Source organism: Catharus ustulatus, chromosome 1, assembly GCF_009819885.2.
Source record: "Catharus ustulatus isolate bCatUst1 chromosome 1, bCatUst1.pri.v2, whole genome shotgun sequence".
Classification (NCBI taxonomy): domain Eukaryota; kingdom Metazoa; phylum Chordata; class Aves; order Passeriformes; family Turdidae; genus Catharus; species Catharus ustulatus.
Window position 1 is genome coordinate 102,519,417 of NC_046221.1, and position 65,983 is coordinate 102,585,399.

The following is a 65,983-nucleotide window of genomic DNA, read 5'->3' on the forward strand; positions in this document are numbered from 1 at the left end:
ATCTCAACTATCAATCCCCCAGTTCATCCTCCTGACCACAATTCTTTTAAAAGTCTTTTCCACCATACCTTTCAGTCCCCAGCAAAGAGAGAAAAAATATTTCTGTGTTCATGTCAACCTGGCAATGAACTCCATGCTCTCTCTCTCTCTGGTTTAAGCATTAAAAATTTCAAATGGTCTCTAGGCAAGCAAGGAGGCATATTGTGCTGCTCTTTTTATTACATGAAAAATATGGACAAATCATTCCATTGTTAAAAGAACCCGCAGCCTCCAGATTCTGAAATAGCACTTCATTCCTCAGACACTAAAACTGTTCCTCTCTGAAGAGCCTTTTGTGACACAAACACACAGAAAACCTTCTGGCTGTTTTATTATCTTACAGCGCCGTGTGTTCTTTTGCAGGGGCCCCACGCCTGCTGCAGCACCAGCACCATAAATAAACAACACACTGCCACGCTGGAAAGGATGAGCCCTTTCAACAAGCCTCCATGGAGAAAGGCATCTCAGGGCTGCCTGCTGCTTGCAAAAGTGAAGTGTGATGAGCAGAGGGAGTGGGGCAGGCACGGACAGCCCCTCAGGAGAATGCTGGCTGGGAAAGGTTTTTAATTTATCTTCTTCCCTTAGCAATCATCCTGAGGATATTACTGCAAACTGATGGCCTTCCCCTTGGGTGCTTTCCCTCTCTCCCCTCAGACGTACATGCACAACGCTGACAATAAATATACTGCTAGGAAGGGTTTAAAATCAGGTAAAGACAAACCTGGATAACTGGCAGTCTCTGGGAAATCATAAGCAACACCTACCATTAGAGGTGGTGAGGTGCCCTTTTAGAAGTCTCACAAAAGAACAAAGTACACTGTCTGTGTAAGTATTTTTGCTATCTTTTAATGGCTAAACACTGAGCACTTTCTGCTTGCTTGAACAAGTGATGGATTTTTGTCTGGTCAGATGGCACGGCTCGTACGAGTTTAGATCAGAAAAGCTCTGATGTGCTGCTCTGTTCATGCATAGCATCCGTATCTCCGTGCTGTCAACAAGAGGAGGACTTACAAAGCCAGAACCTACAGAGGTGGTATTTGCATTCTTCTGCATGTCTCAGTAACAGCTGATAGAGGTCATCTGGTTCCTCCACTGCTTAGTCAATAGCAAATGGGATTTGGAGACGCTGTCACTTTATTCAAGGCGTGCCAAGACAAGCCCTGAAAGATACCATGTCATCTGTAACAGGGAATCCTGAGCTTCTGTAATGCTGAATAAATTCCAGACACCTTCAACAATTATAAAATTATAGAATAGTTTGGGTTGGAAAGGACTTTAAAGATCATCTAGTTCCAACCTCACTACCAGGGACAGCTTTCATTAGACCCGGCTGCTCAGAGCCCCCCAATCTGACCTTCAACATGTCCAGGGAGGGGACATTGTTGCAGTGTGTTTCTTGTTAATGGTATGTTCTGTTATTGCCCAAGCTAATAATTTTGTCCAAAATTATATCCTCCCACCCACCTTGTCAATCTATCCTGAATTCCCTGACAGCACTGTAACGTTTTTGGTTGCCCTCTTCTGGACTTGATCCAACTGGTCCATGTCTTTTCTGAGCTGGGGGTCCACAGCTGGATGCAGCACTCCCAGGTGGGGCCTCACCAGAGCAAGGGGGAAGACTCCCCTCCCTTGCACTGCTTTGGATCCAGCCCAGGATAGGATTGCCTTTCTGTGAGTGCATGTTGCCAGGGTGTGTCCAATCTGTAAAAGTTTATCACTAGCCCCACGAATAAAACCATTTTTGAGCACATTATAGCATCCCTGAGTAGCCTGGTGATATGAGCTCCACCTATGTAGGGCACAGATGGTGTCCCTGGAGCTATACATAGCAGTTCCTGCAGCCTCTGCCTGACATGAAGGTGCCTCTCTGGTCTGATCTGACCCCAAAATCACATCAAATTCCTTTTACTATAATTTAGGAATTTTATGTACACAAATATTTGGTTCATAATCTGTATAAACATCTAAGAACCTTCCCTTGCTAGAGAATTAATATTCTTTGCAGACCTCAAGGACTGAAGAAACCAATATTTGACACAATCTTTCTGAGAAGTCTGGCTGACCCACCTCCAGGGTACCAGTCCTACCTATGTTCAACCCCATTTCGCTATTCCAATGCTTCTGTGTACAGTAGCAGCTGTACAAGAGATTAATTTTTAAAATCAAAATGGATCCATCCCAGCAAGTAAGCTACACTTAGAAGAGGTGGGTCTCCCAGGCAAGTAATCAATGTGTGGAATTTGTGGTATCCCCAGCCACCTTTTCAGAACTCACTAGCAATTATTATTCACACAGAAACTACCATAGAATGATAGCGCATGATATTTGTCTTCATGCATGATTTTTTTTTCTCTATCCCAGATTTTTCATCCTTATCCAGTGGTCACTTTTTAAAATCCTCTAGCAAACCAGATCTCCATTTCAAGTCTGTTGTATGTCTTTCTACCTGGTGGCTCTTCTTTTAGCTGTCAGCTTGTAAAAATTGATGTCAGATCATTCATAGTGCCCTGCCTCTGCTTCTGTCATTCTAGTAGCGTCATTCAGGCCTGATAATTCCTGATGAGAACTTTGTAGGAATAAATTCAACAAGTGTTTGAATTTTGTTTGTAAACAGATCTTAATTGATGCCCACACATGAAGTAAAAACTGCCATTTCCCATGGTATAAATTTACTTCCTTAAGCTCCATTGATAATGAGGGGAAAAAAATGATGGTGCCCGCTTTTTTCTTTCAAGACAGTAAAAACATTCATGAATTCAACATTTCTAATTCACTCGAAGCAAGCATGTGTTCATATATTACTAAACACAAAGAGAGTAGAAACAGTATCCTGTCTGAGAAGTAATAGAGCAATTACAGAGACTGAAGGGAAATTTGAAAACCAAACAGCCAAAACATTATTTCATTGAGCAACTGAAAATTGGAAGAGAAATGAAGGGACCATTAAGACACGAGCATACTTTACACATAAGCTAAATAGTATCTTGCCAGCAATTTCAATTTAATCACCCAAGTAGATAGCTGAGTAGTAAGGATATATCAAAAAGGTGGCGCTGAATAGTAAACTAAAGGTAGTAAATAGGCTGCTTGACAATTTTAAAATATATTTATGCTTGCTAGGTCTGCTTGTAACTAATGAGGGAAAGTACACAGAGGGAAATGATAAAAAGATAATAAAAATCAAAATAAAATACAATAAAGGAGAAAAAGCATAACTTTCTTCCTTCTGAAAAGTTTGGTTAAATTCTAGAACTCACAGATCTGTACAGAAGAGACATGAAGCTAGCTAGATGAGTCTTCCAATAGAACAGACTCTTAAATACTAGATCACTTTGAAAGTCTCTGTTTGATGGCATCTTCAAAATTGGTCTTTTGTCCCTTGTTGTCCCCTCAGAGATGCAAAATATGACAAGTTCCTGTTAAAATCTTATTCTTTTTATTATAGTTCAGATATGTGGAAAGTTCTAGTGAATTTCCTTGCCTGTTAAACATCTTTCCGTTACACAGTGATTTGTTCTTAAAGATCTGACTAAAGAAAAATGTTTCTTTGACCTCCTCCAGGTTTTGCTGAGAACAAAATTGAGCTGGGTTTCTAAGGTCCTCTTTGAACTTGATTTCACTGCTGAAGAAAGGCTACAGTTAAATTAGGATCTTCAAGTTTCTAAAACTTATATAAAACAGTCCTATGGACTTCATCCTCTGTTGAGTTTTAGTTTTCAAATGACATAGTATGTGCTATTTAAATCTTTTCTTCCTGTCTCTTGCAAAGTGTGTTATAGTGTAATAGAGCTATGGAAGCAAATTTGTGAGTTTTTCATTCCCATTATTCCAGAAAAATATCCAAGTAATACAGTGGTTTTGTGGCCTTGATAGCAATTGTGAATTGTGTGAATTATTGTGAATGCTTCATTTATCATTCCATATAAAATGGGTGCTATTAGTTAAGAACAGCACAAAAAAAAAAATGATGCTTTGTTCATTTGAAATCAGAATTTATGGAACATCTAACTTCTCCAGGGAAGAAGTGCTTTTTTTCCCATGTGCCTGAGAATAATCAATAGTTAATGATATCTGTGATATTAATGGCCCTACGAACATCCCAATCTCTCTATTTTCAGGAATACCACCAAGTAAAAGAACACAAAGAAAGAAGAGAAGGTATGATTTTTAAATAGGTGGGATCTCTCTTCTGCTCTGGAAACGTGAGTGATATCTGTTTGTCTGAGCTTCAGTCCATCCTCTGACAATCTGTGTAGCAGAAGTTATTTTGATTTATTTTCTCATAACTTTTGCCAGCTCTCAAATTGTTTCTCTCAAAGGAATAATTTCCAAAACACATTTCAGCAGTGGTTCATATGCAAGTACTTCATCAGGAAGCAGTCTGCAAGAGAAAAATCTAACACATCTCTTGTCTGTATTCTCTGCAACAAGATCCAAAAGACTCCAATATTCTGAAAAGTCAATTCCTAGAGAAGAAAACTGTTCTACATTTGACATATGATACTTGGGACTTGAACCAAAGCTTCCAGCAACTCCACCAGCTACTGCTGTGTGCTCTGTAACTTACACCCAGGTAAAGATTTAAATACTGAGATTTTTCGTTTTTAATTTTCAGAAGCTACTGAAATTTCTGAAAAACTTCTGAAAAAGCTCTAAAATTATTTTCCAATCTTTTCCTCACTTTCAATTCTGGACAAGACAGTGATAAGTATATTGGCCTAGAGTTGTGTTTTTCACAATTTTATTCTGCTTCAGATTAAGCAGTCAATGATATCATCCTGGTGAATAAAGTGTCTAGCCAAGTCACTACACAGGTTGGTAAAGGATGCCTTGGAGTAGATTACAGGTGAGCTGTAATATATAGCTGTGTCTGGTGTAATTTTTTGGTGGATTTTATTTAACCCGTTTGTGCTTTTGCTTCTGGATGATAAGCAAGAGGAAAGCAGCAGAATTCCAGGAGGAAGGAATAAAAACTGAGATTGGAGAACAAAACAGGGAACAATACCTGGGGGAAGGATTTGTGGAAAAGGTGTGGCAGAATCAAATTTTATTCCAGAAAGATTCTGAAACACTGGCCCAGAAGGACGTCGTGGGGCCTAAGATATTAAGCGTTTAGACAAAGACCAAAGTGTCTGTTGAGAAGTTTGTACATGAAACTATTACAAAATAAATACTGATAAAGTAACGCATTCTTTGCAGAAGAAAATAGAATCATAGGTTTATGATCTGAAAACTGAGTTTTCATGATTTCTACATGAATTTTTATATTACTCCTCTTCCACAACTGTAAGTGTCTATGGCAAAATCCAGTTGCAGTGTTAAGAGATTTGTTTACCTTCAGCATCTGTTCTACACATTCAGCTGGGAATCCTGAAGTGAAAAATTAATTAATATTTTCTCCTTTTCTATTTGCTCTGTCCTCTATGAATAAATAATGCTGGTCATTTGTTAAATACTTTTTGTCTTACATTTCTTGTATCTCACATAATTAAAAAATGAATAACTGCACTACTAATCTCCTGTGAAACCTTAGCATCAGTCTTCACCTTTGCTTCCCTGTTACATTGCCTAGTCTCAACAGCCCTCTTCTTATCTGATGGTTAAAACTTTTTAAGCTTCACTTTGACCACAGATTATTTATGGTTTTTTCCCTTGGTTCATTAATATTTACTTTTTAATTCTTCTCTCTTTCTTTTTGAGAAGCATTTTCAATCTCTCAAGCATGTGCTTACTTAGCAATATAATTACTCTTCTATGTATGCTGTTCCTCCTCTTACCACTGTTTCTGGTTCTTCTTGTATAGGGTAAAAGTTCTTCTTTTGATATTTTCTATCCTTGTTTTACCTTCTACATGACTATATGACATTAATGTCATATTTAAGCAGACTTTGCTCTCTCATACTTGTGTCCCAGGATTATTTTCTACCTCAGTATTACTGAGGCAGATTTTTGTGTTAATCAATGTAAAACTAAGAACTGTTCATTTCTATCATCTGCAATGTCTCTGGTAAAATATATTTCTATTTTATTATATTTCTGACATCTACAGGATAATTTTGAATCACTCTTTATATGTAAGAGATCACAGTTTATACCTAACAGGTATATTTCATTACAACAGTCTTGCTACTATAGAAAACTACAGCTTTGTAGGAAATTTTATGGCATCACAATCTCAAGTTAACTTCTCCATGTGTCACGAGCTCATCTGTCTTCAAATCCAAGCCACAAACTAACAAGGCAGTAAAGAGTAGGGGCGACTGTTTTTTTTCTGCAGCCACTTCAAGAATCAACCTGTTTCTTTCAGCTGCACTGTGTCATACCCCAAGGCTGAAGTAACAGCCATAGTGGGAACCTCCTCACCTGGAAAACTCCTTTCCCTCTGGTGCAGGATGACTCTCACAAGTCCCACAGTGTTACCCTCCAGTTCCATTAGTAGTCCTGAGAGTGCTTGAGAATAAAGTACGGTTTGATTACTCCTAAAATTCCTCACATAATGGCTACCTACAACACCCAAAAGCAAATCTGTCATTTTACACAACCTGTGTTGGTACCATCCTTCATGAATAAACATCTAACCATCCTATCTCATTCTATATGAGTTGAAATTCCAGGTTACATTATAGCTACATTTTTATAAGACATCCTCTGTGTAATCTTTTTGATTGGGAAGTTGTTGCAGTGATGAGAAATTTGACGGACCGTCAACAAATCTGCATGTACTAATTGATCTGATATCTATGTTAGACAAAACTGTCTGAGCCCTTTGCCAAGTCAAGGCAGAGGGAAATCTGGTGAGGCTTTGTAGGAAGGTTTTTCTATATTTATTCCCTGAGGTGGCTTTAGGAAGAGGAGGGAGGGCAGTTTTGCTCCACAGGAAAAAAATATCTTTATTACAAAAAGAAAGAATGAGGTGTTCAGGGAATATATATGGTTCCAAATATATTTTTTTTTAATGGATGTGACTTTCTGGGTTTCATGTTTATTTTATGAATGGGCAACAAACTGATTCTATAGATTCTATTCTCCCTTGCACTTTTCTGTTCCAGAGGTTACCTGCGTTTATGTTTACAATTTACACTTTAAAATTATAATGCTTCTTTTACGTTCCAATTAACTCTTCCACAGTTTCATGCCACTATTTACAATTTCTTGTTTAACATATTTGAGGTTTAAGCCATAGTGGTCTCCAGGCAAGGGCAGTGCTAAGCAGGCAGCTTAACAATGAGTTTTAACTGCTCTTGAATAAAAATAAATCCTCACAATTAGGGGGATGGTCTATGTTGCAAAGCATCATGCAGTTCAGTAGCAGGGGTCTGTCATGTACTGTGGCTCTTTCTGCTGCAAAATTCCTAATTAGTTTGTTTTCTCCTGTAGCATATTTGTTTGAGTTGTATCCATTCTTACCAAAAGACAAAATTTTCCCTTTCCACACAATTCTCAAGGGAGATTTTAGGTCATCTTACTATATATCTTCTGAGTTACCTTGGAAAGGTAAGATTCAAGCTTTTTGGGTTGTTTAGAAAATCCTTCATGGTATTCTGGCCATTGCTTGCTGAAATGTTATTTGTAAATCTCAGCTACAAGCCCAACTGAAGCATTCAAAGTTATGCTAATTTCAGCCCATGGTTCTGCTGGTATCACAAGTGAGGTTGTAAAATTCAAGTATTGGCTAAAGTCTAAAATGTGAATATTTATGTCAAATTTTTCAATTGCCAAGTAGTTACAAGTCTTCTAAAGTTTCCTAACTGCTCTTACAAGGGGAACTAGAAGAGGCTTCCCAGAAAGGATGCGAAATTCCCAACCTTGCAAATGTTCAAGGTCAGGTTGGATGGGGATCTGAGAAACCTGCTTTTGTGGAAGAGGTTCATGTGCAAGGCAGGGGGGATTTGAATTCAATGATCTCTAAGGCCCTTCCAAGCCCATTTCTTGATTTCATGAAAGACAGTCATGTTATCAAAAAAAAAACTCTCAGAAATCATAACCTCTACTTAAATATTCAAACTTTTAATTAACATATGTCAGAATTGAGTGATCTGAGTAACACCTTTATGAATTGTCAAGATAAAGGGCCACAAATCCTCATGACTATGATGTTGGTTTCAGTAAGTATTGTTGCTGCTGTTGCTAGGATTAATGTAAATCCTAAACATCCAAAAAGCAAGGAGAAGAAGAAAGTATATTCTCCTGGGGATAACAAAAGACGGATTTTTAAACTTTTTAAAACATTTTGATATACATAAACACACACAGATATACAAGCTATGAAGACATCTAGGGGATGCTGTTTCTCCCCAGCTGGCTTTGTCCCTACTCAATTAAGAACCTATTTGAAATGCCACCCCACAGAAGGGCCTCTACTGTCCAGCAAATACTGAGCCAAGCCCAGAGTTACCTTCATAAATATTATTATCTTAAACAGCTCACAAAATGGCAGCAGTGATATCCGAAACCCCAGGCTCCTCTAACTCATTTGCTCAGTCAATATCTTCTCTTTGACTTTATCCGTTGAACATTTAACAGATATTTCTTTGGGATCTGTGTGCTAAATGTGAAACATTGATATCCTGGAGGCTCAAAAACTCAGTCCTGGGATTTTTATTATTTCTCTCTTTTTATTTTTCTGCCCCAAGGACAAGCAGTGCAAACCTTTTCAGAAGAGCTCAGTGACCCAACACTCAGCAGAAAAATCTCAGAGTTCCACTGCAGTCTTTGTATTGGTATATGGACTTTATTAAATGATAAGAGGTTAAGACAAAACAAGCAAAATCTTACTTCACACCATTTCTAGTCCAATTGTAAATGACGATTACGTGCAGTACAGAAGTATATAGAATCTCTGACCTTTGCTTTTAGGGCCATAAAACTTTTCTAGTTCAAATGACAAATTCCTCAGAGACTGCTCTATTTGGAACAAACATTAGCTACAATGTGATTTGAGCCATCTCTTATTTCTGCCTCTTATAGATTTTCTTTACAATGGAATGCTGCGATTAGAAAATTCTCCCACCAGCAATATGCAAGCAAACAGATTGACAAAAATAAAAGTGACTTTAGAATAGCCACTTGCATCTATGAGCTGATTAAGTGAAGAGAAGACCATTGTCATACAAACATTTGAAGCGAAAGACAGGGAGGGAGGGAGAGAAAGTGTTTCAATTCATCCTATCTGTTTAAAACAACATTACACCATCAGCTGTGCCGAAAGCAATTTTTTCTCTGTTACACTGTCTGCATTAAAATCTATTGGACCAATTCTCAGTAAAGCAAGTATCCAGTGAAGTCAATGGAGTGTCACCTTGCAGGAGTAGATACAGATCCATATTTCAAAGTTTGTCTGTGTAATCCTTGTAGCAACAACATCACTTTCCCTCTGAAATTTACCCATTCCCTTTTTAAGCACTAAGGGATGCTTGCCAGCTGTCCCTGTGAAGAGAAAACTGCTTTAGCCCAGATAACTCACCTTGCTTTAAGCCTGCATGTTCTTTTTCTCACTGTAAACTGTGACCAAATTCAAAAACTAATAATAAAAACAGCCAAGTCACCTACTCACATTTATTGCACTGTTGTAGCTGACGTTATATTACACTTATAATTAGTTACTCAAAAGATGCATGTAGTCTGCCTAACAGTGCTAACAAATTCACTTATGTTATGCTTTGAAATGATTCACTGTATTTCATTTTAAAATGTACAATATTTCATCAGCAAAGGAAAATAGAGAGTCTTTTCGGTTTTAATTTCTTCTAAGTACTAAAGTTTTTACAATGAATAAATCACAAAAAAGTCCAAAATTTAGCTTTCCATCTAAATTATATATGAATTCCCATATTATATCAGTACAATATGCAATATATGATAACTGCTCTACTACAGACAGCATAGCAAGATTTTGTTTTGGTAAAGCTCTTTTGAAATAAGCTGAAGCCAATGTAAAATAATGGTTCATTAAGATGGTTATTAATTTCAAGAACACACTTTCTATTCACAGAACTTCAACTGTGGTCCTGGCCAAAAGCCTGTATTCTCTGTTTGATGTTACTCAATCCCCAGTTGGTCTCACTGTAAGGACCCTCCTGAGAGGTCTGGACAGGGAATCCCTGGTAACAAATTACAGATATCTACCTCCAGAACTAAATTAGTAACCTTGTTAGATGTAACAGCTGAAGCCTGTTATCCCTTCTGGAAACATGAACTCCTCTGTGGTTCCCAGAGAGAGATGTGACAGCTGAGAGTTATATTACTTTAATGGATTTTCACTTGTATCTTGATCATTCAGAAATATTTCTCTTCTTAATCATCCAGGCTGTTACAATTTTTTCATTTTCTTTCTCTGTTGCACAGGTTTTATTAGAGCACAAAATTATATGAGGAAGGGAATTCCTGCATCAGTCTTTTTTAAGGTGACCCTATGCCCTAGCATCTTCACAAAATACAGCATTAGCAAACTAAGCCAGGTTGTGACTTAGCAAAGTTCAGAGATAATTCAGGCAGTGAAATCACAGTGATAGAGTGTCAAATGTTTTCTTCTGCACTATAAAGGAAAACATTCTCTTTGAACTCAGCAAGGACTTTGTAGGACAGGAGGATTATTTGAACCAATTTTCAGCACACTCTTCTCAAACTGTTCTGTGTGTTGGAGGAAAGCTGCAGATCCCTTGGATGTAAATTGCAAATTGTTTCCCCCAGTCAGATAAAGGACACACACAAGGTTCTCCTTGTATTTATGTGTCTGGTGATACTTGAGTCCGTGGCAAACACTTAGTCAATAAGAGCAAACATCAATAGCAATAAAAAAGGCTTGTCTTTCCTTTTCCTCAAAGTCAATGGAATCTGTCTCATGTGATTTACTTGCCCCCTTTTGCAGGTAAAATGGTCCCAGGGCTGGAACAATTCTGTTTGATAGGCACATTTTACAACTATTTAAATGTCTGTCAATATCATCATCCATCTTCTGCCATCAGAAGGGTTGTCTTGGTAATTTTTTTCTTGTTTATCACATCTTTACTGACCATATGCACATAGGGACTGTGTTGATATCACCTTAATTTCTGTAATTCAGAAATTGCATGGCAATTTAGATGCCATTAGAATCTATTTAGCATTGCTACATCTTTCGAAGACCAGCTAGCAAGGATAAACAATCAAAGTTCACATTATCTGCAATGCTCTTTTACGTTTCCCATTTATTTACTACAGAATAAAAAAGTTCACTACAGAACTGGTTTCTGTAACTTAGCTTTGTTTGCTTTAAGAAAGGATGATTGCCTGGTAACACTGTGTGGTTAACCAAATACCAGATGCCATTTCCCAACTTCAAATTTCAGTTTTACTCTTGAAGGAGAGAAGCAGTAGAGAATGAAGGACAGCCAGAGCTAACCAATTTCTTTTTGATTTGTCGAAAAATATGAATGGTGTTATTCGGTGTCACCTTAGCCTGGCCCTTGTCCCTAATATCTTCACACATTTGAATGTCTCAAAAAGAATTCACAAAAGGGAATTTGTAAAGTACAGTCTTGCAGAACTAAATGGACTTTGGTAGTATTTGTGAGCCATATCCTAAGCATCAGCAAGCATTTCGTCAAGCTTCTGAGTAGTTCCCTGTGCTAAATTAAAAGCACTGTGTGATATATTTTGAAAAGAAAACACTAAGGAGCCTAAAAATACACCAAAAGGTAGGAAAGGGAAGCATGGGGGCCAATGAAAATAATAAAGCATTTCAAGATAAGGTGATATTGGAAGGACACAAAGGAAAAAGGAAATAAGTAGAACAACAACTGCGTAAAAGAAAAGATTCAGTGCACGTATGAATATGATGATTCATAAACTAACAGTGATGTCTGTTATATTAATTGCATGACTTTTGGGAGTGTGTCTGGAATCACTAATTTTGTGGGTGCACATAGCAATTACACTACAACAAAATTTTGCTCCAAAATATTTTGAACAATTCTGTTATATTACTTCAAGTATGTCTTTTCAAGTACCTGACAGTGAAGCTCTCAGTGTCTATGTTAATCTGGATTTCCTGTTTCATAGCAAACAGATCACACTTCTCTCATACAATCTGACCTCCCTAAAATTTTACGCTTTCATCATCTTTGCCTATACAATTGTTCTAGACCATTCATAGGGCTGTGTCCCCCTTCTGGAATAAGTATCAGTATGGGGTTTTTTTTAAATATCCCTCATCTTTCATCGTACACGCGAATGTGATCAAGTCAGGAATTTTCCTTGATCTGAGACACTACCATGCCTAATTGCCTGTATTGAATCTCAAATAGTTGTATCTGTTTTGTTCATAGAACTGGAAATAATTTTTTATCTATTGTGAAGGTCATTAGATCAAAGCCAAATGTATGGTGCATGATTTCATAGCCTGTCCAATCTACAAAGTAAAATGACTTCACTTGAGCTACTGTGACAGTGATAGTTCAGCATACTGTTCAGGATGCAAGATGGATTTTTACACTCAGTTTGCAGTAGGAGAAATAAAGACATAAAAATTGCTAGTATAAGATAGGGAGACGATATCAAGTCATGAATAGATTTCAGTAAAGCTTAAAATTAAACAAAAATTAATCTGATAGTAATCAAAAATATTTCTGTGGGTTTATTGCCAGATGCTGTAAACTCCCTTTAACTGTGAATTTAATTGACATTCCTTTCCAACATCAATTGACACTGTTCCAAAAAGGGCTCTGAGTAGTCCCAGGGAGCACGACTAAGCCTTCAACTTCAGAGAATGACACATTAGAGCAAGAGGCTCAACCTTAGTAACCAGGTTTACAACATTACACTGGTTAAAGATCATTACTCACAAAGAAAAGGATTAGAGATTCTTGCTTAAAACAAAAGCTGACATTGTGCTTTATAGTTATATATCCCCAAGGAGAGAGGAACAACTGTACCAGCCAACTGCACACACCAAATGAGCTGAGGTGTTGATGTGGACTGCACCTGCACTCATATACTGTGAAAAAAAGTCTCTAGAGTCCCTGTCTATAGGGGGGAAAAAATCCAAAAAAACCAACCACTTCTCCACAAAGGTACTGGCTTATTAATATGTTAAGACTACGCCTATGCACTTCAACCTGTACAAATACACCAAAATGAATAGCAATAATGGACCAATAGGGCAATTTCAATGCCTTATGAAATTTGTGCCTCTCTATTCTCTAACCAGATTTTAACAGGTTTTAATTACAAAAAAATTGTTATTTTTCTAAGTTTTATTACTGTTGTTTTGTTGTTTATTAGTCTCATCCTTGATATTACTCAATAAAGCAGAACAATGAGTAACAAGAGTAAATACATGCAAGCTTCTCAAAAGTAGTGCAGAATGTGAAGTCTAGATAGCATATATATACATATATATATATGTATATATTTATATATATAACCTCTTGTGTGAAAAGCAAAATTATTAGTAGCAATACAAAGTATAGTATCACTAACAATCCTGAAAAGGAATTCAGTTTGGAGAACCTGCATGTTTTTGTACAGTCCTCCCAGACATGGCTTTTATGTCCTGCAGAAAGGCACATCCAGAAAATGCAATACCAGCAATATAACAATGAAGCCCAAAAATTGTGCATTACCTTTGAATTACATTAGACATCTGCATAGACAATGGAACACAGCAACATATTTGTGTGTAATTACAATTACATGTGTAATTCCAGTTGTCATGATAGTCATGTGTGTAGCAGCATGCTCTGCCTGGAATGTGGCAAAACAACTCAAGCAGTGCACTGTTTGCAAAGCTATCAGTGGTGAACTGAGAGGGGGTGTAATTTTGCTTTTGGCGTTGAATTATGTTAAAACCACTCTGACTCATCAATCCCTAAGTTAAACACCCTGATATCAAGGTGAAGATGTGGCAGACAGGGTAAATTACCCTTATCAAGAATGCTGAGCTGGTACAGCTGGCCTGAGACATATCACTGACAGTCAGTCACTCCATACTCTGAAAGTCCAGTTCCACTTCCAAACAGCAGGTTCTTCTTGGAGTGTGTGCAGATTCCTCTCTCAGGTGTGGATGCCCCTAAAGGCTGAGCAAAAGAGACTTGCCCAAGGTCATTGGTATGGGTGAGTAACATCAATCTCCACTTAATAACTGTTTCTTCTTGGCTAGCTTTAATATAGCTGCTTTAATATAGTACACCATACTATGTTATAATAGTAGGTTTAGCTTCTATACTGTGTAGTAAATAATTCTGATCAAGATATTTTTTGTCTAGTCATTTATCATAGTAAGTCATTCCCTTTTTTATATAAATATGTCTTGTTTGCCATCCTTAATCCTACAGCACAAAGTTGAACACAGGTTCAATCACACCTCTGTAATTCCTTAGATTTAAACCACTGGAAAAAGTCTGGGTCTAGGACTGAATCCAGCTGCAGCCAGGATCCACTCTGAGAAGGAATTTAGAAAGAAGGAGGTCCTTCCTGCACCTTGTGACTCAATGGGAGGGCTTCTGTAATAAACTTTGCCTGAAGTTCCCTCTCCACCCACGACAAAGCGATACTATTTGCTGATTTATCTGTGACAGATTTAATGTGTTGGCAGATACAATTTTCATCCTCATGACTACTTTGCATGTCAAATCTCAAAAGTAGTCAGTAGAAGTCCTTAGTTTATTGTTGTACATGAACTGTTATTTTGCACTTTACTCACTATATATATAAAAATTCACAGTCTGGCAGCTATTTGTAAAATGCATATACAATGGATTCAATTGCAGACTCTATTCTGACACAGTTCAGTGTGGGTTTTTTCTATCTTTTCTCTGAACTAGTTCATAGTCTAATATAAATTGAAATGTCAATACCTTGTATGACATTTACCTTGGCCTAGCAGGGGATCAAGAATAAAATAATGAATGGATTTTCTTCCCGTTCAACCAGTCTCTACAGAATGAAGCTCATCATTTTAGCCAAGATTTTTTTTTTTTTTAAACAACGATTTTACTTATTTTTTGAAAGTGCTTTTTCCAGTTTTTGCCATGATCCCCTGGATCAAAAAGCAGTAGCTGCAGAGACATTGGCATAGCAGTATTCCTGGAAACATCTGTGCAAAGGCACCTCTCCTGTGATGAAATGCTGAAAGAGCTGGAGCTGTTCTGACTGAAGAGGAGAAGGCTCGGGAGGGCCTGATCAATGTCTACAAATAGCTGAAAGGAAGGTGCAAAGAGGACAGAGACAGGCTCTTCTCAGTGGTGCCCGGTGGCAGGACTGAAACACTCAAGTCCCTTTGAGCGCCAGAGAACCCTTTTTCACTGTGAGGGTGACAGAGAACTGGAGCACATTGCCCAGAGGGGTGGTGGAGACTCCCCACTTGGAGATATTCAAAAGCCATCTGGACATGGCCTTGCACAACCAGCTCCAGGCAACACAGCTTGAGCAGGGGTGTTGGACCAGAACACTCTCTTCCCACCTTAGACATTCCTGTAATTCTGTGTTTCTGTGGAATCTGTTAAGATGGATTGTGTGCTTCACAAGACATCCAAACCAGCACAACAAACCCAAGGTCTTTTATAGAGTCTTTACCTATAGACCTAAATATCCTTGAGTGTATACATGAGAAGAAAGACAAGAAGAAAATTAATAAAGGAGGAAAATATTAACTGGATTTTGAGTCACAGTGGAAAAAATGCCATATGAAGACAACTCCATGAATTAGAATAATATAATTTATAAATAGTTTTAAAATATTTTTCATCATTCATGATTTCTTTTTTCAGGCAATTAGTAATAAATAGACATCTGTGGATATTAGGGATGCCATTTCATGACTTTCAAGGGCAAAATGAAGTTGCACTTGCTAAAGAATAAATACATGAATATTGCCTAGTGTTCAGTGATTTAACTTCTATGAATGTTCTGCATTTAAAATTTCACACATTTTTTGATTTGTTTTGTTTAATTAGCAGGATGTCAATTCATTATTGTAGCATCCTACTAATGATGGAGGATGCATCCTTTATTTTTCCATACCCCTTTATTAACCATACCTATGAAGCGCTACATTTCAAGAACTGCAGTGACCAGTGAGATAATGTACCTTATTTAAAATTATTTACTTAATTTGAAGCTATGTAAGTCCCCAGAAAGGCACCCTGCCTAACTGAAAGCTTGCAGCTGCAGGATGACACTGGGCACACCCTTCAGTTCCATTGAACTGCATCTCTTCCTCCTCAGTACACATTTAGAGGACTTATTCTACACAACATGTAAGGATGGTTTCAGAGGGTGTCCCGAGGGCTGAAGTTGATAAATTGTGAATTAGTTTACCTGGTAATATTTCATTCCTGATCTGTGCTGTCTCTGAACCTCTCCTAGCAAAAGTGGAGCTTTTACACTCCCCAGGCAATCTGTCTGCTGCTGAGCCCTCTGAACTCACATTTTTCTTGGCAACAGGCAAGAAAATTTGTGTGAGTAAAAAAAGAGTATATTCCCACCTCTACCAGGTAGGACTAGAAAGCACTTTAGCTGGTCCACAGGAATTTCCAAGAGATTTCATTTTTAAAACCAATTAGGATGTTTGAATTTTGAGGAGATAGGGGAAAACAGTGGAACATGCAGGCAGAAAATCACAGCTTTTAGATTCTCATCAGCACTACAGAAGTGTACTGCTGCAAGTTCATGGAGTGTATTAGAGTATTTTATGAATAAAAATGTCATGCCTTAAGACATACTTGCAATTGAGCATACTGCTTAATGATTCTTAATTTTGTTAGTATCTGTAGTTGCTAGATAGAACGTATTTTTCTTATTACTCTTTGGATGGGCTCTTTCACTCTTTCTCCTATTCGAATCCAACATTTCTTGCCATGTGTAACGTAGAAATGTAGCCAGAGCTGATGGTGCCCACCCTGAAATAATTTGGGATCGCTCCCGAGAGAGGCGCGCGCTCCCGGGGCTGGCGGGAGTTACCGGCAGTGCGCAGCGCCCTCCTGTGACCGGCCCCGGAACTGCAGTGAAGGGAACGCCGATGCCGGCAGCGATGAGCCGCACCAGAGGCAATTCCCAAACCTCTATTTTCCCAGCCTTACAGAAACGCTAATACAAGAGTAAAGCTCCAAAGCCATTCAGACCAATTTTTTATTTAGTGACATGTTAGTACAGAACACAAACTGGCAGGATATCTAAACCCTGCCGAGGTATTGCCTTGTCGTGTCCTACTAATCATTCTGCTTGGTAAAACTGATTCATAGCCACAGTAAATGACAGAAACCTTTCGGAGCTCTTGTTTCTTCTAACAAGAGAAGGATTTTTACTAAGAAATAATACATGGGGCATGCTATTATAAAAGAAAAAAAAAAAGGGAAAAAAGGGAAAAAAAGGAATAAAAAGGAAAAAAAAAGGAAAAAGCTTCCTGCTCTGGTCTACATCAGCAGGGCAAGACAACTTTCAGGGAGGCACAGGCAAGGCAAGGGCAAGTCTGAAGGCTGCAGCCACACAGCTGCTCAGGGAATTGCTTGGGTTATGTGGCTCCTCAGAAGCTCTTTTTTGGCCTTAATTTGCTGCGCAATAGAGAAAGCAGATTCAGTCACAGCTCTGCATAATTTCTTGAATTAATGAGACAGTCCCACAACTTTAAAATGCACAAATACACAAAAGATATGTTTATTTCAAGCCAATACATCCATTTAAATCAAATCCACGCAAGAATCTACTCACAGGGCACCTGCAGACCCCCTGGCAGGGAAGGAGAGGGTGCACTCAGGGCACATCACATCCTCATCTGTGCAGGCACCTCTTGAAATCAGCCTCAGTTAGGGACTTCTTTAAACGAGACCAAGCAAAACTAAGACCACTCCAGTTTTCAGTATCCTCATGCTACCCAGCCTCTTCCTTTTACTCTGGTGAGAGCAGCTTATTTCTGGTCCAGCTGTATTCAGATCTGACTTGTTCGGTGGCGTGGATGATGAACTCTGAAGGGGTTCAGTTCCAGTAACCACACTGTCTGTCTGCCTTGATGCAGACATGAGCAAAGCAGCAAACAAATGGAAAATATGCTCGTGTTTTCAGAGGGAGTCAGATCTCTCTGCCAAAAAAAAAAAAAAAAAAAAAAAAAAAAAAAAAAGAATTATCACCTTAACTCATCCTCCATTGGGTGCACCAGATTTTAAAAAAAAATACCAACCAAACAAACACCAAAAGAAAAAAGAAAAAAGCAAAGCAAAACAAAATAAAACAAATCAAAACAAAACAAAAAATACCTGATCAAATTGCCTGAGAAAATTCCACTGAGGCCCTTTTCTGCATGTTTTGCTGGCCCACACTCTCTGTTTCCCCTTTTAGCTCTGCTTTTGCTGTGCACACTTTGCCCTTAATTACTAGCACAAAGCAGTATGGAAGTAGTAAGTTGAGCTATACAGGACATCCCAGTTATGCATGGTCCTGCTTTCAGTTACCACAGACAGACCTAATGGCAATGGTGAATCCCACTAGTACCAGCAGAATTCAGGCACCCCCATCAGGCTCCTCTCCACTAAAAGAACCAGTTTCTGCGTGTCAGTCAAGAGAATCTTGTGAGATTTGTCCATTGCTATACCCACGGAGATGGCCAGAACTTATCAAACTGCATTGATCTGAAGACTGCTGCTTCATGCAGAGCATCATGCAATCTTCCTAGAGGCTGTGTGGAGTGGAATACCAGCACCAAAATCAGACACAATTCCTAGTTGTTTTCAGTACTAAAGTTTTATAGAACAGATAAAACACCTGTTCAAAAAAGTACATTTCTCCATCATTCCTCACTTTTTTGTAACATTTATTATGCATATAAACCAGTGCAGTATCCTCAAAAACCTACAAATTTTACATAGTGTCATGTTATATCAGTTTTTGAATCATTTAGAGCAATAGTATATCTGAAGGCTTACAAAAAGGACAAGGTTATGAAACTTGATATTTACTCTGCTGTTAGGGAACAAAGAGGAAATAACCAGTTATAGATTCTAAACTGTAAGAGAAAATGCTTCCAAACAATCAATCTGGATAATACACTTCTCTTTTTATCATATATGTACCTGATTCCACAAATATTTTACAACCTTTTGGTTTTTTTGTATGATATACATTTTTATAGATAAAAGTATTTCATCACATGAATTAACAAAATTGTGAAGCCCAGAACACCATAACTCCCAAAACTGAAGAAGCAACCTGAAATCACTTTATATACTTTTCCTTCTAAAACATCTTTTTAGGTTTATTTAAAATCAAAACCAAGAAGTCTAGCTCTCTAAATGTGACTTATAATTTTGGTACACCTTGTACCATTCTTGTTCATTTATACATGTCATGGCATCTTTAAAAATGGTGATAATTAAACTAAGTGCAAATACAAGTCCAGTCCTATTAAATTTATTATGAGGAAGTATTTGTAATCTCTACTGTGTGATTTTCCCTTATGCTATTTCTTTCTCTAGGAAGATGCTTGAAGAGAATGCTCCTGTTGCAGTTTTTTTCTGGAGACTTCTGCATCTGCATGTGAGTTTATTCACCAAAAATTATAAACATAACAGAGCATGACAAAGATACCAATCTTTTAGATTATTTAGCTTATAACTAAAGTTACAAAGTTTTATTTTATAAGCATCAGTATTGATTACCACAGCTGGTAATGAGGCATAAATGTCCACTTCCCTTGTAAAGTCTTGAAAATGTCAGAGGAAATAGAAAATACTAGTTTATCTCTCCAGAGAGATTTCATCAGCTATAAAGACTGTTATGGATGTTGGTTTGCTGATGTTGGTTTGCTTAAGTACTGAGTATTCTCAGAGAAATTGAAAGCAGTCCAAGAAGTCATCAAGAAGTCAGATACAAAACCCATAGGCCACTAGAAAGTGGTTGAGAGCAGGAAAAACTATCAAAGGCATCTCTGTATTCCTCTAACCACTAGAAATGCTGTTTGTACAATGCGTATTCTACATATATGTTCATAGCACACTAAAAAAAGCCTTCCTTTTCATTCACTTTTTCAGAGATGGTATTCACAGTAGTGATATATTCCCTAACAATGAAAGGAGACCACTCCAGAAGGATATTTCAGTCTGCTTGTCATTGCTAGTCAATAGACTGACAGAAAATGAAATGTTGGTTTTAATTGCAACTTTCTTACTGAAAATGTATGTAAGTGACTGAGCTCTGAGACAGTGTAGAAGATCTCAAAAGATTCTTGATAAGACACTTTATGGAGTTGCAGTCTCTTCCTCTTGCCTTCACTCCCCCATGGAAACTCACATCCTGTGCTGCAAGTCAGTGAAACCAAATGAGTTCTTCTATTCTCTGGCTGGGCCCAAATTCTGTTTAAACTTATCTCATTGATAAGATAATTATTTTTATTTCTGCTTTATATTACAGCAAAACAGAGTCAAAGAACACTTTGGAATTCTTTTCCCAGTCTGATGCCAAACAAGTTCTAAATCTGACAGGCAATTACTTTTGGGGGACAAAAGTAAACAAAGAACAGGAAGGTTTAATTATTTGTTATATACCTTTAAGTGCATTTATTTGCAATATAGTACATGCTTCAAAATCTTGCTCTAACTAAACAATTTTTTGTTCCCACTATGGCTTAACTCCTGCAGAATGGGCTGCTTTGCACAGACTAGCTCTCATGTCTGAACAAAAACTCAACCTCAGATCTGAAAAGTCATATGGAAAAAAAGTGTAATAATCCAGCAATATTTCAAGGGAGGTGAATTCAGCATACTTGAAGAGAAATTATCATCAGATCTGACTACACCTGATTATATTCTGTATCAGCACAGTAGTACAGGCACATAGTGTGTTTCCATAGGTCTAGTGCAGGAAGTGGAATCCTGTTCCTTTTCTAAATATTGTCTTTTCGAAGGACATAGGCCATATTTCACCTATCACATAAAAGAGTTACAAAAATGGAGAGGTTTGTTGGTGGATTTTTTCACATCTGTTTATTTGAAGTTTGTACAGTAAATATGTTGTTTAATGTATACTGTGGGCTGAAGTATACAATTGTATGCTCTGTGTTAGAATGTTAGCAAAACCATACATTTCTGGCTTTAGTAAAATAAAGACTATCTAAACACAGAAGCATTAATAGAATGGCCCAGGATACCCTAGAAATAAGAGAAAATGATTGTTTTTGAGCACTGAGAACATGTTTGGAGTAGTCAGATTTTCACAGAAACCTCTACCATTACAACAAGCAGTCAGAAGTAAAATGTGTCATCTGCCACTCCTGTTTTTTCTCATTATTCCCAAAATCTAACAAAAATCTAGCCAAAATTATGAATTGTCTAAGCTTAAAAGAGTTGAAAAGTAACAAAACAAATGTAGCCTGAGAATGCAGAGTGTATGGAGGGGAAGGGACAGATGGTATATCTTCAGGCTTGGGAGGCTTCCCATCCATAAGCCAAATCTGTTATCACTTTGTCATGGGTGTGTCAAGAATATGGTGTCTTTAGACATCTACAGCATATGCAAACAGAACTGGAAATATAAAATAAACATAGCAGATTATGACTTGCTAGTTAGCTATACCTGAATTCCAGTGATAATCCTGGCAGGACTGCACTTCTGCATGGAGTTTTTGGTACATCTGTTACCATGCAGTCAAAGCTCAAGCATTTTCTTCTTCATCCGTTCATACCTGGAGTGACACTTCAGAGAGCTCTATTCAAAGGGATTGTTTGTCTGCTAGAAAAAGGAAAAAGGTAAAAAAAAAAAAAAAAAGAAAAAGAAAAAGACGACAGATAAAAGAGAATTATGGTATAAGAGAAAAAAAATCATTATGGTCAATTCAAAATCTCTCATCTCAAGGCAGGTAGTCATTTTCTTTTAAAATGTTCTTTTTCCTACTGTTTCTTATCAGACTAATTGCGTAAAAGAGTTTTATTTCTGGCCTATTGCAGTTGGTACTTGTTGTCAGTATAGATGCACGATGCACTGGAAAATCTCCCAGAGATCATCTCTGATTTTCCAAACAGAAATACAGCAAATAGTGTCATTTGCTTTCTGCTTCCTTCTTCCACAGCTATGGAAATAACATTTTCCTGGAACACTGTTGTACAAATTCTGAACTCAACATGACTTCCAAGGTCCTCATATGTATAGTTTAGTTCAGTGGGTTTCCAAATAGGAGATCCAAATGAGTGCTATATTATATTCTTAAAAATTAATCAAAATGTGTAAAGGAAAATAAAAAAAATTAATAGACTGTATCAATTGATACAAAATTGTTTCTACATAACTTACAGGACTATTTGCTGCTAGATTTTAATGATGTGTCAATCAGAAGTTGCAGAAATGCTACTGCTGATAGTAAAGTCCTCGTACTTTTGGCACATTTCAGCACACTTCTCTACCGGATCACAACCTGAGTACACACTCATAAGACAGACCTCTTAGTTCTAACAACTGTTTTGATAAGCCTTTTCTCATGATAATGGGTGAAAAATTATTTCATCACTCCAGTTAAGGGAAATATCTTGGTTTAGATGTTGGATCAGGTAGTAGTTTGATTCAAATGTCATTTTACCTTCAAATTAATTTCAAGTCAATGCAGTGATTAAATGCTTTCACTGTGTACTCTCTTTTGCCAGAAAATAAATATTCTTCCTTCCTGTTAGAAGAGCAGCTCTTTCAGCATCTTCAGAAGCAACCTGGTGAGAAAATAATATAACACCCTTTTTCCTTCACAGCTTGCTTAGGTATTTTAGGTGTGATGCTCAAGTTGCTTACGACTGTGACTTCTTGCAATGTGTAGTGTTCCATACCACCACTGCTATTTAAATTACATCTCATTTGCTGCTGATTCGAACATTCACACTGATGATTCAGACATCCATCTGAACAACCTTCAGGAAGTAGAAAATCACAAGTGAGCACAGTTGCACAGAGCAGGGTTACAAAGAAATCAATTACAGATGCATACAAAGGTGGATCACTGCCTGTCACACTCATAGCAGCATATAATAGCACACAGGAAATGGTGCTTAAAGTCATTTTAAGCACTACAGTTAATGGCATTTGCCATAATACGTTACAGCTGAAACTTCAGAGTACAATGCTGCTGTACTGACTGTATTTTAACCACTGAAGTCAAATGTCAGCTCTTCGTCTGCAATAAAAGCAATGGCTACGACACCCCTGGCTGAGCTAGTTTCACCCAGCTGATGACAGGAAGCAAATTTTAGTGTTCATTGAGCATAATCCCACTAGTTATTTCTTGCCATTCCTTCAAAACTCACTATTCTACTCATTCTGAAGTGTGGATTTATCATTTTCAACAGACTGAGGATGTATTTAAGATAAATATTCACTGCCGTACTTGGTGCTTATTTGGCCTCAATATATGAAACAGTATTCATATGAATAAGCTAATTCTTCCAAATTTTAATTCATTAATTTTTTAATCACAACTTTTCTCTATGATACACGCATTTCCTAATTTTCATAATTCATTTTATATTATGGCATTTTTACTTCACTGAAAAGATACCAGATACTTTTTATGGATTCCTTGTCTTCTCAGAAATTGTAGCAACTTGCCTCTGTGAGAAAAAAACTGTGATGAGGCAAATAAAAATACTCACACTTAGCACTGAGTCTGAAGTTTTAAACCTCTCACAGAGAACTGAAATCATTACTGGTGTACAGTGAGAAGCATTCACAATGAAGTGAGAGAAGAAAATACAGTTTAAAGTGGAAAATAGGTCACCTTCACCATACAGCATAAAGGACCTATAACACAAAAAAATTTTCTGAGATCTCAGCCCCTTGTTGTACATAAAGAGATGACACCATAAAGAAAGAGAGTACACCTGAAACCCAGAAACACACTCTGTCCTACAAAACTGGCTTATCACTTCCACCTGATCCTGTTTATAGGTGGTCTGAGGCTGGCACCACTTCTTAGGCACTACTAAAGCAGGTCTCCAAAGTGCGCAGTACTTTTATCACAAGGAAGTATCTTTACTAAAGAAAATATAAATATTTGCATTATGTTCAGGTGGAGGGAAAATAGATATTTCTCAAGCTTATGTCCATTTTTTCTACTTCTTAGAAACAGTATCACTTTCCAGATAATTTTGAAAATGTTTGGCTCATTTTCAGATTGTGTTAACTGAGTGCCTTTTTCTAATAAGAAAAATATTGAAGCACAAATTCCAGTTTCAACGTTGCTTCCATCTCATGCATTAATACAGGGAAAATTCAACTCTTTGTAGCCCAGAATATGATAAAACTGTAGAACATATAAAATTTCTGCATCAACAAACTGTTAAATTTGACAATCAAATTAGCAAGAATTTTTCCACTAACAACTTCTACCTGTAATGACTAATTAACATTTTTTGAGAAATCTATTCAAAAAAGTTAGCAATGTCTTTTCTAAATTACTGAAATTTTTACGTGTCTGTTGTCTGAGACCTATATAATCTCATTTCCTACAGAATGCATATTTACCTCTATTTTGTCCAATTAAAGTGTCTCCTTTAATCTACATGCTCTGGCACTAGTTTTTGTTAACTAAGTGTCGGTTCTTTAACTGCTTTGCCATAAGTTAGTCAATTAATTTAACAAACCCATGATTTTCACATTGTTCTCTAAATTTCTTATAGAAAATACTGTATCTTGGCATCATAAAAAGTATGTGTTCCTAAGACTAAAGAAGTCTTACAAAATAGCTGGAGCACCTGAAATGCTCACCACCATCTGAGCAGCAGTAAATGGAGTGTTACACCTAAGTTCACTTCTAAGATATAAAGGTTCTCATTTGACCTTTCATCCCCATATGTGCATTGGTTAGATACTTCTCATAAGATACTGACATTTCATTGGGATTATACTTACATCATTCATCACACAGGTGGTATGCTGTTAAATACTAATTTTGTAGGTACCATAAAATGCATTGTAAGGATACTACTGACTGTCTACTTTTCAAGAGCATAACCTTAATGTATTAGTGTTTTGTCATTTTATTGTTCTTATTAATATGAATGTTTTCTCTCATATTAGGATGGAGGATTGGAAATAGCTTGGTTTTTGGATTATATTAATTATTATATGCTTATGCTTATGTCCAAACTCCTGGTTCTTAGTTTTGCAGTTTAAATTACACTTGTACATATAAGTTAAGAGAGTTTTATATAAACATTTCCAAAACACATTTGAGTTTTGTACCTACAAACAATAATTGCCATTTTCAATATAAATTATAAATAAATACTTTAGCATAACAAAGAGAAAGCTGGATAATAGCCAGTCTTTAGAACTATACCATAAATTTTATGCCTTTGTGAAAAGTTCTGCTTAAGCCCGCCTACAAATAAGTAACTGTTTTATTTTCTATTAACAGTTAGTTTTAAAACTCTACTGCTGTATTCTACTTCAGCCAAGGCTGCGGAAGTTGGAAATCCCCTTGGGTACTGAGCAGTCATTCCAAAGGAGATTGTGGGAACACTAATGTGAGTGTCAAGGCTCACAGCAGCATCCAAAACTCAGTTGTCCCCCTACAGCATTTCTGCCGATTTTCTGTGTTATGATTAAGAGTGTAAGATTTGCAAACATGCTATTTCACAATAATAGTTGCAAAAAAAAAAAAAAAAAAAAAAAAAAAATTAGGTAAGGAAGAAGAAAAAGTTAAATCTATCTAGAATTCCAAAAATTCATTTTCTGACAGTATTTCCTCACTGACATTTATGTCATTTTTAAGTCTTGCTGACCCTAGAAAGGCCTACTGTTTGAGGAGTTTAATACAGAGTACAGCAGAGCTGACTGCTTCTGACACACATTGAATTATCTTCACCACATACAAAACAAGCAGGATTTTCAAGTATCACCAGTCAAATTACTGATCAATTTTTTGACATTGTCCAATAAGGACTAATACAGACTTTATTAAATGTTTAATATTTCATGGAATCTTTTCTACAGGATCCTTTCACTAAACTGATATTAAGCTTTATCTTTCTCAGGTCAACTCTGTAAAAAGTTTTTGTAATTAGAATGGAAGAAAGGTGGAAACTTAAATAACATTTTACATATCACCATCTATATTTAACACTCAAAAATTTTCTGTAGACATATTGGTATAAAGATAGTCAAAACTTTATGAGTACAGGAAGTACCAATAGTTTGATTAAGAGAGAAACTGGTAAGGTAGAAAATAATTTAACTGAAGCAATACAGGGTAGATGTTGAATGGTAACCTCAGCTTTTAATTAGGCAATGAGACAGATGAGGTCAGGTTTAAGGTCAGGTTGCACAGAGGTGTAATCATCCTGATCTAGTTGAAGATATCCCTGCTTACCACAGGGGGGTTGGACTAAATGAGCTTTAAAGATCCCTTCCAACCAAACCATGGCATGATTTTACATGCAATAATGTGATGGGCAGACAACAATGTGGACCAATCCCATTATGAATCTGATCAAGAAGTACATCATCTTACTCAGATATGAAATTAAAGTCAATATTTTCAGGGTTTTGATGGTGTCTACTGCATTGTATTTGGAGCTTTTTCTTTTATAATTGATCATTTTTACAGCTTAGAAATCATTCAATCAAAATTGTTAAAATAGGTCTTGTGAGTAAGGTTCCCTGTAAATGTTTAATTAAGGTCTCTTCTCTTGCACCTCTTATTTTCTGTGATGCTGAAGGCCATTTCTGAGTGCATCATTAGTATACTTCCTGAGTGATAATCATTATCTTTTCTCATTTAAAGGCTTTGCTGATATTTTGAAATAAGAACAGAGTCTTATTGCACGAATTAGTTAACAGGTCTTGTGTTGGTATAAGAAGAAAGGAGATACTGGAAAAATTCTGAGGCTCACTGCAAGATTTTTTTACAAATGCTCAACAGCATGGATGTGAAGGGAGGGCAGGATTGTCATTTAGGCCACTAAGACAACAGATTGATGTTACACATACATTTGTACTTCAGGCCTGCTGGGCTCCTCATCTTACAGCTGCTGTGCTCAAATGGGAGCACAAAGGGGTCTCGGGTGGGATATGTGACAATGACTCAATGAATTCAGCTACAAAGTGTCCTAAACATAACCTGTGCATTCTCACTGTTGCTTATAACCAGCCTCTTTTTGGCAATAAAGCCAACTAGTTTAGTAATTGGTAGATAACACAACCAACCTGGATGTGTGATTGCCTGGTGCAATTAATTTTATAATGTAGTTCAAGTCCACACCAGCCCAAATTTAAGATACCAGAGAGATACTCACCCTTTCCTTTCTCTTTGTACCAATTGGAAAACCTCAGCAGTACCAGGAAGCCAGTCCTATATTTCAGAAAAAGAAAAGCTGATATTTTTTGGAAGCATAGCCTCCTGCTGTTAGAAGTATAGAAAATCAAGGATTTGCCAGAAGAGATGAAGCTTGCTTTGAAAATACACAGCTGACACCATGATGATTTAACAGTTCAGGAAACTGAAGCCCCCTTCTTTTTTTTTTTTTTTTTTCCCTTGTGAAACTACAGAAAAAACAAAGTTTTAGGAGATCAGGCTCAAAAAAATCACCCTAGAAAGCAGAAGAAGCCACCTCCTGGAAATGTCATTTCTGTTCACATGTGTACACAGCTCAAGAACCATGTGGGGATACTGAGCCCTGTGAGAGACATGATATTCTAGCGTTATCCTAGCATAGCCCCTTGAAAGCAGCTGGATTTCCTCCTTGGACTCAAATAGTTCTGCAAAAGATACTGAAATTAAGTCTGTACAGCATTACTCATTTGTTGACCCTCATTGCTGCTGCTGGAACTATTAATGGGCCACAATTCCAGTAGTAACTGGTATGTTTCCTTCCATTTACTTATATTCACAATTAAACTGGAAATAGCCTTTAATTTTTCACAAGGAACTAAAGAGTATAATTGGATTTTATTAAAATAAATCACTCACAGCTTTTAATGCAAATGCATGGGTAACATCAAAGACACTGAAAAGCTTCTGAAAAAAATAATAATAAAACTGTGGATCAGTCTCACAAGTTTAACTGGCAACTTTTCCCCAGCCAGAGGGCCTGTTCCATTAAAACATGGCAAATACATAGCAGCAGAAAAAGAATAAAGAGAATTTTCAAGAGGTGACTGCTAGATCAACACCACAAGAAGTTACTGAGTTTGATAAAGAAATGAGACATCAAGGGTAGAAGGACTACAGAGCTGCCTTTCCTCTATAATTATCAGAGAGAGCAAAATGTGCTACAGGGGGATACAAACCAGGGCAGCTTGCAGGCAGAGTAGTGCTGTAGTTGCAGTTTCAGACCCAGAGTTAAGATATCATAGTATCCCAAAAAGTCTACCAAAAAAAAAAGAAAAATTGAAGGAAGGATAAAAGAGGCAAAACTTCAGAAAGCTGCAGGTGAAGACCAAGCCACAAGAGAGGTGTTAAACTTGTGTGATGATGAGCTCATCATTTGAGATTCACAAATATCAGTCAATGCCAGCTGACATTTACTGGTATTTACATTCTCTACTGAGCTTTCTGATCTCAAACTCCAAAATCTGATTCTTTCACACACTTTATGTCTTTCATCCTTTCTCATTTTTACTTCATTTCTCCTAATGATTCTCATTCTGCCAGTCACCATCCCATTTTATTAACCTGTATTTCAAAAATAAGTATAAATCAATAGTTGGGGAGGAAAAAAAATAGAGACATTTACAAGGCAGACATTAGTGATCAGAGTTTTACAAAAAAATGTAACAAGACATATAGGAAGACTTTAATTAAAATGACTAAAATACTTGAAATATCAATACCATTAAGTAAATATTAATAGCTAGTTTCTTTATTCTTACCTATCCTTAAACCTGGCAAAGCATTTGTGTTGATACAGACCTTCATAAGTATGCTGACCATTTACTACCTCTGTACTTTAACTCTCTTAAACGAGAAGTGAATTATTGTGTTAGTGGTATACTAGCAAATTAAACTCACCCTGTTCTATAGAATTAGGCACCAGAAAATTTTCCAAGACTTCAGAGGATATACTTTAGTTTCATATTGCTTGAAGATCACAGAATCCTGACAGAGGACATGGAAAAGCTGTCATTGCAAGACCACTTGGTGATCTTTGCACAATCATTGTGACTGAGAAAGGTGTCTGAGGACAGGAAGAAAGAAAATGATGCTCCTATCTTTGAGGACAGTAAAACAGAGCCAGAGAACCCAGCCTTGGAACCTGATGAAGCAAGTAATCCTGTAAGCCACGTGAACAAGAAGCTCATCAAGAGTAGTTGTTATGGTACCGTCATTGGTACTTGACCAATCTACTGATCACCTAGTACAGTGAAATGACTGGCTTAGCAAATGAGGACACAGTAGAGGATATCAATATCCTGTACTCTCAAGTATTTTGACTTCAGAAAGGCTTTTGACACTGTCACCCATAAGATTCTCAGAGAGAAACTGATGAGGTATTCACCAGACAGACAGACAGCAACAGAGGGAAAACCAACTGAATGGACAGGCCCAGAGAGGGGGTGGTTGGTGACCCTTAACACCAACCCTAGTTGGAGGGCAATGACTACCAGTGTATCCCAGGGGTTAATGCTGGCTCCAGTCCTGTTCAATTCATGACCTAGATGGTGGGGCAGAGTGTAGCCTCAGTAACAACCACACAGTAGGACTAGGAAGTCTGTCAGGAGGTAGAAATTATATAGTGGGCAGTGAGAGACATTGAAAACTGAGCTTTTGAGCTCTGTGGGTTGGGATCAGAAACACAAAATCCAGCTGGGGACCTCTTACTAGTTGCATGCTCCAAGGATTGCTGCTGGGCCAATCCTATGTACAGTAATTTCACGAATACAAGCCGCAGCAATTTGACAAAAATTTTGGTGGAAACCCGGAAGTGCGGCTAATAGTCGGGGGCGGCTAATATATGAATAATTTTCTGACATTTACAACCCCAGACGTGCCAGCCAGGGCGCCGAGCCAAGCACCTGCCAGTAAAAGCCAGCATTCCGCGATTGTTACAGTGTTACTGTGTTGCCCTGGCTCCCTGCAGGCAGCACGGGGGGCGGGGAGAGAGGCAGGAGAGCTCTCTTCTTCCCTCCTCTGCCGCAGCCCAGGGGAGGACGGGGGAAGGCGCGCCGCTATTGCCGCGGCCCGGGGAGCCGACGGGGGCCCTGTGCCGTCATTGCCGCGGCTCGGGGAGCCGACGGGGGCCCTGCGCCGTCATTGCCGCGGCTCGGGGAGCTGACGGGGGCCCTGCGCCGCCATTGCCGTGGCCCAGGGAGGACGGGGTGGGGGGCGCGCCGCCATTGCCACGGCCCGGGGAGGAGAGGGGGTGCTCTGCCCCCGCCCTCCGCCGCCGTGGCGGGAGCAGGGGGTGCTCCGTGCCCGGCCAGTGCTGCGGCGCGAGCGGGGTGCTCTCTCCATGCCCGGCCGGCGCCGCGGCAGGAGCAGGGCCGGGGCGAGCGAACCCAGAGGCGGCAGCCAGCCCCGAGCGGTAGCGCCGGGCTGGGCCACCTGGCCCCGTCAGCAGCCCCCAGCGGGCCGAGCCTGCACAGCCTTAGTTGAGCCAGTAAACCCCCCGCCCTGCCGCCGTTCTGTTACTATTTGGCAACTTTGTTGCATGCGGGTCCTCGCTGCGAACGACAGAGCGGCTTATATTCAGTTGCGGCTTATTTATGGACAAAAACCGAAATATTTGCCAACACCCAGAGATGCGGCTTATACTCAGTGCGGCTTGTATTCGTGAATTTACTGTAACTGCTTCATTAATGGCTTGTATGATGGAACAGCACAGATGATATTAAACCAAGTGGAGTGGCTGATACACCAGAGTCATCTTGACATTCAGAGGGATCTCAACAAGGTGGTAAAATGAGATGACAGGAAATTCATGACGTCCAACAAACACCAAATCCTGCACCTGGGTAGGAACAGCCTCATGCACAGGATAGTTGGGAGTTGACCAGCTGTAAAGAAGCTTTGCAGAGAACTACTACTGAGTCCTTCCTGACCATAGGCTGACCATGAGGGGATAATGCCTCCTCTAGCAAAGCAGGCTAGAAATGATATTGGGTCTGTTAGGAGAAGCCTTTCCCACAGACCAAGAAAGGCACTGAGGAGCCCACATCAGGAATTTTGGGCCAAATATTGGGCTCCTCAGTACAGAGGAGGCATGAAAATACTGGAGAGAGCTCAGTAAAGGGCCACAAAAATGATTAAGTCTCCATCATTCTTATCCACATGTGTATATATATATACAGTCATGATGGAAGGGAAGAAGTCAAACTCTTCTGGCTTCTGTCACTCTGCTGATGCTCAGTGACAGGAAAAATGGCAATGGATACCAATTCAGAGAGGAAATTCCATTTAATTGTAAGAAAAATCCTTTTCACCATGTCTGTTTTGGAATACAGCTTGGTCAGAGAAGTTGTGAAGTCTCCATGCTTGGAGATACTCAAAATACAACCAGACATAGCCATTAACAATTAGCTCTAGGAAATCCTGCTTTTAGCAGGGACGTTTGGCTAGACCACGCCCAAAACTCCCTTCCAACCTCAGCGGTGCTGTGATTCAAAGTGTAAATACCACATACCAGTATTTCACATTTCCAGAACTAGAACATATGACTTAAAAGAAAGTACGAAGAGATGAAGTTGATGTCTACATTGCCACTACTGTATAATACTCACAAAATATTTGTCCTGATAAATGATTTTAAATCTTGGGGTTACCTATTTATACTCTGTGCTAAAATCACTTTCATTTTAGCCACCAATACTGATTTTCAATTTTCAGTTTCTTTTGAACTTCAGAAGCAGAGAACTTTCTGCTTATTTCAGATGTGCTCAGGTGGGTATACACCAATATTACAAGAGAACTTGATGAAAATAAAGAAATAGTCCTATGGCTAAAAAAAGATGGTGTGTTTTTTCTAAAAAAATACCCTTATAAGCTTGCCCTGCAGTTAAACTGCTATAGCAAACAGTAATAGTCCATTCACATCTATTATAAGAGCAGTATCACCTGCGGTTTTATTGACTGTCAGAAAACAGGTCCCATTTTGTGAAACAATAAAAATCAAATTTAGTGTAAAATCTCCCAAGGTTGTAGCCTGTAACCTCATAACATCAGAAATGGCAGCAGTAAGCTTTTTCTTCTCCTCCTTTTTTCAGTTCAGACTGCAAAAGAAACCAAAGATTATATTCCCGAGCAAGAAGTCCTGCAGACATAGACATATTGCCATGCAGAGGCACAACAAAGGCACCAGAAACTGTTTTCAGTTTGCTTCTTTTCTTAGTGGTCTACACTTCTAGCCAACACAGAAAGGCACAGCCTCTCAGTCCAACACTCACAGGTAAATTTTAAGGACTAAACAAAATATAAAGCATTAAGAACACAATGTAATTTTGCTTTTCTTAGTCTCTAATGTTTTCGCACTTGTGTTCACACAAATAATTATGCAAACATAGTGAAAGAATATATGGGAAGTGCAACTGAACTCCTCAAGTACAAGGTCAGTGCATTGGGTTTGGATGGCAAAATTTTGGTCTTAGAGGGGCTATGAGAGGTGTCTCCTGTGAGAATTGCCAGAAGCTTCTCCCATGTCCAATACAACCAATGCCACTTAGATACCTCAGTGGCTGAGTATTGCACTCCAAAGTACTCGGGAACTCCATTCATTTCAATTCTCACTTTCACATGCAAGTTGAAGTTACATAAAAGTCCCCCAAAATTAGAAACACATAAAACAGGCAGTAATACAGATTATTAGACACACTCTTTAAAGGAATTCCACAAAATAGAAAATTGCATGCTTCATGGAAGGAGAGTTCACCAGGTTCCTTCATCATATTTACATTGGTGACATAATGCTCTGTCTTTTCAAAGAGTCAGAGAGTCTTATCTGTAATGGAAAGGTTCTCTTAAAAAAAAAGGAATGCCAACTCAGAATCAAATATTTAACAAATAGTGAAATGTCAGTGTGAGGTGCACATATAAATTTGGAGTAGTCTTTGCAGACTTCACACTGCTGATTGCAAGATTGAAATTTGTACCTGAAGATATACATACAAAATATTACAAGTTTCTGTATTCAAGCTTTTATTTTCCATCAGTCCTGAGACAAATAAATGAAGAACTGCATGGGAACAAAAATTCAGGCTTCCCACCTACTCCCTACCTGCCTTTCTTCAGCATCCATTGTGGAAAAGAATAAACTTACTTTCCCCTTACTTAGTGCAGTGTTGGATTCTTACTCTGAAAACTTTAGGATGGAGTAAAATTTGCATCTGATCTGAAGTAACAATTTAAATATGGATCATACACCTAAACATGCAGCTAGGATCACTCAGATCATCCAAAGTTGTCCATCAGGAGCCATTTCTTGTACCTTTCAGCACAGGCACATTCCAGTGCTAGTCTCTTGCTAGATCCCAGTTAAATGTTGCAAGGGGCCTTGACCAGACAACCAAATAAAAATAACTCAGTATAGAAGATGGGCTCATTTGATTCAAGCAGAGGTTAAAGCAGGTTATCCAATTTCAGGTTTGCCCAATTATCGGTTTGGGCTTTCTTTTTCAGCCCAGCATGGGTTCAGATGTGAGCCTTAGTCGAGTAAATAGCTGCCTCAAACAGGAGCTGAACAAGCTATCTTCATTAAAACTTCTCTACAGAGAGTTTGAGTGTTTGGGCAAGAAAAGAAAAGTAAGAGGGGAAAGCAAATGAGGCTCTCAGACCAAGAGTTCCCTTTCATCTAGGCAATGTAATGCAAATCCTTTCTATTGCGCATTTTAAGATGTAAATTGGATTCAAGTTGATGTCCACCTGTCTTGAACCAGCAGGGATGTCTTCCCATTTTTATCAAAGCATTTCTCTGCCAATTACTGGCTGTTGTGACAGTTGGAGATTTTTGTGTGTGTGTGTGCAGACTTTTACAAATACAAACTCATTAAAATTAGATCTTGCACATTCTGATTCCAAGGAAAACTGTCACTGAAAAATATCAGGGGTCAAGTGATCTGTATAGTCTAATTACATCCTAAAATACCTAGAAGCTTATGTTTATGAGAGAAAAAGAGCCCTATATTCTTGGTATTTTCCATTTTCAAAATTTTATTCTTTTTAAGAGGGGAAAATATTATGTAATACAGAAAGATATTTACATTGTTTACTCACTGTAGACAACTAAGTCTCTATTCATGAAAGTAAATTTTATTTAACAGCAGCAAGCAAAAATTTCCCAATTAATTTAAATAAATTCTCTCCCATTCTGTAAAAAATAGATGTTCATTAGAACAACTCTACAGAGCTCATATACTGGAATTCACCAAATCATTAACAAGAAACAACAAGTTCAGATCAAGTTGCTATGATACCTAACTTGTTTAAAAATACAAGCTTTCATTTCACTGGGAAAAAAAAAAAAAAAAGATACGACTATAATGTGTTTAGTAGTGAAAAAGAATAAATCGAACAATTTCTTTTCATCTTATGAAATTTTTCAGAAGATTGGTTCTAAAAGTTGCATTTTTATTTTTTTTTTCCCATGGGGTAAATTATTCTATTGTGGTGTCTTGGTATGAGAAACATTCATGACCAATCTCTTACTAATGTTTTGTACTCTAAATGAGCATTGTAAATACATTCAATTACTAAGGATAGGCACGTAAGTCACAAATTTGGCTACCATGGTGTCAGAACCAGTTTTCCAATGTGTTGAGGCAGATGCATTCTCTGCATGCAGCAATGTTTGATATACAGATTATGACATTGTAGCTATATTTGTGATAGATTTCAGCTGTTACTTTAGGGGTTTTTTCTCACTACCCTTTTGCAGTCTTTCAGCACAAAACATGCCTGAAAACTGTTGACAGGCAGGTAAAGGTGCAAATGTTAAGGAAAAACTGAAGGAATTTTTGGTACTTGGAAGTACCAAAAGAGGTGGAAAGGGAGACTTTTCAAGGTCTAGAATATCCTGCTCTGGATCTCAACCACGATGTGTGGTACATACGTGCTTATTTAAGGACAGAGTTGATCTTCTGAGCGGACTCCTCCTACATTTCGTTTGGCCTTGCAATTCAAACATGCAATAAAATGTCAAGAAAAGTTTGTTGGAAACAGCAAATGCAGAAAAATGTACTTGTCAGAAAAGTATACCACAGGAGGTGGAGTGGTTGCCTTTCCCTCTTTGCACATATGTTGCTCAAATCTGTCGGCTTTTTCTTTTGGAGGCAGGGAAGAGGGGCACATGTTTTGGTTTCAGAATGTGAGGGTTTTTGATGTGAGGAGTGGCCCCCATTTTCTCTCAAACATAAAAATTGGCTAACATATTGCTAGAAATAATTAATCAATAATACAGATTATTTTCTGATGAGATGAAAAGAAAAATCTGCCAAGATGTTACTGCCAAGAATATCTGACACAGTTCAAACTCCAGCCTAACGTGCCTCCGCCACATCCTTCCTTGTCCAAGCATCTGTACCTCACTCCTCAGAGCATCTCCCTGTTTTGTCTCTCACTAGGCACTGCCATTGGAGCCTTAAATAAAAAGCTCTCTGCAGAACCTCGAGCCTGATGGAAGGAGAACTCTGTGGCTCAGGAGGAGCCGCTGGCAGATGTGCCCTTCCATGGAGGAGCAGTACCACCTGCAGGGCTGGCATGGCTGGAGCTGGGAACCAGGCTCAGGAGAGGCAAAGGTGGTGAGTGTGCACAGTGGGGGAGCATGGAAACAGGAAAGGAAACAGGCATGATCCAGGAATCCCTTTCTAAGGAGATGGGCAACCCAATTTCTTGGACTGCAATCCCAGCAACTGCAGCATCAGTCAGGACAGGACTGCACTGGGAATGAACTCCCTCTCTGACAGGGACCTAGTGGAAGTCATCACAACACACATACCTGCTGTCTCATACAGGACAAACTGGATAATTCCAAAGTCATTAAGATGAGATACAGGCATTTTGTCTCATGTATCACATTGTTTCTCAGATTTTGACCTCTCCTTGAAAAATCTAAGTTAAGGAAATGAAATTCATCTGAACTAAGCCATTCTTTCTACACTAAAAAAAAATAATTATACTGACTCCTCTGCAGTTATGTACTGCACTATCTGCATTAGATGTTCCCCAATGCCCACAGGATATTATTTTCAGTTATATAAACTGTAGCAGTTGTGTCTCTTCCACTGTGCCACTCAGACAACACAGAAATGTAAACACTAAACCTCTATAAAAGGGAGATCAGATTAAAGGGTTTAATTTGAACACAGGAGAGAGATATTCAAAATTAAAGAATAATCACGGATACCTTCAAAATAAGGAAGTGATTTGAAACCAGTTTCCAGAAAGGCTGAGTAAGAAACTCTAGGGCAGAACATTGGAGGTCAAGGAAAGTTATCCTGAGTACCTTCACACAGTGCTCTAAATCCAGCAAAGGACTGAGGTATATATTAGATACAGCTGAGGAACTGTAAATTTTAACTTTGGACCAGGCTTGCATGAAGCAAAAAGAAATAATTAAAGCCTTCTTGTTTGAAAGACAGGCATCAGGAAAGGAAAATCAAATTATTTTTCTCAGTTGAAATATCCTTATGTTCTCACAGAGCAGATCAAAATTCCATCCACCGCTCCTGACTCTGTATTTCAGAGTCCATTTTCCATAAACTCTGAAATGTGGTCACATACTGTTATTTTCAAAGCAGAGCAATATTACAGAAGAATTTTCAAAACAAGATAGATCTTTACAATAGAATAAAAATCGCCAAAGGATATTAACCTCTAAAGCCTTTATCTGAACATGTGTATCTGCATAGTAAGTGTACAAATACACACAAATGTACCTACATACCTGCCTACATACACACACATATATATGTATATTTACACATACACACAGATGCTGGTATAGTTACATCAATATAGATATGGATATGGCTATAAATACAGAGCGGGGTGGCGGGGGGGATGCATACACATATTTTAAAGCAAAGAGGAGAATTAAATATCTAACCACTAAGTTCTGCACCTTGAATGAAATGAAGCCTCAAAACATCTTCATGCAGGAATGCCGCACTTTGATAAGACACAGGTTGAAATAGGCTGTCCAGATGGACTAAAGCCCAATGCACATAAATGTTCTTCGCAGCTACTGATTCATTTGTCCAGCTGCTACCAGGGCAAGCTGATCAGCTGTAAGTTGCAGACACAAGGAATAATTATTTTTTTTTTTACATTATATTATGAAAAACAATCAAAACGTCAGCCACAGAATCTTTTCTAGTAACTTCTTTTCTAGTAACTCAGCTGAGACGCTCTGCCTCTTCCTGTGTCTTTCCTTCTGGTGTGCAGAAACACGGGGTGACATTTTCTCACTTTGAGAGACCTTTTTACTGTTTTGAGAATTAGAATTTGCCAAGTAATTCTAAAACACAAGTCTGTTTATTCTGTTTTGTTTTATTTTTGATTTCTTCCTTCTCAGCAGCTAGTCCTAAGGGATTCAGTAGAATACACACATCCTTTTAAAGGTGTGTAAGTCACCTCTCCATATGTCAGTGTTCTAAATCCTGCAGTACAGACAGACTTTTTTTACCTGCATAAAGCTATCCTTAATTTTCACAAGGAGCATGTTAGATTTTCTATTTACTGGTACAAATTACAGACATTGTTTGATCCAGTGGTAGTTTGGAGCACTTAAATCTCTTGCTGAGAACAAAAGAAGGACCACAGAGGGAGCAAGAACGACAGTCCAGAAATGCTATAAATATTCTGAGCAAAGTTTACAGATGGTTAGATAAGACTTCCCCCTTGTAAGTAGCACTATGGCTACCAAGCAACCTAATTGCCACTAGGAACAAAATCATATTCCTCATCACTACCCACTGCTCTTGTGAGCACAAAGTAAACTTGGGATGAAGGTCAAATCATTAATTGTCATGCCAAGTCAAATTTGTGCAGCAGCTGCAAAGCAGCTTGAGCCAAGGCATTGTAGGAATAGCTGAAGATCACTACTGGAACAAGCAGAATATTCCTTTTTCACTCTTCTTTTATAAGCCAAAGGATCACAGCAAAAGTCCTCTGAAAGCCCTTCATTAGTTGTACTCCTGACAGGCAGAATAAGCTTGGACTTTAAGAATCTAAAAAATCCTATGCAGAAGAATCAAAGTTCTTTATTTTAATCTTTTCTGACATTTTATCCAATAAATGATTGTTAAAAAATTGATTTTTTTAAGGTCAGTCACTGTTGCTTTCTACCTTTCTTCTAAAGCTTCCAATAATATACTAGCTTTTCTTATTTATCCCACTTACTAAAACACGCTATCAAATTTATCCTTTCAAGAGAGGGATTTTTTTTCCTACATGTTTTGAGAAGCATATATTGCTGGACCAGTGCTGAGACTTAACTATAAATTAACTTTCTGTATACAAAAAGCATGAAGCAGGATGGAGGGGAAAAAAGGGTGTAGTGTCCCAACAGTTAAGGCATTGGAGTTTTAATGTGACAGCTGAAAAATTCATACATAGAAACTTCAGTTTATTTTTCTAAAAAGAGTGAGGGTCTGAGGTAGCAGTGAAAGAATCTGAGGATCTGACATTAGGGAGCCTTATATCCTTGAAACCAGAAGATTAAACCACTGTGACACTCCCTTAAGCAGAAAAGAGACAAAATAGTGACGCAACCCATGCAACCACCAGCGCAGCATCTTTGCCCAGAAGACGAAAATAAAGCAACTCACTAACTAAAGTTTATTGTAACAATAATGAAAAATTATTTTAAAAGCAAAAAGACGAATGTAGACCATTACATAATTTGGAGTGGAAAGGTTCTCTTGAGGTTTCCTGGTCCCTCCTTCACCTGAAACAGGACTAAACTCAGCATTAAACTGATCTGCTCAGGGTCTGGGTGATGAACTGCCTTGTTTAATCGAAACAAATTTCAGTAGATGCAGACAAGATAACTGGAAAATCATATGCAATATGACTGAATGAATCTCTTATACTGAGAGCATTTCTGATAGAATCAATTTGTCAGGACATACAATATATAGCAGAACTACAGAAAACAGCAACAGGATTTGCTATAATTCCTATTATCATAGTACCTATTGATCTTTTTCACTGGACATCCTAAGCAAAAATATAGTATAAAAACTTAATCTCTGTCCCACAAAGACTGACATCTACATATAAGACAGAGCAAATCAATATGGACAGATTAGGGAACAACAGTGAGGCAGTCCAGGCCAACATGACAGACACAAATCACAGAGGATAGGAGTTTGACCTGCTGGCAGGTTTTTTTGTCATCAATACAATCTTAAGTTGTTACAAGAGATCTGAGCAAGGACAATGTTTTCCTGCTTTGCACAGGTTTATAAAGTGCCCTTCTCATAGACATTACAAGGTTATTCTTTCAATGACTCCTGAAATCTTTGAAGAATGTTTAAAAAAAAAAAAGAAGACCAGTAATGATGTAATGCTTATTCTAGAATCCAAATTCTTTTCCTAAGGATATACTTGGAACATCTTAAATTTCCTCTATTGTCCAAAATTTACCTCTTTGATAGATCTTTCTTGTTTCAATGCATATTTGCCCATACTAGTACAAAAAGGCCCTCTCTCTACCAACTGGGCTAAAGTCAGGACTCACTTGGGAGGGGAGCAGTTAAGAGGTCACAAATTCAGAAGCTTTGAGACTGCTTATGCATTTATAAGTCATGAAGTCACCCTTGAATATCTCAGTTTCATAAGGAAGATATTGTCACTAACTGGAAAAGAGAAAAATAAAAATTGTTCTTAGTTTTGCTCTAGCAATGACTGGTAGTCATAGGTTTGAGGGTTTAGAGGACCTTTCAATAGAAGTTATACTCAACAACTCTGCAGCTTCTGAAAGACCATTCTAGACACCTATGTCCTGTAATTCATGTTTCACTCACTTTGTGTCTTGATTTTTAGAGCACTCATGAAAAACAAGGGACTGTGGACAGTGGGATTGTCTGAAAATCCTGATTGTGAGTCCTATAAGAACAAGGAATTAATTACAAAACCTATCACCCCAGATGAGAGACTATCTCAGCATTCCCAGTTGCTATGGGTTGCCTGGCTCAAATGCACCCCAACAGCTTCATATACAAATCAGATGAGAGCTGCAGCAAGGTACAACAGAGACCATATCTGGGAAAACAATATCTCAGAATAATGGGAGACTTTCTCAAGCACAATATCTAAATATAACCAATACAAATCTCTTAACAAAAACAGTAACAACAAAAACATATAATACACAGGTAGTAAAGTTTCTGTTTTATTCATAAATAAACAAACCTGTCCTGAGGTACTGGGCTCAGTTTAAAGTATGATACTGTCATAAAAAGTCTAACAGCATGGTCTGGAAATCATTTCTTATAAGGAAACAAAGATAATAAATTGGAATTGTTCAGATTTCTTGAGGGAAAGATAAGCAAGCTGGTTCTTGAATTCTTAATAAAGTAACTGCAAAGAAATGGGAAGAATTATTCTCCATATCTGGAAAGGACAGAACAAGTATATTTCGTTTTCAAGTAAGGAAAGAAAAGAATGTCATAGCTCTCTAAAGCTAAGAATAATAATATTTCGAAAGTAGTTAGTGATAGCAAACTTAGTTTTCTGACACTGAAGGTTCAAGAACAGGTTAGACATATCAGAAGTGGGTTAGCTATAGTTAATCCTGCCTAAGATCAGTCAAATGGATTGTAAGAATTTTTAAGGTCACCTTAGGCCTTAGAATCCTGTGATTTTCATCGTTATTTTGAGTTAGTTTCAGGCATAAATTTTTGGTTACTAAAAGTTACTTTCCTACATCTGACCTAAATTCCAATTAAAATTGATCTTTCAGTAGTCCAAAGATATTTTCCACTGTCAATCACACATCTCAGCATGACCACAATTTTACCTTTAAGAAATATCATATCATGCTGAATTCTACATTTAGTTCCTGTCCTACTTTCAAAGTTGGCACAGTGCTTGCTCCTTACAGTTTTCTCTTTCTGCAGGTTAAGGTTATATTGATTTAAATTCAAAATTTGAGATAGAAGCACTTTCATAACAGAACTAAAACCCATCAGCTTGCGATCTCAATTCCCTGTATTTTCAAGTAAAGTTCTTAATTTGAATTTGCCTGCAGTAATGTCATTATTTAAAAATATTCAACAAGGATTTTAACAAACTGCAGTCATTATTTGCTAAAAGACACTTTATACATGCCTCTCTCCATCACATTACCAGTGCACTCTTCTGATGAAATACTGCTACTGATACAAACATTGGTCTTGATTGCTTTTTCACTTTATGATAAGAACAAGTTTGGAAATTTTCGTGAATGTTTGACTTGAGAACTTAAAGAAACTGAGAGTTTGTTTAGACTAAAATTGACTGGTGGCTCCCTTGCAATACCAGGGAACCACATGCCTCCTCCACAGACCCAATTTACCATGGTCCCCAGGCTTCCTTGTGACAGACTAAGGGCCTTTGAAACTACTTGTGTTATAGGAAAAGATGAGAGTGTTGAGTCCTCAGAATTCACTGTAGTTAGTAGCACCTGTAAGTTGCAAGTCCTACAGTTTTCATGAGGAAGTGCAATAAACATGGTAACTCTGGAGCAAGGCAAATAGTCTTGGTACAGGGAACGAGTTTGTGCTGGTATCACCCAGAGGAGAGGTTTTTAAAAGTTCTTCATGCCTGAAGCCATGACTTCAACATGTGTTTTAATTGAGTTCAATGGAAGAAACAACATTTGTTGAAAAATGAAGCTGCGGTTATTTCAGAGTTATTTGGAAATTAAGAATAAAAAAGGTTTAATTTGAGTACTTTTTTGAGGGTTTCATTTAAGGCTGGCGGAAATAATCATCTGTCTGAAAGATGCTGCATCTGAATAATTCCTTACACAGGGGAACCCAAGCTGAATCTGATCTCCACTAGAGAGTCTTAAACTGCATTACAAGGAAATGCAGAAATGTCCATGTTATGAAGTACAGTAATTTCACGATTATAAGCCGCTCTGAGTATAAGCCGCACTTCCGGGTGCCAGCAACTTTTCGTTCTTTGTCCATATGTAAGCCACATCTGATTATAAACCGCACGTTACAATACAGAGTGTGATAAAAGGTATCTATTCTGTCACCATCTGTTGAGGGTGGGGGCAGTGATCCTTATCTCAACGGCAGATATTCTGCTAATGGGCCATCCATTGAAACCAAGCAGGGCATTGTTTTTTATCTTTTCATAACCTATCCTTCCTCCAGCCAGTCATTTTCTGCTAATGGCCCATTGAGTCCCACTGTGTGACTGATAAAATTACTGCATCCCATTGGAAGTTGCTCCAACCAGGGGGAAGAGCCCAACATTTCTTACCAAGATAAAAACAGAGGTTTTGGGACACTAAGGGAGCCCCTTTCTCCACTGGACTCCAGAGGAAAACCGAATTTCTCCACATCACCACTGGATCTCTGAAAGGAAACTGCACCTTCTACAGGACCACTGCCACAACTGAATCACATCTGTCACTGCAGGAGGATGCAGCAACCATTTAATGGGACTGCTACCAACACCCTGCCTGACCGGGTGTCAGGTTGTACTCTGACTTTGTCAGGGTTTGGAGTTTATTTCTTTGTAGTACTGTATTTCTATTTTGATTTCCCTAGTAAAGAACTGTTATTCCTAATTCCCATATTTTTGCCTGAAAGCCCTTTGATTTCAAAATTATAATAATTTGGAAGGAGGGGGTTTACATTCTCCATTTCAAAGAGAGGTTCCTGCCTTTCTCAGCAGACACCTGTCCTCCAAACTAAAACAGCAACTTTTCATTATTTGTCCATATATAAGCCGCACCTGATCATAAGTCGCACTTGGGGTTCTGACCAAAATTTTAGTCAAAATGGTGCAGCTTATAATCATGAAATTACTGTACTCTGAAATAAAATGTTTTCAGTTCCTGCTGTTGACCTTCTTTCACTGTATTCACACAAATGTGGTTTCTAATTTTGCAGGAAATGAGACCCTTGAGAGGTCCACTTAATTAGAAGGCATAAAACAGACTGCATTATGCCAGCATTTCTTTGTTAGGAGAAAGATTTTGTTAATTGAGAAATGCGGAAGAAATGTAATAATGTATTAAACATCGGTGTATAGACCTAGAACTAGCTTAAAATCAGATATTTTTAGTAAGCCACCAGTTTCAGTTGCCATAAAAGGATAACATATTGCTCTTAATGTAGAACTGGTGTAATTTTTAATAATTTGTAGAGCAAACAAATTTCATGGGCTAATATAGCAAACTTTTTGGAATTACTTTGAGAAATTCTGTGGAAAAAAATATGTTAACAAAATAACAAAAAAGGGTAGGTATTGCTTCTTTGGAGCTTTTTTTTCAGACAGAAGTTTTAAAACCTCTCATCTTGCCAGCTATGTAAGCAAGGGTTTTAATGTTCTGTATTTTTACCTCTCTGCATTGTGTCTGAGACCATGCTGAAATAAGTCAATTCCTCAGACATGAAGGCAGCAAAATAAAATTACTACATTAGTATGGAATATTTTGCATGAAATAAATACAAGGGCTTTTTTCAGAAAGATACAACAGTTTTAAATACAGTTCAAAGCAAGCTAATCTAAACCAGTGTTTGTTTTGTTTTATTCCTTTTTTGGTAATGAGGTGGAGAGATGTGTTACACAGGACAATCTGGTAGCAGAAGCTCTCTATAGATACAATGTAAAAAAATCCAAATTAAAAATTCAGTTCTGTTCTAGAACATCCACAATCTTTGTGAGCAATGCATGAAGTATTCCTGCTAAGCAGTACAGCATGGGAAAATGAAGGTACAGTAATTTCACGAATACAAGCCGCACCGTTTTGACCAAAATTTTGCTCCCACACCGGAAATGCGGCTTATACTCAGGAGTAGCCACTATGTGAATAATTTTCTGACATTTTCAATCCCGGGAGTGCAAACCAAGTCAGTGCAAACTGCAAAGTTGAGCTCCTGCCAGTAAAACCCGGCATTTACGCGGTTGTTACAAATTGGTTACTCTGTTGCGCAGCAGGTGGAGTTGCTCAGGGGATGGAGAAGGCGGGGCAGCTCCCTCCTGCTGGCCCCGCGGCTTGGGGGAGGCAGGGGTTCTCTCCTACTTGGCCCCACTGCATGGGGGAAGCAGCGGCTCTCTCCTGCTTGGCCCCGCGGCTCGGGGGGCTCCCGTCCCCACGTGCCGCCGCTGCAGGAGCAGGTAGGCTACATCCCCACCTCCCATCACCGCCGCAGGTGCCGGTGGGCTCTGTGCCCCTCCTGCCGCCACGGGGCAGCGCCGGGCCGAGGTGACCGAGCCCAGCGGTGGCAGCAGCCGGCCCCGAGCAGCCCCGCCGAATGGCAACACCGAGCTGGGCCACCCAGCCCTGTTGGCAGCCCCGAGCCCTCATGGCCCGAGCCGAGCCAGTAAACCCCACCCTGCCGTGGTTCGATTACTATTTGGCAACTTTGTTGCATGCGGGTCCTCGCTGCGAATGACAGAGTGGCTTATACTCAGGTGCGGCTTATTTATGGACAAAAAACAAAATGTTTGCCAACACCCAGCAATGTGGCTTATACTCAGTGCAGCTTGTATTCATGAATTTACTGTAACTGAGATGGGGGTAATGCAGGTCTTGTTTCCTTTTTCATAGTTGCCTGAGAATGATCAGCTGAGAAGTCCATCTGTCACCTGATTATGGCAAAGAGTCAAACACAAGATAGCACCCAGATGCGAGATATATTCCTTCACCATATCACTAGATGAATTTGCAGCAATTTTCATTTTCCTGATTTTAGATGTTTTGGAAAAGAAATCCAGAAAAAAACATTTCTTTTTTTTTTTTAATTTTATTTTATTTTAACTGTAGCTTTGCATTTTCTCTGTTCTGCCCTATTTAACACCTTTTTTTATTCTTCTTCTGTCTGAGTATCAGATGTTTCTACATAGCTAGATAAATTTAGACTCTTGTAGGTAATATCCATTTTAAAGAGAAACTGGTGTTAGATAAAGAAAGCAACAACATTTTGATTTCCTCCTCCTACAACTCAGAAAATTACAATAGCCTGCCTTCTGAAATAGGACAGACATTAATCTAGGGTTTTCTTGCTCAGAGCTATGAGCTTCTTATAATCACTGTCAATCAAAAGTAATTAAGAATGATAACTGACATATTTTAGGATGCTCTCCTGTCTTGGTGTTTTCATGTGCTGCTTTTCCCAACTTGGCCAACTCTTCTCTAGCAGTATTTTTTGAAGTTACACAGTCAAAAGTTCTCTATTCCTGAGCAAATTGATATTTCTCCTTCATTTTCTGGAAGATAAGAAGAGAGTACTCCATGGACTATTATAGCTATATTAAGTGAAGATTGATACACAGTTCCTCAAGCTTTGCGCTGGTAAACAGTAAACTCGCTGTGGGAAATTGGTATTTCTCTGTCTCTCTGGAATAACTGTTCCCTTAGTGATCACACAGTTTGGGTGCACTGCCCCAGCACATCTGATCCCATTTCTCAAGAGAAATTGATACTTACTCCCTATGGAGGAGTTCAGGCAGAACCTGAAATGCCAAGCACAGTTCAAGCCACCAAAACACCACCACATGGCAGGCTGATGGAATAACCAAAAGTGCACCCGCTGCACTGACACTTCCTGTAGACTCCAAAGGGGGCAGAGGCTGTGGAAAGCATCATTGCAGAGGCCTCTCAGTGCACAGCCAAACTGAGTGGAAGAGAAGGGGCCAGCCACTTTGCAGAAGCCAGAACTATGCAGGTAGTGTTAGAGTGGGATAAAAGGGAAAAGTGACCTACAGGCCATATCTATAACTATTCGTGAATACCAAACACAAAACTGTGTGAATGAAAAAAACAATGTAAAACAGCAAAGGGTGGAAGCACTAGGATAAGCACATCAGGCCAGTTGAGGTGCATCAATAGGTAGCTCATCAGAGACACTGAAGACCAATGTGAGTTCAACATGTCGGTGCACCCATTTCAAACAAAAAAAAATCAAAACTGTGGGATAAAACAAGAATAGATGTGTATTGGGTCTGACTGAGGTAGAGTTAATGTTTCCCTTAGCAGCCCTCACAGTGCTGTGCTTTGCATTGGTAGCTGGCAGGGTGTTGGTAACACACCAGTGCCTTGGCTACTGCTGAGCAGGGCTGTCCTGCTGACATCCCATCCTCCCATCAAGAGGCTGGGAGTGGGCAAGATCCTGGGAGGGCACTTGGCCAGGCCAGCTGACCCAAGTTAGCCAAAGGGACATTCCATGCCATGTGATGTCAGCTCAGACACAAAAGCTAAGGGAGGGAGGAGGAATTGGGGGTGCATTTGTTGTTCCTCAGTGTTTGCCTCCCAGAATAACACTACCCATCCTGAGACCTTGCTTCCGGGAAGTGTCCAAACATTGCTCTCTGGTGGGAAGTAGAGAGCAACTTTTCCCTTCCCTTATGTATGCGCAAACCTCTGTTTGTTTCTTTCTCTCTCTTTTAATAAACTGCCCTGTCTCAGCACTGGTTGTTTTCCATCTTATTTTCTCCCCTGCCCCACTGGGGAGTGATAGGGCAGCTTGGAGGGCACAGGGCACCCAGCCAAGGTGAAACAGGGCCAGTCAGTGTTCCAAGCAGAACAATGCAGCCAGCACGGACTTATTGCAGGGAAACACTGGCTTCTGGGCCTTCTGGAGCTATCTGGGGGTATCAAGTAGACAGGTAGATAAAAGAAATCAAGAAGACTCCTTCTAAGTGATTTTTAGAAATGGTTCTATTAAATAAAATGGTTGCCACAGAACTGGAGGGGGATAAAGTATTTCACAGCTTAATATGAATCAAAAGACAAGGCTTAATGAACATTTTTCAGGATCAAGAGGACTCAGCTGTCAAGTTCCCCAGGGAATTATGCTGGTTACAGCTTCATTCAGTTTCTTTATCAATGAGCTGAAGAAACTGTACTGCTGTACTGTTGTACTGTAAAACTTGCAAGCCTGAAGCCAATTCCACTCTTCAAGGTGGCCCAAAGCCAAGTCATCAACCCAGAATGCCAAAAATCCTTGACAAACTTTCTCAGTGGGTAAAAAAGTGGTCGATGAGTTAACAGAAAAAGGTGTTACAAGGAAAATCTACCCTAAATCTTGCATGCACAGTGTTGCATTCATAAAAACACAGTTGTAATTTAAGGGGATTTTATATTCACCACTTGCAGTTCTCTGAAATCATTGTCCAGCATAGCCTAAATAAGCCAATGAAATATTTGACATGAAGGGAAAGGTGTTCAGAACAGGACATCGCTGTGCAATTTTGAGAAATTTTGTCCATGTCCAGACTGGGCTGCTATGCCTGGTTCTGGTTTCTGCATCTGAGGAAGGAGAGGGAACTAGAGAAGATACAAAGAAGGGCAGCTAGACAATCAAGAGAGATACCTTATGAGACGTGAAAAGCTATGAATCTTCAGTATGGAGCTAAAGAGGTCTTAAGGAATCGTGAAGGCAATGGAAGATCTGAAGATAAAACTGTCATTCACAAAATCCTGCAACTAGAGAACCAGGAAATTCTTGTTGAAACACTAGCAGGAAACTCACTCAAAACAACTAAAATACTTCTTCACCCAAATGACCATTAAATTTATGAAAGACAGGAAGACATGGCAAGGGAAATTATATTATCACACACACAAAAAAACCAAAAAAAAAAACCAAAAAAAAAAAAAGAAAAAACCAGAGATAGACTGATTCACTGATTCGTGGACTACAATACCAGATTAAAATAAGAGAGGTTAGGGATGTAGCCTCTAACATTCCTAATACAATGATTGGGAGTGCTGAGCGAGTAAAAGGGGAGTGAATACTAAACATGACAAACTGAGTCTGCATTGTGCTGTCCAAAGTAGAAGACATATGAGATATTGCCAATATTTTAGTGTCCTAAAGGTAGGCTGCACAGTATTAATCAACCAACAAATGAGATACTTTTCAAAAGTTGTGATACAAATTCCTCCTCCCCATGTCATTCCTTATCTTCATTAACTCTTTAGTTACATCTGCCTCCATTTTCACACTGGTTATACATGCCCTGAAATGCCTTCTTGACTACTTTCGGGCTGGTAGATTTTTGCCTACTACTAATAAAAAGGGAAATAAAAACATCTTAAAAGACATTCAAATAAATGACGATAGCACTAAATAAGGTTGTCAATCCATCATAACCCAGATACAGATGTTAGTAGAAAGGGTTGGCATTTGTTCAACTCCAAATTGTCAGGAAATGTTTAGGAGTGCCACACCGTGCTGAAGCTGACAAAATTTGAAGATTTCATTCCTGGGGGAATGTCAGCAAAGAGAAAAGAAACAGGAGCTGTTCAGAATTCCAAACACAGAACCAGAAACAAAGCATTTGCAAATTCAGTCTCTTCTACACTTGTCTGGAACCTGTTATACACACCATTTCAACTCTGCCCATCACTTTGGTGATGTTTGCAATAGTTTTCTTATAGTAGGTAGAGAAGGAAAACACATGGAATGAGGTGAGAAATGCAGACCTTTGAGACTATAATGAGACTTCGGGGTACACCCTTGCTGATGTTTGACTGCTCTTTTGAGATTTACCATGTGTCAGATATAAGACTTCACAGGACACTGAAATGAGTGCCCATATAAGACCCCAATTCTGTGTGGGAAATCTATAAAACTATCACATACAGGAAAATTGGATGTGTCAGGGAACACAGGTACTCTGGTGTGCACCAGAGCTGCTACACACAACCACAGGTCTTTTAGTGGACACGAAAAGAGAAATGGTTGTTCCTCCTAAACCATAACATGACATACACAGTAGAAATAGAAATTTAAGTGTTGTAACTCCATTTTTATTTCCCCTAATTAATAAAATTATCTTACTTTTGACATCTTCATTTTGTCAGAGTACAAAGAACAGAGATTCGTACTAACTGATCATGATTTTGGACTGCATAAATGACATCGCAGCTTTAAGCATGTACTTTCTGCTTCCAATATACAAATCCATTCTGATTAAAAGTAACTAATCTCAGCAGAAGAGCCTGAATATCAGTGGAAAATGGTGGGATTCAGCCTCTTGTATCAAGCAAGTCTGCTTTTTAAATGCTTTTATGCCTTTTCTAAGAAGATTTAATTACCAATTATGTTAGAAACAATTTTTAATCATTTTAAAATTTAAATGAAGTAAAATAAATGGACAACAGTAGAATCACAGCATACTTTTAAAAAGATCACATTCAACACAGATTTTCAGTTCAAGCCCTCTTTGTTCATTTAATTCTCAGTTTCAATTGCAAGAAGAAAAAATAATAACAAGGGCTTCATGTCAGAGAATGAAACACTATTTTAATTTTAAACTTCCCATCTTTATATTTTAATTTTGCTACAAGTAGTCTTGATTCAAGAAATGGAGGGAGGGGATTGTCCCTCCCCTCGTCTTTTCCCCTCGTCTTTTTAATGGAAAAAAAATATTTTTTAAAAATTCGCAGGCAGGACTTAATTTTATTTTTTTCCCACAGATTGTATTTGTTATAAGGCATTACCAGAATTTTGATCTTCTAATCCGTGTGAGCAAATCTATCAGATGACTTCTGATAAGAAAATAATAAATTTCACCGCGAGGGGGTGCTGATGGCAAACCAACAGAACTGTTTTTCCTGATACCGGCATCCTCATCTGATTTTCTGCAAGAAAACTTCAGGTTCAGATTAGAATTTCATACCAAAGCACAGCAGGCCAGACGCGTTTGGTCAAACTCGGTCAGCGAAATCCTGAATCTACAAAAAAAAAAAAAAAAAAAAATATTGAAATATTCTATACATTTACATTTAGGAGAACAAGGATGCTATGTATGTAATGTCCCAGAAGTTTCTTAAGTGCTGATATACTGTAATGCATCTAACACTGTTTCTCATAAATTCACATTTAAATTTATGTATTCACTTTAAATATAAAAAAAAAGATCTTTTATTAGTCCTAGACTGTTGGTGAGTAGGATGTACAGAGGAGGGAGAAAAATGCAGAATGGGTTCGGGGGGTGAAATGAAAATAAAGCTTTATTTCTCCCAGCAATTTTAGTTTTGGAAGCTCTTTAATACTAAAATTAGGTCAAAACCTAAACTGATGTAACTGAGGGAGACAAAGTTAAGATATTGTTTTACTGGTAACATAAAAATTCATCCACAAGAACAAAATTATAAAATTACTATCAAATATCTAAATAATTCCTGTCTAATCACCAGTGTGGTTTTATAGCTGAACATTAGCATGTAGTTCAAAAAAAGATAAATATTCCAAAACACAATTTCTTGTGAAAGAGGTCAAGACGGTTTTTTTTCTGGTTTTACCATTAAAATCTTTTTCTTGGTATTAAAAAAATAAAAAATCATCTATATCTTAATTATCTTACAGTCACTTATCTTTTCTACTCTTTTAACTTGGAGTTTATAGTCTTTGGAGCCACTGACTTGACACTGAAACTAGCAAGTCCTCATGATTTGGCCAAATTACATGGCTTCTTTTAAAAAAAGAGAAGAAAAATTAACTTCTAACTGTAAACTAGTGCTTTCACCCATCGGACATGGAAACTGTCCATTGAAATTGAACTAGCAGCGCATGGTACTGTGAAAGCAGGGCTCTCTGGTCTGGTGCTGGAGCAGAGAAAGAAGCAAAAATGAGATTATTAACAACAAAAAGCAGTTTCAGAGCTATGCAAGAACCACCAGCTGGCCAAAATTCTGATGGTATACAAGCCTCTTCAGAGACAGGTAAAGACACAATAGTAGTTTAGGATTTACCACTTTGTCATCTACCATGTTCCACTTGGCACACCACCTGCTGAAACAAAAGCAATGCCTTCCTGGGGGAAGGAGAGAGAGAGGTAGGATTGGGGTATATGAATATGTATGATCTGAATTCTCTGGATGAGTGGAAGCAGACTACTTTGGCTGTTCTGGCCATTTTTATCGTGATTTGCTAGCAGCAGATGGAATTCACTAAGAAACCTTTTTAAAATATTGAAGTCATTTCTCTTCCCTACTGCAATAAAGTTTGGAAGTGACATTTATAGTCTATAGGTCAGATCCTGAGGGGTACAATCACATACTTACAAGAATATCTGGCCAATTCACTGTATGAAGAAAGACTCCAGTTCCCTAAGTCTTGTGGAACTGAAGTCCCTGTCGGGAGTTCCTTGACAGCTGCTTTTTAGAATGAAAGGCATTCAAGTTAGATTGGACTAGTCTTCTGTAGGTTTGTAACTTCCTGTAGAAAGAGAACTTAGGTCTCTAAATCTGTATCTATAATAGTCTACATTTCTAAATCTACCATTACATACTGGTGTTTGCATCATATTATTAAATGCATATCATATTCACATAGATTTGTATCAGACTGGCTTTCTTGTCTAAAGTTAATTGAACTGATTGAACTGAGCCCAGAAACACTATCAGTGGCTGGGAAATTGCTATTCACAACTCAATCCTCATTTCAGTCTGCTCAAAACAAAGTCACAAAGTTTTGGTGTCACCAAGCTGGGCAGAAACAAGTAATGAAATCTGATATTTCTTACATGCAGAAGGATACAGAATATATGTACCCTGTGTGCTCCAAAATTAAACATAGTCTAAGATGTATGGATAGGCAAAAACTCACATATTTCTCATAATACTGATAACAGAAAAGTATAATGATACTTTACAAATCTTTTCACAGCTGATATTTGTGAGAACATAGGTCTTTCACCTTCCTCTCTTCTTCCAACCTGCCCTTCCCATTCTGCCTCCATAAGCCAGGAATTAAAAGAGCTACAAATTGTACTGTTTAAGGTTTTTGGGACCTCTTACTCTGTCACAGTCCTTTCTATTGCCCAGTCCCACAAGAGGATTTTCGGGCTTCCAATTGCTCCACGTGTGCTGTAGTTCTGCTCCACCCTGCTCCAGGGTTTTCTTAGGGAGGCATAGGAGTGGGATAACCAAGGAGACGACGAACACAATTCCCTCCTCCAAGTTGCTGCCCCAGCAGCAATAGATGGTGAAGTAAAGAGAAGAGGATGCTGCACCGAAGCAAAAGCATTTGAGGTTTGCAATGATGTGTTGAGTAGTACTGGTAATATCAACATTAATAATGCTGGCACCTCCTCAGTATAAGCTGCATTGGGAACAGTGAAAATATATACTGAGCATCAACAGAATAGTGTAGGTGTGTTCATCCTCACACGAGAAAATCCAGAAATTCAAATCACCCTTTTTTCTCATTCCAACACCTTTCCATGGATAAAATGTATGCCCTGTGCACATCTGTAGCACTCTTGAGAAGATGAAGGGGACAACTGCAAAACTGAAGGAGAGAACAAATTTTCCATATGTAGTAGGCCTGACTGTAACCACTATTTCTTTTGCTCCATGTCATAAACAAGTGGGATTCCAAACAGATCCCTTTATCCCATTTCTGTTTGTCAATATCTACATAAGGCACCATCTCTTTAGGCTGCTTGTCTTAGAGTACCAGTTTTTCTCTCAGTTCAATCACAAACAGTTAAGTTTCCATTTATGCAATAATCTGTTCATTCTCTGATTATTTTTTTTAAGTGTATAGGATGAAATAAAAGTTAAGTGATATTATTTCTGTAATTCAATTAAAAGTAAACCAGAACTCTTTTTATCTTATTATTGTACAAGTCTATTAAATTAAATAGTAAGGTACATAGTTTTGTTTCCAGGGTGCATATCTATATGCATTTGTCTGATTATTTCTTTCAGGGCTGGATATATGCATAAGAGTGATATGCAAGTGACACAGCAACGAGGATAATTGTCCTTACCTGGTTAGTAACACATACATTTCTGGCCATGCTAAGCAAAATAGTTGGATGAATTTCATTTAATTTGTTAAAACCTTTTATCACTAAAGCAGGGTGGAAGCAGCAAGGGTCATTAATTTCATTCTGCTTTTTAAACTAAAATCTGGCCAGAAATTATCTGCTGGGTCTCCACCAATAAACTCTGTCACAGGTGCTGCCAGATCATTGAAAATACTTGCAAAGCATAGGATCATCCTGATCCACCCACATGAGTCACCCGTAGTTGCCTTACAGAAAAATAAGAGAAAGATACCTTGAGAAAACTAAGTCAGTTAACCTGAAAGAGTAACTTTTATTAAAAAAACCTCAAAACCACCAAACCCAAAAAAACAGCCAACCAAACAGAACCCACCCATTCCCACCCCCCCAAAAAAACTCAAACTACAAAACCAGCCCAAGACAATCTTGACTGGGCTGAGCAGTGTGGTAGAAGTGGCCACATTTAGGTTCATACATGTTTCCCTACCGTGCCTGTGCACTACAGACCCCTCCAGATTCTGAAACTTAATTCATTCTCATAAAAACAAGGAGTCAATATGTCTGTGCAGCTCCACTCTCAGAAGTACTTTTACTTCTGATTAGAACCAGGTTTGGTAGTTAGTCTCAATGACTGGGGAGCGCAATCCTAGACTGTCTGCCAGAACAAAAAAATTAAGACATATCGTGAGAAGTTTGCAATTGAAACTATTAATGTAAACCTCATTAAATAATTAGGGAGCATTTTAGATTTTCAAAATAAAGGATGAAAAGGAATTAAGGAGGGAAAGATCACATGTGTGAATTCTAAAGACTCTAACAGAAATGAAGGGAAAATGAAACAGTGGGAAAGCTTTTACCAGTAATAGCTGCCAGACCTTGCAAAAAACACAGGATTCCACAACAAGATGAGTACATCTTACCTAGAAGGTAGCCTCTTTCGCTTGAGCTACTGTTCACACATGATGGTCTTGTAAGGAGTGCTGTTTGATTTTTGAATCAAAGAACTCTTGCTTTGACAGTCTGACAGCTTCAGGACACTACGCCTAAATTATACCTATTCCACTGCAACTTTCATCCTCCTCCAACTTGCTAAATCTACCCCAAATTCAGGTGTCTTATTACACCATCACATCTGGGGATTTAAGAGAATAAAAACCACTTGCAACATGTGAGTAGTTTCATTCCTCGTGGCTCTACTCTGCCAGAGGCAGTGAGGCACAGTTACATAAAGAGTGTTCTCAAGTGTGAAACAATGTCCTCAACCACCAGTTCAGGCTGCATTTAAGCAGCAGGGGCTCCCACAGCTTTAGTACCGTGGTTAAACTGGTGAAAAGAGATGAGATGTTCCCCCAGAAAGACACATTGAAACTAAAAATTAAGAAAATTGAAACTGAGGATAAAAAAGACATAAATTGCTCTCCAATTAAATGCTCTTGAAGTTAATGAAGAACTTTTCCCAGCAGTCAAGGACTGGAAGTACCATGTTAAATCTTTTTTTGTTCCTTATTGTTGCTAACTTTTCACAGAGAATAACAAGAAAATATAGAAGTATTTCCAATAATGATTTTAACTGCTTTTTTCAATACAGTTTTTGTAAGCAGTTAATACCCTTGAACATATTCATTTAATTAAATGTATTTATTACTTTAATTTGCTCAACAGAAGCCGGTAAGAATTATTTCATTTAATCTCTAGGCTGCACACCCACACACACTTCCATGCAAGAATTTTAGATTTAATGTCAGAAACCTGAGATCTTTTCATTTGCAGAGGGTCATGAATATTGTTTATGCTTTTAACTGGCTCCAGTCATCAAAGAAGAGTTGAGGGAAGCAGCTGGGACTGAGAATCTCTCAGGAATAGAAAAGCAGTACTAGAGAATGGTAGTAAATTTGCATCTCTGAGTGATTTGAGGATGGCAAAGACCTTCCCAGGAAGCAGAATCCATTTTAAGATGGCATGCATACATAGATCCATCCAGAACTTAATTTCTGAAATGGATTTTTTCATGTAACAGTCATGAAAATTTGTGACCTCTACTGTTTAAAGACTCTGGCACAGGGATCATTTTGCTGGTCGAATCATTCCTTGCACAGATACTGTAATGTCTGTCATTCACTGAAACATTCATTTTCTTTGTGTTCCTGAATGCTGTCTTAAATCACTTAAAAAGTGAATCAATCAGTGCTGTTACATTTCACAGTTACATTTTGGGAGTATTTTTAGCATTAGTAGAACTTTCTACATTGCAAGTGGTTTTGTTAATTCATTAATTAATTTTGTCTCTGCCCATGCCATGGCATTTTAACAGCCTGTTCTGCAAAGCTGTGATATTACGTTATTGGATGGTATTTCTAGCAGTTGTAGAAAACTCACATGAATCTTCTGTTAATTTTTTAATACATTTGCTAAAAGCCTTGATTTGCTTGTAATTTAGAAGACTGTTTTGCAGTTGACAGCAAGACAGATCAGGTACCTACAAATGTCTAATAAACATCCTCATGGCTCCCAGAGGAAGATCCATTAGCAATGAACCTTAAAAAAGAACATTCAAAGGGCTCTGATGGTGACCTTGGGTGCCTCTCACCAGGCTGCAGTGTGGGAACAGACCTGTTCCAGGGAGGTTGTGGAGAAACCTTGACAGAAGTAAAAATATAAGCAGCAATTTCTCTTCTGCCATGGTAAGCAGCTATGACCTATCAGATCAAAGTGGGTCCATAGGACTGCTGCTTCTCATGTGATGGACACAGGCAGTGAAGGGGTTACCATGTCATATTTTTTCTCAATTGCTGTAAATGTGGCTGGCTAAGGTTCAGGAAATATTTGCTATAGTTCTATGCCAGCACCTGATTGTGAAAGTCTGATTAGATTGAATTACTGAATGTATTGTCTGGTTTGCATAATAGAACAAAGAAAGGACACACCCTTCTCCTAATCCTACACGCAGTCCTGGTACTGTATTTCCACGCTGAAGAGATTTGCAGGTTTTCTACATTCATTTACTAACCTTAATGGGTGAAAATACAGGTTGTACTTTAAAAGTGTGTCACCACACTAAGTATGATTCTAGCTTTAGAGCTATTTTCTTCTAGCCCATCCTAAGGTTATCTACCCCCAAGCTATCATGTTGTTACACATGAATGCCCCATTTATCCACCACAGTGTAAAACATTGTTCTCCTGCCTAGCAAACCCACAGCAGCAGCCCAAGAACACCTAACTAGACCTGAGCCTGGCATTATTTTACAGTGACAATATTAAATGTATCTCAAGAAGAAATTTTAATTTTACCAACTACAGGGAAGTTAGAATTTAACTGTGAAACATTCAAAAGACTTTACTTTCCCACTGGTTGCTTTCAGCCTCTAATTCTCTGCAGCACGAACACAGTTGGAACATATTTTCACAGATGAGTGTTCTGTTTGGACTTAGATACATGTGAAATTATTGCTCCAGTTCTTATAGACACATCTCTCATGCACTGGGGAGCCGGGCATAAACCTATCAGCTATTTGACAAATATACTGAGCCTGTTAGTCCATCTTGTAGTTTCTGTTGCAAAGTGCCCTGCTGCCTCAGTGGAGCTGCTACTTTTGTCCTCTCATTTGTTTAATATTTCTTGCTTCCTGTCTCGTAAAGGCAGAGCTGTGTCTACTGTGATAACACAGATCAAACATTTTTGAAACAATGAAGAAACCCAAATGTGCAAGGATTTATTTTCAATATATGTGATTCACAATCAGAGAACTAGGAAGTGGCAGGTACAAGTGTTAAACTGTAAGATTTGCAGTGTAGCCTGCTTTATATATCTTGTACGCAAATGACAAATGAAGCTGGGAAGCTGCAGCATCCTGGAGTGAGTACCACAAAGCCAGTCATTTACAGAAGACAGCCACAAAACCATGAATGGGTGGAGACAGGAAGAAAATCGACTGATGTGAACAGAAGAATGATGTGCTTTGGAGCACTGAGGTCATTTCATCAGTTCAAGAGAACAGAATCAAACGAGCATGAGAAACCTTGCAGGAAAGTTGTCATAACTGTAAAAATAGGAACTCCTGTAATGAAAACTGATATAGTCCCAATGACATCAGGAAGAGAGGAAAGTAAGTGGGATTGGTGTCATCTTCCATCAGTCAGCTCTACAGTATAATCAATAATTTGATTTTTTTCAATTTTTTTTCCAGTGGACTGCAATTTAAAATAACCATAGAGGGTCTGACAGCCTTACAGAAAACAGAGCTGTACGCCATGGTCATAATTGCTCAGTTACTGTATAACTCTCATTTTTAAGGTTCAAACCAATAACTTATAGAATAAGCAGCTTCCTACATACTGTGGGCATACTGTCATGACATCAGACTACACAAACCTAGAAAGATTCACAAAATCATTCGGTCTGGAAGGGACCTCTCAAAGTCATCTACTTCTACTTCTTGCTCTACAATGGTCCACCTCAAGTAAGTCGCACAGGTTCTTGTCCAGCTGAATCAATCTCTGGAATAATGGAACTTCCAAAGATGGTCTGGGCAACTTTTTCCAGTGTCTGACCATCCTCAAGATTAAAAATAAATATCTCTGTTTCTTACATAGAATTTTACCTAAAATCATCACGTCTAGAAGAAAATTCCCCCCTAACAACTTACATCTCTCATCTCAAAACCATGTGTCGCCAAGAGTAGTCTCACTCCATCTCCTACACTGTCTCCCACTAGGCAGATCTGGACAGTAGTAACAGTATTGTGTCTCCGTGTTTTCTTCTCAGAGCTTTTAGTTAAAAGCTGGATTCATTCAAACCAAATCCTTTCAGCTTTTTCTTATACACCTTGTGCTCCAGAGCATCTCACCGCCCAGTCCAAAATGGGATGCAGTACTTCAGAATCGATTTCACAATCAATACAGAGGGGAAGAGACACCTCCCTTTGACTGCTGGTCACAGTCATGCTAATACAACCCAGAGTGCAACCAGCTTTCTTCAGTATAAAGACACACTGCTGGTTGATGGCCAGTTTGTTGTTCACCATGATTCCCAGGGCCTTTCCTCTGAAGCTGGATTCCAATTAATTATCTGCCAGTTGTATCTGTGCACAGGGCTATTCCATCTCACATGCAGGACTCTACCTGGTCATATTCGACTTCTCACAGTACCTGCATTTTTTCAGGCCACAAAGACCCGTCTGAAGAGCAGCCCTGCCCACTATCATCTGCTGAGAGCACAGCAAATATCTTCTGTGCCTCATCATTCAGTTCATTAAGAGCAAATTACACAGAATCATCCTAAGAACTGACCCCCAAAGGACACGACCAGTAAGCAGCTGTCAGATGGACTTTGTCCCATCAATCCCTCTGAGACCAGAATGACATGCCCAAATGAAAAAAGGAGCAATTATGGCTCTTCCCCTGCCTGTGACTGGTGAGAGCATACAATTGCATTGGCACAGGCTGTCCCAGGGCAGGAGCTGCTGGACAGTCCAATACCCCAGTTGTGTGAGGGAATGAATCATTCCAGAATGACGAGACCCACACTAATCATTCATATGATGCCACACTATTCATTCTACAAAACTAGACACAGCTGAAGTAGTGAAGCTTTCTGCAAGCTGTTATCATCTCCCTGGTAGTCAAAAGCGTGGTCACCTCTGATCTGTTTCTAGTTTTGCAGTAGATTTCCTATATATTATTAACCAGGGCTCTCTTGAGCCATTTACTTGGTTAAAATCTATTCAAAAATGCTAACATAACTTTAGTGAGAAATCCAGAAAGTGACTTAATAATAGAAAATAGGATTATTTATTTTGCTGCATGTTCCACTTTTATTAAACACTATTTATTCTTATTAGTGAACACTTGAGTGTAATGGTATTTGCAAGGGGTTTGAGATATTTAGTGGAAAATGTAAAGTGGTACCATTGTTTCTTAATCAAGTAGAGTGACAATTATTTCATAGGGTGCTGGGATTGAAGCATTGACAAATTTCCAAACTACAGTAATTTCACGAATACAAGCCGCACCAATTTGACTAAGATTTTGCTCCTAAACCGGAAATGCGGCTAATAATCAGGAGCGGCTAATACAACCTCAGAAGTGCCTGCCAGAGTGCTGAGCCGAGCAGCTGCAAAGTCGGCATTTTGCGATTGTTACAAATCGCTACTTTGTTGCACCGCGGGTGGAGCCTGGCTCCGTGTAGGCAGAACGGGGGGCGGGGAGAGAGGCGGGAGAGCTCTCTTTCCTCCTCTGCCACAGCCCAGGGGAGAGACGGGGGGGGGCCCGGCGCCGCCATTGCCGCGGCCCGGGGAGGAGAGGGGGGACCCGGGCCGCCCCTACCGCGGCCCGGGGAGGGGGGGGAAGCCGGCGCCGCCATTGCTGCGGCCCGGGGAGGGGGGGGAAGCCGGCGCCGCCATTGCTGCGGCCCGGGGAGGGGGGGGAAGCGCGCGCCGCCATTGCCGCGGCTCGGGGAGCCGACGGGGTGCTTTGTCCCCGCCCGCCGCCGCCGCGGCAGGAGCGGGGAAACTCCGTCCCTGCCCGCCGCCGGCGCCACGGGCGCGGGAAAGCTCCGTCCCCGCCCGCCGCCGCTGCCGTAGGAGCAGGGGAAGCTCCGTCCCTGCCTGCCACCGCGGGGCAGCGCCGACCCGGGGTGACTGAGCCCAGGGGCAGCGGCGGCCGGCCCCGAGCTGCAGCACCGGGCTGGGCCATCTGGCCCCGTCAGCGGCCCCTAGCGGGCCGAGCCTGCACAGCCTTAGCTCAGCCAGTAAACCCCGCCCTCCCGCCGTTCTGTTAATAATTGCACGCGGGTCCTCGCTGCGAACGACAGAGCGGCTTATATTCGTGTGCGGCTTATCTATGGACAAAAACCAAAATATTTGCCAACACCCAGAGATGCGGCTTATAGTCAGTGCGGCTTGTATTCGTGAATTTACTGTAACTTCCTCCACACCCCAGCTCTTCCCCTGATGGTGCAGGGCTTGCAGTGCTCCCATCAGCTAGGCGGGTCCCCTCAGCAATAATATGAGTGAAGCCACCCAGCATTTCACTTTGAAAAAGGAAATGCATTTTCCTGAATATGTGCCAGGTCCTACTCCACCCCTAACTCTCTGCGCTGCTCAGTTACACACAGTTTAATGGCATGAAAGCTACAGAATTAGTGATTCATTACTGCTATATCACTGCATTTTCAGTGACAATGACTGACTTAATTGCATTCGCAATGTAAGTATGAGAATAGGTGTAGAAGTGAACCATGTAGATAAATGATCCCAAGAATCCTAGAAGGTTCTAAAACTTTCTTTTGGACCTGAAAAATAGAGAACCAATTGCTGAAATGAGATAGGACATGTTTTAAATATCAAGTATTCAAAATAATGTGTGAAGAATCACAGAAAACATACTCTGTATATATGAATATTAAAAGAGAGATAGGTTATCTATAATAACAGTTTTGTAAGCTCTACAACACTTAATTAGTAGATACAACTAATATGAAAACTGTTATATGCAAGACATAGAGCAATGAAGTACTTATTAAGACCCATGACAAAATGCAGTAAATATGAGAGACATAGTTACATCAGTTATAATTCTTCTATGTTAGTAACCTTCAAAACAAAATTCAATAATTCTGGAGGGGTCATCCGAAGAAATTAGAAGATGAAGTACCAAAGGAAGTTACCATTGCCTCTGAATTCTGCTCTCGATACAACTTAGCCAGAAGCTTTCTGAAAATACCAATTACAGTAATTTCACGATTATAAGCTGCACTTCTGGTTGTTGGCAACTTTGCGTTCTTTGTCCATATATAAGCCATACCTGATTATAAGCTGCACGTCCGGGTGTTGGCAACTGTCTTGGGTTACAATACAGAGTGTGATAAAAGGTATCTATTCTATCACCATCTGTTGAGGGTGGGGGCAGTGATCCTTATCTCAACGGCAGATATTCTGCTAATGGGCCATCCATTGAAACCAGCTGGGGCATTGTTCTTTATCTTTTTACAACCCATCCTTCCTCCAGCAAGTCATTTTCTGCTAATGGCCCATTGAGTCCCACTGTGTGACTGATAAAATTACTGCATCCCATTGGAAGTTGCTCCAGCCAGGGAGAAGAGCCCAACATTTCTTACCAAGACAAAACCAGAGGTTTTAGGACATTAGGGTAGCCCCTTTCTCCACTGGACTCCAGAGGAAAACTGGATTTCTCCACATCACCACTGGACCTCCAGAGGGAAACTGCACCTTCTGCAGGAGCACTGCTCCAACTGAGTCACATCTGTCACTGCAGGAGGACTGCAAACACCATTTAATGGGATTGCTACCAACACCCTGCCTGACAGGGTGTCAGGTTGTACTCTGACTTTGTCAGGGTTTGGAGTTTGTTTCTTTGTAGTACTGTATTTCTATTTTAATTTCCCTAGAAAAGAACTGTTATTCCTAATTCCCATATTTTTGCCTGAAAGCCCCTTGATTGCAAAATTATAATAATTTGGAGGGAGGGTGTTTACATTCTCCATTTCAAAGAGAAGTTCCTGCCTTTCTCAGCAGACACCTGTCCTCCAAACTAAAACAGCAACTTTTTGTTCTTTGTCCATATATAAGCTGCACCTGATTATAAGCCGCACTTCGGGTTCGGACAAAAATTTTAGTCAAAATGGTGCAGCTTATAATCGTGAAATTACTGTACTTGCACAGTGAGAGTACTCATTATCCATCAATAATGTATACTATTGATGACTCCATTTCATTCCTCATTGATCCAAAGTGCCTCTCTGTCCTTATTACTTCAGCATGATGGAAAAAATAACACCTTCCTAAACATTTCATCAAATGCGCTGTTCACCCTATTTTTAAAATAGTACCAAACTGAGTTTCAAAATAAGGTAATAAAAAATTTCATTTGGAGAAGAATGACATAAAATATTTTTATGTTCTGAATTTCTTCCCCTCTGCCACACTGTTTTCCAGATAGAACTACATGCCAGATTCAAAATTCCTGAAAATATAGCCAGAACTCTTGTACCATCTGTTTTCTGCCCCTCTGCTGAGGTAACATCCTTTCTGTAAAATTATGTCAGCAAAGATTATATTAAGACATATGCTGAAAAATATAAAAGCTAATTTTTCAGGGAGGTTAATCTTTAAAAGATTTAGTTATAAGAGCAAAATTTAAGCTAAGAGGGGCAGGTTGAATTTGAGGTCTCCATACAAATATAAAAGGACTAGTATGGCAATACCCATCTGGGGCAACATTGTGAAATTCTGCTGACGGGATGTTAGGTACATCATTTTCTGAACTGTATATTTGCTTCTATAAATAAGGTTTCCAAAGAACAATTGAGGGGGGAACATAACAAAAAAACTAAAACCGAGGATAAAAATATTTTTTTAGTAAAATAACCTTTAGCCAAGGTAGCACACACAAAAGAAATTATCTGTGTTTTCACCTTAGAAATATTTTAAATCAAAAAAATAAACTCCAAGTTTTTCTACTAAATGCTCAGGAATTCAGAAAAATGGCTGTTACTGTAAACTATTCTCTCTAGGCCTTCTCACCAGATGCATAAGTATGTCTTGTCTTAAGGCTCCATGATTCAACAAGAACTGTGTGTAACACGCTTCACAGAAGTAATTATAGGTAATTTATTTTGTAATTCAAGATTTAGGCTTAGTAATCCATAACACAATGGGATCAAATAAAGGCACTTGAAATTGAATTTCTGCTTGGAGGACACCTGAAAGTATTGCCCTGTTCACCACCATTTTTTGCATGAAAGATTAGGAGGTTTCATTTGAATTTTGCTGAGCCCTTAGCTGTTAATTTTCATGCATGGACATTTTGTTCATGAGTTTAAGACTCAAAAAGTGACTGGAGTTTTCTAGAGGTTTAATTTCCTCATACCTTATGGACAATATCCTGCTTTCAATTATGAGGCTATGCTTACAATGAAATTTCATTATTTTCTCTTTGATTCAGAACATACAAGTCTACTTCTACCTATTTGCTTTCCTCAGATGTGTTCTCATCTTCTTCCATATGGGATTTGAGGACTCTGAACACTCGAAAGAATTTTAACATCATCCAGTATTGCCACCATATCATATGTTTGAAAAATCATAGAATGCCTCTCAGATTCACCTTGCTGCAGTGGAAACCTAGCCATGTTTATATCTCTGGAAGCAGACATTCTCAGTGATTCAGGTTAAATTTAACACAAATCATCTCAAGACTGAAAACATTAATATTTTATGTACATGGCAGTGAGATGCATAGGCTCTGCACAGATCCCATATTTCCAGACTTAATTTACATAGGTTTGTATTATCTGTACTTTTCTCTTGGGCACCAAAATCCTCCATTACGCAGAACACTGGGTGTTAATTACAGTTGGTTCTCAAGGGAGATTTGGTGTTCAAGCTCACAGGCACAAGAATGGCAGAGCACTGCCTTCACCTCCCAGAGCCCTCATCTCCTCTGACCCTTGCATGACAGGGATCTAAACTGAGCAACAACCTTTTCATCCAAAAGCAAATTATAATTTTGATCTCAATGCTGCAAATTCCTACACATTTAGATCATTTCACAGCTCTGATAATTTTTGAGGAAATTCATAGCTGTGGTACATCATGTCCCTGGAAGCACAGACAAGGCCTGAGTGACCTCAAGATCTGGATACCACAGGTTTGAGGGAACTCTGAAAGTAACTGAAAGAAATAAGTCGTTTTGCAGAGCAGTGAATACCACTGCAGTTACTAATAAAAAGATAAAGCATAAAAATGAGATGCTTTTAATAAAAAGATAAAGTGGTTTGCTATAACTACCAAGGTTTCTGCCACATAAAGACACTTTCTGTTCTCATGTCATCAATAACAGGAGACAGGTTTATGACAGCACTTGCCACTGGTTGAAGGGACACCTAAGAAGAGGTAAAGGGAACAGAAAGGGCAAAAAATGCAGCTATAGAAACAATATTCTAAAAAGATGGGACTGAAATCCTCTTCTTTCTTGGAATTTATCTTCTTTGCTTAGGGAAAAAAGTAGTAGCAGCAAACAAAGCTAAAGTAATTCATAGTAACTACTTCTCTTCTAGTTTTGCAGTACTCTTACCCTTCCATATTCCCTGTGAATAAAGCCTATATAAGGCCCCCAAGAAACTAATTGCAGTCTCATGAGTGTAGTTATGAATTATAATGAATAATTACAAAGCAGCCAAGATTTGAAGATTTTATGTACACAATCACTGCAGGCTACCAACAAGGTCATTAACAAGATCCTGTCTAATTTGACATTTTTATTAAGGACTTCAGAGGAAAAGAGCAAACCACATAAATTCAGGGTTAGCTAAAGGTCCACTTGTGAAAACCTCTGGGGAAAGTGATCCCAACAATAAGAATGGCATTTCTTTAGTGAGAATCAATTCTGTTGAGCAAATGTGAGAACTACCAAAACCTTCTACAACCCTTTCCTGATTTGAACTTCATCAAGTCCAACAGCTACTCTCCTACTTCATACCCCTCCTTAAAAGACATACCAAAGTTCTTTCTTTCTTTCTGTTTTCTCCTCCCAGATTTTGACATTTGCATATAGTCACATTTTTCACTAAAATTTATGGGGAAAATTTAAGAATACACAGACGTTTATGCTGTGTCTTTGACAAATCTTTTCCGTATGATGCCAATAAATAGTCAGAATTGTCCCATACTTCACCCTGTCAGCATTCAGAGAAGTTAATTATTAAGGGAAGAAGGATAAAGAAGGCGGGGCTAATCTTCTCTTAGATATAAAGAATGTTTTATTCTGATTTTTCCTTGTACATTACAAAAGAGGTGTTGTCTTGTTCAGCCACTTAATGCTGGGACTTGTCCCAATTACGCTTTAAAATTATTTAGGTGTGCCCCTAAGCCTGTTATTCTGCTTCTGTACACAGGGTTTGAAGAACTGATATATGTCATTAAAAAATCAACAAATCCCTCTGCTGTAATTTCAACAAACTTCCTGCATGATGATACTTCTCTTCCTCCCACAGCCCATGCCAGTGCAGCACCAGAACTATGTTTTTTCAGTTATGTTTGTGTACTTTCAAAAAGAAAAAAAATAATTCCCCAGAGAGCGCTAGTTGTGTTTTTACTGCATCAACAGGTTCTTGCTTGTTTCCTGTGATCACTAGGCAAGGAGCAATGGCCACAGAGTAGCTCCCAAAATCAACAAACAGCCAAGCTGACGGGTAGGATCTGGTTTTAAACTGAGAGCAAAGAACTGAGCTGTGATTTAAATCAGAATTAGTAATAAAAAAAAATGTGGAAGATGAAAGGGGAATGGGAATAGACTCAAATATCTGGGGACTGCTATAATAGCTCTCATTCTACTGTGTACTGAAAAGTATCAGGTCAGCTGATAGCAAGAAAATATATTCTAATCTCATTGTTGCTGCTGAATATTGAAGTGGGAATAAGCTAGGTAAGCCTGTCTCAACCTTCCCATTTTGTGTCATCTTAACATGTCAAAGACAGAAGAATTAAAGGCTTGCCCTTGAATAAATTACCTCATCTACACATGCAGAAATGCTGTATAGGTTGCTGTCTCTCTCATTTTCTCTTCCAACCATTCTTCATCACAATCACATATGTACAGCTAATTGTCAAATGGAACCCCTTCAAGACCAATTAACTATCAGGGAAGCTAACATTACCAGGAAATAAGTGTTTGATGGGGTGTTTCCCTCTATTTCACTTTCAAATAACCCGTTATAAATTGATGATACCACAGCTGACTTTTCTTTCAAATGCCAAAGCCTTTCCTATGTAATAGAATGTGAATTTAAAGTAGAAAGGCATTATCCTTTATGAACCGTATCACTGCAACACCATAAATCACTTTTCTAAATGATTTCTCTGTGTTACATGAGTAAAATGCTGAACCTATCAATCCCTCTTGCTTTATGAGTCTCGGGACAGCACAGAGGCATGACAGCTGAAGGAGTATATATTAATCCTTCTGAAAACTCAATACTCAGCTAATGCAAGGAAGTGAGCATGCCTGACACTGCTCATTTGAAAGCTACAAAATGAATAACTCAAATGGGGAAGGTAGTGCTATCACATTCTCACAAGGAAAC

At 38.7% G+C, this 65,983-nt stretch overlaps 1 long non-coding RNA gene across 3 annotated transcripts; it reads right to left on the minus strand.

Moving 5' to 3' along the window:
• Positions 1-17,121: 17,121 nt before the first annotated feature.
• On the minus strand, positions 17,122-49,821 carry LOC117001592. Of its 3 annotated transcripts, none has more exons than XR_004419070.1 (3): positions 49,766-49,821; positions 21,577-21,729; positions 17,122-18,091 (listed from the first exon to the last, which is right to left on the minus strand). It is a non-coding gene; the product is annotated as an uncharacterized LOC117001592 (long non-coding RNA). The 3 variants fall into 3 exon arrangements; XR_004419072.1 differs by lacking the exon at positions 49,766-49,821 and adding an exon at positions 22,574-23,369; XR_004419069.1 differs by lacking the exon at positions 49,766-49,821 and adding an exon at positions 22,574-23,369 and having other exon boundaries at positions 21,577-21,732.
• Between the last annotated feature and the right edge of the window lie 16,162 nt (positions 49,822-65,983).